The sequence below is a fragment of the Vigna umbellata genome, chromosome 3, assembly GCF_029865625.1.
Source record: "Vigna umbellata cultivar VRB3 chromosome 3, Vumbellata_1.0, whole genome shotgun sequence".
In the NCBI taxonomy this organism is placed as follows: Eukaryota; Viridiplantae; Streptophyta; class Magnoliopsida; order Fabales; family Fabaceae; genus Vigna; species Vigna umbellata.
The window spans coordinates 18392767-18444720 of NC_142167.1; the positions used below are offsets into that span (position 1 = coordinate 18392767).

General features: G+C 32.7%; 9 protein-coding genes across 9 annotated transcripts; 6 read left to right on the top strand and 3 right to left on the bottom strand.

The window, feature by feature from the left end:
- Nucleotides 1-4181: 4181 nt before the first annotated feature.
- Nucleotides 4182-5904, top strand: LOC124832350 (tropinone reductase-like). The gene is made up of 5 exons (XM_047306542.2): nucleotides 4182-4307; nucleotides 4569-4776; nucleotides 4958-5177; nucleotides 5294-5400; nucleotides 5491-5904. Exons 1-5 carry the CDS (start codon nucleotides 4219-4221, stop codon nucleotides 5671-5673), a joined length of 807 nt encoding a protein of 268 aa, XP_047162498.1. The 5' UTR covers nucleotides 4182-4218; the 3' UTR covers nucleotides 5674-5904.
- Nucleotides 5905-6967: 1063 nt separating this feature from the next.
- Nucleotides 6968-8915, top strand: LOC124832318 (metal tolerance protein B-like). Its single transcript, XM_047306500.2, has 2 exons — nucleotides 6968-7286; nucleotides 7697-8915. The coding sequence occupies exon 2, from the start codon at nucleotides 7727-7729 to the stop codon at nucleotides 8894-8896; it is 1170 nt and encodes a 389-aa protein (XP_047162456.1). The 5' UTR covers nucleotides 6968-7286; nucleotides 7697-7726; the 3' UTR covers nucleotides 8897-8915.
- Nucleotides 8916-11662: 2747 nt separating this feature from the next.
- On the bottom strand, nucleotides 11663-13788 carry LOC124839520 (ras-related protein Rab11C). The gene is made up of 3 exons (XM_047315356.2): nucleotides 13552-13788; nucleotides 13197-13389; nucleotides 11663-12352 (listed from the first exon to the last, which is right to left on the bottom strand). The coding sequence occupies exons 2-3, from the start codon at nucleotides 13359-13361 to the stop codon at nucleotides 11867-11869; spliced, it is 651 nt and encodes a 216-aa protein (XP_047171312.1). The 5' UTR covers nucleotides 13362-13389; nucleotides 13552-13788; the 3' UTR covers nucleotides 11663-11866.
- A 3463-nt stretch (nucleotides 13789-17251) lies between these two features.
- Nucleotides 17252-19773, top strand: LOC124832320 (Tetratricopeptide repeat (TPR)-like superfamily protein). The gene has a single exon (XM_047306502.2). It carries the CDS (start codon nucleotides 17281-17283, stop codon nucleotides 19582-19584), a length of 2304 nt encoding a protein of 767 aa, XP_047162458.1. The 5' UTR covers nucleotides 17252-17280; the 3' UTR covers nucleotides 19585-19773.
- Nucleotides 19774-20378: 605 nt separating this feature from the next.
- Nucleotides 20379-21234, top strand: LOC124832322 (uncharacterized). Its single transcript, XM_047306504.2, has one exon. The coding sequence runs from the start codon at nucleotides 20498-20500 to the stop codon at nucleotides 21101-21103; it is 606 nt and encodes a 201-aa protein (XP_047162460.1). The 5' UTR covers nucleotides 20379-20497; the 3' UTR covers nucleotides 21104-21234.
- An 807-nt stretch (nucleotides 21235-22041) lies between these two features.
- LOC124832321 (protein THYLAKOID ASSEMBLY 8-like, chloroplastic) lies at nucleotides 22042-23744 on the top strand. The gene is made up of 2 exons (XM_047306503.2): nucleotides 22042-22523; nucleotides 22972-23744. Exons 1-2 carry the CDS (start codon nucleotides 22149-22151, stop codon nucleotides 23359-23361), a joined length of 765 nt encoding a protein of 254 aa, XP_047162459.1. The 5' UTR covers nucleotides 22042-22148; the 3' UTR covers nucleotides 23362-23744.
- A 3383-nt stretch (nucleotides 23745-27127) lies between these two features.
- On the bottom strand, nucleotides 27128-28810 carry LOC124832324 (universal stress protein PHOS32-like). The gene is made up of 4 exons (XM_047306505.2): nucleotides 28542-28810; nucleotides 28330-28439; nucleotides 28055-28173; nucleotides 27128-27494 (listed from the first exon to the last, which is right to left on the bottom strand). The coding sequence occupies exons 1-4, from the start codon at nucleotides 28714-28716 to the stop codon at nucleotides 27404-27406; spliced, it is 495 nt and encodes a 164-aa protein (XP_047162461.1). The 5' UTR covers nucleotides 28717-28810; the 3' UTR covers nucleotides 27128-27403.
- Nucleotides 28811-32243: 3433 nt separating this feature from the next.
- LOC124832316 (uncharacterized) lies at nucleotides 32244-35479 on the top strand. Its single transcript, XM_047306496.2, has 5 exons — nucleotides 32244-32890; nucleotides 33022-33318; nucleotides 33438-33708; nucleotides 33927-34046; nucleotides 35051-35479. The coding sequence occupies exons 1-5, from the start codon at nucleotides 32672-32674 to the stop codon at nucleotides 35161-35163; spliced, it is 1020 nt and encodes a 339-aa protein (XP_047162452.1). The 5' UTR covers nucleotides 32244-32671; the 3' UTR covers nucleotides 35164-35479.
- A 4335-nt stretch (nucleotides 35480-39814) lies between these two features.
- On the bottom strand, nucleotides 39815-40566 carry LOC124832354 (copper transporter 6-like). The gene has a single exon (XM_047306545.2). The coding sequence runs from the start codon at nucleotides 40420-40422 to the stop codon at nucleotides 39949-39951; it is 474 nt and encodes a 157-aa protein (XP_047162501.1). The 5' UTR covers nucleotides 40423-40566; the 3' UTR covers nucleotides 39815-39948.
- Nucleotides 40567-51954: the final 11388 nt, after the last annotated feature.

The window sequence follows — 51954 nt, forward strand, 5'->3', positions numbered from 1 at the left end:
TCTTCGACCTAGGAGTGCTTCCTAGGGAACGGGCTTTACCGTTCGGCTTTGAGAGGGTTTTACCTCTGTTTTGAGCTAGGATTGTTTCCTAGTGAACGGGATTTACCGTTCGTCTTTGAGAGGGCTTTACCTCTCTCCCGAGGGGGATTTACCGCTCGGTCTTCGACCTAGGAGTGCTTCCTAGGGAACGGGCTTTACCGTTCGGCTTTGAGAGGGTTTTACCTCTGTTTTGAGCTAGGATTGTTTCCTAGTGAACGGGATTTACCGTTCGTCTTTGAGAGGGTTTTACCTCTGCTTTGAGCTAGGAGTGCTTCCTAGTGGACGGGCTTTACCGTTCGTCTTTGAGAGGGCTTTACCTCTCTCCCGAGAGGGATTTACCGCTCGGTCTTGGACTTGATCGTTAATTATGAACTTTGCTGACAAAATTGGCAATCAGTGCTTGCAATAGGAGACTTCCCCTTCGTTAATTGAATTCCATGATACTTTAAGCATGAAGTTCGTTTATGACTAGATCTTAGTCTGCACTTGCATAGTTGATGGCGTGGATTTCAATATATATTTGTTCAAGATGTTCATTGCTGAAATTCTCATGATGATATATATTATGGTATATAACCGTATAATAAATGATTCGGTTACCAGATATTATGAATTGCACCGAATAAATAACATAGATAATAAACAAGGTATCAAAACCGTTTCGAGATTTTATAATATTGTTGTTGATAGTTATCTCTAACACAATAATTTATTTGACTATTTGAATCATGCCAGAAAATGTTTCGGTTATAATAATTAGATAACTATATTTATAGTTATGTACTATATTATATATCATATATCATATAATATATTATGGATTATACTATATATTTAACATAAAAATATTTGTTATAATATCTATTATCAATTAGATATTTTATGAAATATTCATATTTCAAAAAATACTTATCTTGTTGACGACGTCTCACGTGTAGTTTTTACTTTGTCGAAAGTTTCTCGTGTTGATCCTGAAATAGTGATGTCGAGACCGAACGCTCGTCTTGGTTTCTTGTGGTTTCTAATAATCTTTCTGGTGCTTTGTTGTTCCTCCATGCTCCTCGTGGTCATCATTGGGTTTGACGCTCGGCCCCACGGTGGGCGCCAAAATGTTTCGGTGGATACTTTTGGGGACCGAGAGACTAACCTGCTGACGCGTCTGGGCCGCTCGCTCGCTTCCAAACTCCTCCTGTTGGCCGATCGGTGTTGGCGCAAACCGATCGGTCTCCTTCTTGACGAGGGGGATGTACCTGCAAAAGGTACTCCGACGCCCAAGTTAGGCGTGTGATTTGAAGAGCCTCGGCTCTTGGTTGAATATTTAGTGAATGATTATCACTATTGAGTATTTGAGAGTCATGTAGAGTAAGTGGAACGTACCTGGCTTTTGGCCCTGGCTTTGTATTTATAATTTACCTCATGGATCCTGAGCTGATATAAGCCCAATAAAATATAAACAGAATAAGATATAAACAGATTACCTGAATATCCGGTTGGTTGTTTGTAACCACTCGGTTAATATTTTATACTATACAGATTACATTTTGTTCAATACAATACAACACTTAAGAAATATGATATACATAAAACATTTTTTTAATCCTTTATGTTTCTTCCTATATTTACCTATGTTGGTCGAGTATGCCTTGGTCTCTAGAAGGTTGACGACACCTCAGCCTGCACCAAGAAGCCAATGACTTGTATGTTACTACTGCAGTACAGATCCATGTAAGCAAAAGAACGAATCACAGAAGGATTAAGGACAAGTAAACAAATTAGGAAACTCTAAAACAAGGTAATCCTGTGAAGCCTAGTTCCAACAAACAACGTCCATCTTAGAATTATATATAAATAGTCATTGTTATGTCAACGATATTATTTGTTGCAATCTCATTATCTTACTATTAATAACTAACTTAAGCATGCATTTGCAGACTTCCCCACTAAGATCATGTAATCCTCGTCAGAAGAGAACATCTCAACATCCATAACGTAACGAAGAAGACTTGTTATTTGAAGAACAGAGAAGAATGTACACTATATTTTCCTAATACATCTTGGCTAAAATAGAAGACTAGTGTACCTTTGGATATACATGGCCTAAGAGAAACATTTGACACCCATCACGGGACCGAGTTGAATCTGCAAGCATGGTATCTATTACGAACATGGCAAGCAAATGACCTAATGACACGAATAAAGGATCGAATCCCATGTCAATGATTGCCAAGTTGTAGGAAGAACTTGCAGAATTAAGGAAATGAAGCACCAAAGACATTGAGGCAATAATTGAAAAAGAATTGAAAAAGTTCAAGAATAAAGTCAGAGTCGAAAACATGTCATACAAAAAATCATACAGGATAACACCCACGAACTAATGTCCTAACCTCTACTATCGAAAATGTCAAAATTCACCACGAACTAATTAACAATCTATTTTTTTTATTATATTATCATTGCGCAAATTATCTTTCTCTATTCAGTATATTTTCGAATTTTCTACGAAAGAAAAGTTTTCGTTTTGCACAGGTTACATAGAAACCGAAAACAAAAAATAAAGAAGAAAATTTTACATTTTCATGAATAACATATATTTTTATAGGAAGTATATTTATGATTAAAATAAAGGTTTTTCTTTTTTAATAAAAGAATATAAACAGAGATAGAATAAAAGTGTTGACATACTAACTAATATGATACTTTTAAGGAAAGGAGAATGATAAAAGCGTTCTTAATTATATTTATAATCTTCATTTTAATTTCATTTATTATTCAATTAGACTTGCTCTCTCTTTTATGTTTTTAATTTCTATATCCTATCAATTACACACATATATATAACATGAAAAAAATTACAGAGAAATATGAAATTTCTAAATATGAAAACTAAAACGCAAATAATCTTTTATCCTTTTCTCCATAAAAACACTAAATAGTGTTCCTCGGTTTTGTCAAGTAATAAAATTATGTTATATGCTTAAATTTTTGAAATGTTATTTATAAATATTTTCAGAAAATACAAAGTAAATATATCTATAACTAAAATGATTATATGCATAGATTAATTTAAATTTATTTAGATAAAAAAAATGCTTAAGCACTTTTAATATAAAAAAATAAGAATATAAAGTGAAATGAACTTTTTCGGTAAGTTACAACTAATTTATATATATAGATCCAAATAATCTTTTGAAATAAGTGGAAAAAATTCTGCACACTAAAAAAAATATCACAGTTACATATAATCAAAATTCAAAATTCGTATATAAATTTCAAAATTCGTATGTAAAATAATGTTAAATACATATTACAATCATTTATCTAAAATTTAATTAGTTAATGGAGAAAGAATACAATTTTTTTATGGAATTAAAGTCATTCTTAACTCAAAATCTCAATAAATTAAATTTATTGATCTTTTTATCTTATATGAAATATAATTTTGTCATCTTTACGTGAAATTTTTAGACTCACATCTAGGTTTTTCCAACTTTGTACAGATAAAATTGTACATAATATGGTCAAAGAAAATCTCAGAGTAGTGGAATGCATGAATAAAAAACTAGCTAAGCAATTTCACAAGAGTGACTATCACAATAACAATTAAAAGGTTTTCATGAGACCAACCATTTTTTTTATCAACTAAACAGACGAGAGCCAGTACATTCGCATGAAAGAAATAAGCACTTAAATCGATAAAAGTATAATTTAACATAATGTGTCGATCTACAACTAAAAGTGATGGATCTCACACCAAAAAAATTGATGTTGTGCAGTTAAATATACACGTGTATCTATATATCTTTTTATTAGTGAGATATTATCCATTTTTAGCTAAGTTATCAGGAATTTATTTTTTATATCACTCAAAAAATCATTTACCAATGGAAGTATTTTACATTTATATAAACCCATTTATATATTATTTTATCCGTGGAACTTTGTATCCAACAAAAATCTCAATCACCGATTACATTAAGTCAACTTTTGCTGCACACAAAATTAGGAAGAAAAGGATAAGTTTTGAAAACTCAGCAAGTTCAATATTATCAAATTAGTTTCTGTGTACACAGATAAAATGAAATTTCATGACTATAAATAAAGTTCTTTAGAAGTAATCATATCAGTTATTATATATTAATCTTCACTCATCATAACATCTCCTTCGTTGAAGAGAAAACAATGGGTGAGACAAACAGTAGTAGCAAAAGCAGTAGGTGGTCTTTGCAAGGAATGACAGCACTGGTCACCGGTGGATCCAAAGGAATCGGGTTACTATCATCTCTCCTTCTTCTTCCATTTTTTTCATTTCATCTTTTGTTCCTAAATTTCAAACTTCCCTCTGAAAAATACCCATTAACTTGTTAACTATCAACAAAATCTAGAGGAAAAAGTGCTTAACTTTCGTGTTAATTAGTAAGAATGTTTTGCATCAATAAAAGATGGTAACAAGAAGATATACAAAATAAGTGGATATTGCATGAGAATTGTTTCTAGTTGTTAATTTATCTTATGTTTGTACTACATCCTAGATATGCTGTTGTAGAGGAGTTGGCACAACTTGGGGCAACTGTACACACTTGTGCTCGAAACGAAGCTGAACTCGGCGAATCCTTGAACGAATGGACCACGAAAGGATACAGAGTAACCGGTTCGGTCTGTGACGTGACCTCTCGTCTTAACAGAGAAGAGCTGATAGCTAGAGTCTCTTCTCAGTTCAATGGAAAACTCAATATCCTTGTCAGTAATTCATTCAGTTCAATAGCATGGAGTTAAAGTTATTTTTTCAACCTTTTTTTTTTTTTAAATTAATACTGTGAGAAATAGTTCAAAATCCATTTTTTAGTTAGGAACGATTTTTGCGTTAGTGTTTTTATTTGTTATTTTATAGGATTCTGCTTACATTTTGCGCGGATTGTAGGTAAACAACGTGGGAACAAACATACCGAAACAAACCCTGGAGTTAACAGCGAAAGATTTCGCATTTCTGATCAACACGAATCTTGAATCTTGTTTCCACTTAAGCCAGCTTGCACATCCTCTCCTAAAAGCTTCAGAAGCTGCAAGTATCATTTTCATGTCCTCGGTTGCTGGTGTTGTAGCTACAAACTTAGTATCCATTATCTATAGTGCAACAAAAGGTGATTGTTCATTGCATTCCATGTGGCAGTGTTAGCTAGCTAGAGATTGTAATGGATAGTAAAAAGTAGGAAACCGTAGCTGGTAATTTGAAAAGGTATATGTAATTGGCATGCAGGTGCAATAAACCAAGTGACAAAAAATCTGGCATGTGAATGGGCGAAAGACAACATAAGGACTAATTGTGTTGCACCAGGGCCAATTAAAACCCCTCTTGGGGATAAGGTAACCTTTTTGTTTGCACTGTCAGTGTATGATTATTCTTGTCATTTGTTTTCTTTGAGGGCATGATATGATTATGTCATGTTCTTGCAGGTCTTTAAAGAGGAAAAAGTTCAGCGTGGTCTCATTTCTGAAATCCCTCTTGGACGGATTGGAGAGGCAGAGGAGGTGTCTTCGTTGGTGGCCTTTCTGTGCTTGCCTTCAGCTTCTTACATCACAGGACAGACCATTTGTGTTGACGGCGGTTTCAGTGTTAATGGCCTCCATATATTCTAGCCTTAGTTTTCACTTTTTCTCTGTCAAGTCAGTTACACTCTCATTGCATTGGTTTCTGTCTCATTTAAGAATAAATTAACAGACTGTACTTTCCTAAATTGTGTTTGAATTCACATTTAGTTGTCAATCTCGCAGTGAGAGTGTAGTATGTTAAATGTATTTTGGAATGCATCATGTTTATTGTCTGGTTTTAATAAAACACAGCGCTTGTTTTCACCTTAAAACTCAAACTTCAGTCACTCATCCTCGAGTTGATGGAAGTAAAAATCTTCATATAACAATAATATTCTGAGAGAAAAGAGAGTATAGGATTTCTCTTCCTTGGTAGCGGCGGTGGCCTAAGCGGTGGTGCAGGTGCTTGCTGTTTTTTGTGCGAGGGTGGTGCATGTTCCTTGTGTTGTGTTGCGTGAGCTCTTCTTTCAACGCGTGCAGGGTGTCAATCGGTGCGGCGCTGTTTTGGTGTGGCTTGTGGGCTTAATGGTTTCATTTCTCAAACCGCTCTGGGACGAATTGGAAAGCAGAGGACGGTCTTCCTTGGTGGCATGCGGTGGTAAAAAAGTTGTAAAGCATCAATTATTTCTAACAACAATTTTTAACAATTTTTGGTATTTCATGTCTCACTATTTTATGTGTCACTATTTTCACGAATTATCACATAAGCAATAGTAAAAAATGATTAAAAATACTTTTTCCTAAAAAAAAGTGAATTTTAAGAATAAAACAATTATAAAAAATGTATTTTTATATGTTTTAAGAAATATATATATAAGAAAAGATGATACAAAATGAATATAACAAATTTATGCTACAAGATGAAACCATTTATGTGGAAGACCGCGTCATTACTCAAAACCAAGGACAGAAGCACTCCTGTTGCTAAGAATAAATAGAGGGAGGTCTTTATTTATTTATTTTCCTATGTAATTAGTAGATAATATCCAATTATAATTTTAGTGAATAATCATTATGACAATTATATAAATCTTATATTTTTTGAAGTTAGAAGTAAATCTCAATGAATTTTCTTACAATTATAAAATATTATTATAATTAAATTTTAACCATAAAAAATTATCATATTAAAAGATGTGATATCATCTTAAAATTCAAGATACGAAAGCAAAAAACCTTTTATTCCTGAAACAGATATTTTTTCTATTATAAGAAAAGACAAATCCAAACTATTTACTGGCTTTCAAATCATAAATAAAAGTAAATAGCATTTTCTGGGCGAAGCAATTACATTCGAAACGTACAAATTATTTAGCAAAATAAAACTAACGTATGGCATGGTATTGGTATAATGGTATCTGTTCTAATTTTGTGAGGGACGGAATCTACATAAGAAACATGTTGTTTGGTTCTTCTGTACATGGTTATTGCCGGCTATTGAAAAGCCTCCACGGAGAGACTTTTCGCACGGCAACATCAGGTTAAATTTGTGGTCACCATCATCAACATCAACATCTACGTCAAGTTTTTCTTCATTTCTATACCTTTCTCTTTCCCTTCCAATCTCTCTCTCGCCTCCTCTGACCTAAGCCCTCAATTCCTGAGACGATTCTTAATTTCCAATCTATTTCCTCGGTTCCACCACCGCTTCACTTCCACTGGTACGGTTTATTTATTTCATTAATTTACCTCCGTTTCTTTTCTGCAAAATCAAATTTTGTCACGTGCAAAAATACTCATTCCCCTTATGATGTAATTGGCGTTTGGCTTCGGCACTTTCAGTGATTTTCCCAACAGGCCCCTTAATAAGTAATGCCATCTCTGTTTATTTTATTTTGATTGCACACTTAAGATTGAAGAAGTCCAATTTATCGTTGACCCGATAATATGTCATTTTTTTTATCTTATTGCTTTAGTTTGAAATGGTAAAATAATGTACAATTTACCTAATTCTGGCTGTTTCTACATAGGAATGTAATTTTGAATGCTCTTTCTGGTGTTGGTGTTGGCAATCTAACAATAGACTGAGCCTTGGGTGACTTTTTCTAAATGGTTTTCTTGTTTTGATTAGGGTTTATAAGTACCCAGATTCCTGGAGCAAATGGAAAACGGGGAAGCCCCAATCTTGGTGGAAGAGAGGATAATGCAGGAAATTGAGATACCCATTGCATCTGAAAGACTTGATGTTCTTCCTATGAAGGCAGAGTCATCGTGTTGTTCTGGCTGTCCTTTTTCTGGACATGAAAATAGTGTTGTGACATCAAAAGAGTCTTCAAAGTCGGCAAAGAAACTTTGTGGTCTTATTGTTTTCTATGGTATTGTCATGGTTGTGGAACTTATTGGTGGAATAAAAGCTCACAGCCTAGCTGTCATCGGTGATGCAGCTCACTTGCTTTCTGATATTACTGGATTCTCTATCTCTCTCTTTGCAGTGTGGGCTTCGGGTTGGGAGGCAACACCACATCAATCTTTCGGATACAATCGTCTCGAGGTTTTGGGGGCTCTTATATCTGTTCAGTTAATTTGGTTGATATCTGGTTATTTGATATATGAAGCAGTTGGTAGAATTCTTCTACAAGAGGCCAGTGTGAATGGAAAGGTCATGCTTGCTATTGCAACATTTGGATTTGTTCTTAACTTTATCATGGTTGCATGGATTGGTCATGATCACGGTCATCATCATCATCATCATCATCATCATGGTTGTGAAGACTCTGGTCATGATCACAGTCATCATCACTGCCACACAGACCATGATCATGGGAATAAGGAGCTATCTATGATAAGTGACGAGGAGAGCGTTACCCTGGTTTCAAGTAATCACAGAAATACAAATGTCTTGAACCTAAATCTTCAGGGGGCGTATTTGCATGTCATGGCTGATATGATTCAATCTGTTGGAGTGATGATTGCTGGAGCCATAATATGGGCTGAACCTAAGTGGTTTATAGTTGATCTTGTGTGCACTCTTATATTCTCTGTTTTATCTTTAAGTGCTACCCTTCCCATGCTTAGGAATATTTATGGCATTCTCATGGAAAGGACCCCAAGTGAGATAGATATCAGCAAGCTGGAAAATGGCATTAGAAATATCAAGGGAGTGCAGGATGTTCATGACTTGCACATTTGGGCTATAACTGTTGGAAAACTTGTTCTTTCTTGCCATGTAGTGGCTGAACCTGGCATAAGTTCCATTGATTTACTAGGCATGATTAAACACTACTGTGAAAAAACATATCAAATACAGCATGTAACCATACAAATTGAGTAAGGCAGATATTTTTCCTCTCCTTTACTAGTGAATAATTGGTTGATGCATAGTCATAAAATTTTAAAAAGTGGGGTTTATTCTTTAATGTTTTGACTTAAGAGTGAATTTGATATGCTAAAAGTTTAAGACAGCACAAAAAAATGTTTCATGTTTGATTTTAAGATTGCTAAGAATAGACTAGTTTGAAATTCTGTTACTCAAGACTATTATGCACAAAATCATCCAAAATTAAATAAGTCTCAATTGTTTTCCCTATCATTAATATCCCTGCTCGTTATATGTGAAGAGTGAATGAACTCATCAACCTGTCTCTCAATTTCTCCATCTATCCTTTCTTTCCCTATTCTCTTTAACAGTAAAAACAAACTCCATTACACCGAAGAGCATAATGTAGATGAATATGAAGAAATCACCATGATCCATTTAAAGCTACAACGTCGAAAGATGAGGATTTGCTTGCCTGATGTCAAGTTGGGGGTTGTCATTGTAAGCAAGAATGTAGAGAAAAGTGTAATAATTACAAGTTTAACACACAATGATCAAAACAATCTTTGTTAATGTATTGTCCTTCCTTGTCTCTACAAGCAATTGCATCTTTTATTCCTCTTTCCTCGTCACTGGTCTTCAACTCCAATGGATTCCTTATCTTATAAACATTTTTAAGTACTATTAAGCCTTATGGAGGTTAAGTTTCAATCCTTTAAGTCTTAAGTCCCTTTGAACTAACTGTTCCTGGACTAAAATGCGATCACTACGATCAAAAGTTTACTTGATCAGAATAGGATAGTCTCTGTCATAGAGAATCTTAAATGGAGTGATCCCAATACTATGATGATAAGAAGTGCTATACCAATACTCTGTCTCTGGACAAACAAAGCAAGTTTACACAAACTCCTTGACATCTTTATGGATATCCTTACAATGAAATTGAGCAAGATTCAAGCCAATGTTTTTCTAAATCCAGGACTACCTCCTATTAGTGAGCTATAAAACTCCTATACATTTAACCAAAGCTTACGAGGGAATAACCAATTTGTCTTTCCGTAAAGCAACTAATCTTGGAAAAATAAAGTGTTCACTTGTCAGTTTTGAAAATATTTGTGATAAATTAGTGGTACATGGAAAATGTCATCTACATATCACCCTCGATTGGATGGCCAATCCGAGATTCTCAACAATGTTTCACTTTTGACTCTCCAAAAGAATGGTCCAAGTTTCTTCCTTAGGCAGAATAGTGGTATAACACAACATACCATACAAGTGCTGATATGACACACCTCAAAGTTGTTTATAACTGTGTTCTCCCCCAACTACTAAAATATGTCCTTCATGGAAGATCCCATTGCTGTGAAAGGACAATTGTTGACAAGAGATGCTATATTGTAAAAGTTGAAAATGAATTTGCAAAGGACACAACAGATTCAAAAGAAGTATGCTGATAAAAAAAGAAAGGATGTGCAATTTGAAGTGAGTTTGGTCCCTTTGCCATCATTCAGAAAGTTGGGAAGGTTGTTTATAAATTGAAGCTTCCGAATTTAGGAAGAATTCATCCAGTATTCTATGTTTCTTAGCTAAAATTGTGTCACATAAATCATGATCAACCTTATGCGTCCTTGCCATCAATACGTGAGGCATTCCCGTTAAAAAATAGAATAATATTCTTGCTCCAATCACTGCTATTGTTTTTTGTGTGTTTCATTATATATATATATATATATATATATATATATATATACACACACACACACACACTTTAGTTAGAAAATTTAAAGGAGTGTCCATGAAACTACTAATGTTACTAATATTTATCAATTTATCCAACAGAAGACAAGTACACCGCATATATCTATTATAAAAACCACTAATATGCTGATATTTTTTCTTGTCCAACTACGTATTTTGCAATAAATTAGATTTTGTTGCAAGAAATTAAGATTCTTTCTTGCATTAATGAATTATCTCAAACAATATGGAAGTGCATTATTCTTAACCGTTATATCCACTCATCGGTTAATATATATTAATGTGAAGATTGGAATGTAAAAAGTTGAAATAAAAAGATACCAAAACAATTGTATTAAGATCAAATTCTTGTGTAAACACAGACATTGCACTGAACAGATAATATTGTAATAAATTTTGTATTGCTGTAACCAACACTGTAGCTCGTGAACAGAATACGACCAAAGTGTCCCTAAATTTGCAATAGAGCAACGTAAAACAATCAAAATACAACTAAATGTAAATGTTTTAAGGTCATAACACCGCTTTAATTATTAAATGATATTAGTAATGGATGCCAATTTCCAACATCAACCTTTACTACGTGAGTTACCAATGTGAAACTCTGGTTTTTCAATGGAAAATAAGAACACTTAAGATTGACGTTCTAGAAAGCAATCTGGAGTTGCATTCTGTTTGATTGCAGTACGGATTCCACAACACAAAATTCCAAATTCATTGCAATTTTAATTATAATGACAAAAAAGTTGCTTTCCCCCATAAGCGAGGTGCTTGATTTTACCTCCTGAATCAGCCAATGAGTAGAAGAACTTGCAAGAGAGATTATTATACACTGCCAAGCAGGTCACAGGTTTAGCCTTGTAACAACAATGTATCGACAAAAACCAGACAGAAGGTGTATATCTTACATGACCTCTCTCTGAAGTGTTAGATTACCGTTAACCATCACATTTTACAATCAATTTCTGTCCGCTGTTCAAATATTACATTAACTCGTTAGAAACTATCACATCACAGAATAGATAATCCAAAGAAACTAGCAAGAGTATTGTTTTATAAATTTCACAGACTTCGTTTTTGCAACTCAATGGAGTAAATGTAATCTACATGTGTCTCTCTCACCCATAAAGAAAAAAAAATTAAAAAAGATAAAAAAGAGAAAAGGGCAAAACAGAATTGGGGGAAAAATACTATCTGCTACCAACGTTTTTCCCTCAAATGTCACCACTAAGTGGAGCAGCAGCCTCTCTTTGTGTTCCCAGATGCCTCCCCAACATTGATGGTGGTACCTTGACCAGGAAGTGTGGTACCACCAGCTGCTTCCTGAGCTGCGAGTGCCTTTTTGCTAACAATATGATAAATCTCTGTCAAAATGGTTTGGAATGCCTTCTCAATGTTGGTTGCCTCCAGTGCAGATGTCTCAAGAAACGACAAACCTTCCCTCTCTGCCAAGTTCTGACCATCGTCCCCCGAAACCGCTCTTAGATGGTTCAAATCAGATTTATTTCCAGCCATCATGATAACTATATTAGAATCCGCATGGTCCCTCAGCTCACGCAACCACCTTTGCACATTGTCAAAGGTTTGTCTCTTAGTAATGTCATATACAAGTAGAGCACCCACAGCTCCTCTGTAATAAGCACTGGTAATGGCACGGTACCGCTCCTGACCTGCTGTGTCCCAGATCTGTGCTTTCACAGTCTTCCCCTCTACCTGTACACAAAGAAAAAGCCATTAGTAATGCTGTAATGCAAACAAGCCTTCATGATCAAGGTTTTCAAAAAACCTTCTGCAACCGTGATTAAGACAGCAAGATTGAGGTTTCGTGAGCCTCCAAATGCAACAGGCATTGCACCAGCATTGAGTTTGTAATTTTCAGGAACATCAAAATATCATGACAAAAATACAACCTCTGACTGCAATTTAAAACCTTGTTCATTCAATTGACAACCATCCATCCAATTAAGAAAACCATCAAACATAAATAACCAAAATATTTCCACAACATTACCATATAATATTAGTCCTAAGTTCAAAGATATTTTCTTGACCAATTTTTAACTGAGAAGCAATCATCTCATCTGAAGGTACAAAAATCAGGCTAAAACAACTGTTTAGTTATTATGTTACATAAAATATTAATCCAAATCCTCATCCACTTGATCGTAACACCGAAAGCTAAAATCATTTCTCCAAAACATTATATTCATCAGAGGTTTTGAAAAACACTCTGTCATCGTAATTTTGATCACAACATCAAGGATTTTGTCCATAAACTCATGAAACGTCAAGACCACAGCAAAGCCACCAGCGCAACTTAAAACCTTGATATTTATTTCCTAAGAAAAGGATCTGAGATATAAATAAGCTATTCAATCAATCCTTTCAAGCAAAGACTAAAAAAAGACCATAGTCGAATACATATACATGCAAATAACGGGCAGAAATCCAAGCAGAAAGAAGAAAATAAAAAGACAAAATCAAGAAATACAATCAATCAGGAAAAACACACGTGTCCATTACGGAAAATCAGCAAAGAAAAAGGAGGCAGAAGTACCTGAAGAGTCCTGGTAGCGAACTCGACTCCGATAGTGGATTTGGACTCCAAGCAGAACTCGTTTCGAGTGAACCTGGAGAGGATGTTGGATTTGCCAACACCTGAGTCTCCGATCAAAACGATCTTGAACAGATAGTCATACTCGTGGTCCACTCGATGCGTCATGGCTCCTCTCCCCTCCGATCTCTCAAACCTGCCAGATCCAACACCGAACACCACATATTATTCATCCAGATCCAAAACCTAACCGTTAGGAGAGCACAGCGGCGCGTGGCCACACGCGCATAAAAAACACATTCTCGAAACGACGAAACGGATCTCTCTACGAACTGAATCGGAAAGAAAAAGAACTCACCGCAAGACCGCGACGAACTGGTAAACGAAATTCGTTTGGTGAAGTGTGTTTAGTTGTTAACTAAGCGAAGTAGAAAAGTTGAGAGAGAGAGAGAGAGAGAGGTGGGGAACCGGAGCAGAGCGGAGCGGTTCGGATAACCGGAGGAACCGCAGGGGATTTTGGTGGAGATGGAAAAGGAGAGTGGCCGAATTGGCCAACTGGAGAAAACAGAAATGTCTACGGGTGAGAAAGCAACGCCAACGCAAATAAATATGTTCATTTTTTAGAAAGAAAAGAAAAAGAAATATATATAATATATATAAATAATGTTTAACTATTATTATTAATTTATAATTTGTGGTGTTGAAGAATGTGAGAAAGACAAAGTCTGTGTGATGAAGTTGTAGGGTGTGGCAGGCTGGCTGGTGGAGGGTGGGGTGTGGTGCGTTAAGGACAGGGTGTCCCTGTTACACTGCCTTTTTGTTTCTCTGTTCTCTTTCTCCTCATACTCTTCTGTGCTCTCCCTCCCTCTTCTAACCAATCACAACCTTTTTAATAAGGCTAATCTCAATTTCAATTATTTTCTTTTCATTCTTTTATTCTTCAAATTACTTTCAACTTTATTTCGATTCGACACTTCATAAACTTTTCAACAAATAATATAATCGGAAGAGGTTGTATTAAACTGAAACATTTTTATTTTAAAAATGTCAAAATACATTACCATCCAAAATAAAAAAAGTACTTAATAGATACAAGAGCACTTTAAAAAATCAGATTACTTTTTATTTTAATCACTAAAACGAAATCCACATTTCTTTTATACTTTTTCATTTTTTACAGTAAAAAGTGTTTCATTCAAAATAAATAAATAAATAAATAAATATATATATATATATATATATATATATATATATATATTAGATAAATTATAATCCATTTCAAAAATTAGATAGATTATGGTTTAGTGATGATTTTGAAAACAATTTACACTATATAGCATTTAAAATAGCTATAGACATTTGTATATATTTGTACAGACATGGTATGTACTTGTGTATATATATCTGTTCGCTCGTACGTACAGATAACATGTGCTCCTGCCTCAGTCTAAGTTTAAGAATAAGTGCCTATGTATGTCAAAGTTAAAGCTTTAGATACACGATAAAGAAGACAACAAAGAACGTTATTTTTACTCTGAAATATATATATTAATAATTAATAATTTGAATATAGAAGTTTTTTACCGAATTATTTAAGTAAATTTAATGTAAGGTTGAATAGATTAAAACCGTAATTTTTCTATTTAAAACATTGATGGAAAAATATATTGTTTATTTAAACTTTATGAGCTTAAGGATTAAAAATTTAATAAAATGAAATATTAACCTCATATAATACTCTTATTTCTTTAAATGTTATTTTTAAAACTTTCTGTATTATTTACCGTTCTAATTGTCTATCATTATTTCATAACTACAAAACTAATAGAAAATGGTAATTTAATTTGAGAAGTTTAAGTAATTAATAACATTTACTTGCCGACACTAAGCCAAATTCAAGATTTGCATTACATATCACTACCAAGTATTTATATACAGGGATCAATGAAATGTCTTGAATTTGTTTCTGAAAAAAAAAAAACCAACAGACGATTAAATTGAGTTAACTTTAAAAATAAAATATGTTTATTATCTTGATATATTAAAAGCACACATAATTTAACTAAATGAAATGTTAGAAAGGAAGATGAGAAAGTGGTTAAGAGAGACAGAAAAACACTGTTTGTTTTCCTCTTAACTTATTGTTGTCAAAGCCAAGAATGTCCAAGGAAATAACCAACCATTCCTTTGGTAAAAACAAATTATTTAAGTTGGTCTCCTGTCTCCATTTTCTGCCATAAAATATGTCTAAATAGTAGTTGTCCACGAAATCAAACTTTGAGTTTTTCTTTTCTTTTTTTAATGTCAAGTTACATGAAGTTATCTGTCATGACATAAGTGTACATGCTATTATAGTTTGTATATTTATAGAACGTATTCATAAACTTATTCAATAGTTGACTAAATCAATAGAGTTTGTCAAAATATAAATTTATTGTTATTTAGTCTGCCACTATACCAGACCAAATGATTCCAATTCCAAAGCAGTTGGGTTTTATTTACTAATTTCTAAGTGGTTGGAGAAGAATGAAACGATGAAAATGAGAGTTATTTATGTTTACATTTATTTATTTTTACGATAAGTGTTAAGGCAGTGTTTGACCAGTGTCCCCCACCCGTAACTGCAAACTGGGCTAGTCCAAATCCTTATGGGTGACCACCGCTTCAAGTGTTTATGTATTTTTTTACTATTTTTTTTATTTTAAAAATATTTTATATCTCTCTATTACTTTTTTTTATTCTAAAATACTCTACACTTTCTCATTATTTTTAACAATTTTTCTCTTTCTCTTTCTCTCTGCATTAATGGAGCATTCATATGCATTAGATTTAAATTTGTGATATATTGTAAAATATAAAATTCAGAGAAAACTTCAATATTAGTACTTTTACCACTTCCATTTTATAAACTTAAAAGTTAGATGCAAATACAAAATAATAAACATAATAATATTAATAGTAAATAATAATAATATATTATTATTATATACTAACTTTATAATGACAAAAGAACTAAATAAATTTTAAATCTTTAACAAATAACTTTTCTTTTATATTTTAAGTATTTAATAATATTTTTATATTATTTATCTAATAAATTAAATACTTTATTAAATTATTTGAGTCAAACATGTCGGTAAGTTAAAACATAATATAATGTTAAAAATTATAGATATTAAATGTAAAAAAGAAAACACACACACACACACACACATATATATATATATATATATATATATATATATATATAAACATTTTTCTAGAAATTTAGAACAAAATTTTAGAATTTATTAAGTAATTTGAAAAAAAAATATATTGAACCGTGAAAATAAGATTGAATCAAACTTATTTAAGAGAAAGTGTAAATAAAATTTTGCAATATATCATAAGTTTAAATCTGAGCCTGTCAATGCTCCATTAATATAGAAAGAAAAAGAGAAAGATTATTGAATATAGTGGAGAGGTGGAGGATATTTTTAGAATGGAAAAAAATAGTAAGAAGGTGTAAAGTATTTTTAGAATAAAAAGAAGGTTTAATAGGTTCGGAGGTCCCTATATTTGGGGGTTCGTTTCAATTGGGTCCTCCAATTTTGAAAGTGATCAATTAGGTCCCTAATTTGGTAAATGTGATTCAATAATAGGATCTCCGTTAAATTGATCACTTTCAAAATCATGTTTTTCGAGGATAATTGATATCTGCAAACCTTACCAAATCATGTTTTTCGAGGATAACAATTATCCTCAGCTTGCCACTTCATAACAAAGTTAACAGAGTTAACTCAATTTAACGCAGATCCTATTATTGAATCACATTTACCAAATTAGGGACCTAATTGATCACTTTCAAAATTGGAGGACCCAATTGAAACGAACCCCCAAATATAGGGACCTCCGAACCTATTAAACCTAAAAAGAATAATGAAAAGCTGCAGAAGCACTTGGGGTGGGGTGGTGGAGGGAGCAACACCTAATCCTTATAGGTTAGTTGGTTCAGTGGGCCCAAGTCTTAACGCGCCGAAACGGCGTCGCATTGATTTCGAAACGGAATTTTAGAGTTTCAATTCGACTTACTAACGTTGAGAGTGTAATGCGGCAATGGAAACAGTTGGGAGAGGTCTTGGTGGCGGCCTCTATCACCAACACGCTATCCCACTCTCACTCTGCAACGCTCAATCTCCCACGCGCCGTCGCTCTCGGACTCACCCAGCCCCTTGTTCTGAGAATCCTTTCCAACCAATCGATTCACCCTTCGCAAAAGCTTCGTTTCTTCGAATGGGCCCGCTCCCACCACAACCCTTCCCCGGCCGCGTACTCCCTCGTCCTCCGCTCCCTCTCCGGCGGCGGATTCTTCTCCGACATCCCCTCCGTTCTGCATTCCATGACGCAAGACGGCGTCGTTCTCGATCCCCACTCCCTCAACCTTCTCCTCCACTCCTTCATTCTCTCCTCGAACTTCAGTTTAGCTTTCCAATTATTAGATTACGTGCAGCACCTTCACCTCGATGCCACCACAATCTACAATACCCTCATCGCTGCTTTACTCACAAAACACCAACTCTCTTTCGCGTTATCCATCTTCTTCAAGCTCCTCGACGCCGTCGATTCGAAGTCCATCGTGTGCAACCAATTGTTGGTTTCTCTGAGAAAAGCAGATATGAGGGTGGAGTTTAAGCAAGTGTTTACAAAATTGAGGGAGAAGAAAGGATTTTCGTTTGATACGTCGGGTTACAATGTGTGTATTCATGCATTTGGTTGTTGGGGTGATTTGGCTACTTGCTTCGCGCTCTTCAAGGAGATGAAGGACGATGGTAAGGGGTTGGTTGCCCCTGATTTGTGCACCTACAACAGTCTCATCACTGCGCTTTGCAGGCTTGGCAAGGTGGACGATGCGCTTGTTGTGTGGGAGGAGCTCAATGGCTCAGCTCACCAACCTGATCGCTTCACCTACACAAACCTAATTCATGCCTGTTGCAGAACTTTTAGAATGGGTGATGCCACAAGGGTTTTTAACCACATGCAGAGCCATGGGTTCCGTCCGGATACGCTTGTTTATAATTCTCTGCTGGATGGACATTTTAAGGCCACCAAGGTTGTTGAAGCCTGCCAGCTGTTTGAGAAAATGGTTCAAGAAGGGGTGAGACCTTCTTGCTGGACTTATAATATTCTCATTCATGGGCTGCTTAGGAATGGCAGGGCGGAAGCTGCTTATACTATGTTTTGTGACCTCAAGAAGAAGGGCCAATTTGTGGATGGGATTACCTACAGCATTGTTGTGTTGCAGCTTTGTAAGGAGGGTCAACTGGAGGAGGCGCTGCAGTTGGTGGAAGAAATGGAAAGCAGAGGTTTTACTGTTGACCTTGTCACCATAACATCCCTGCTGATTAGCATTCATAGGCACGGTCGCTGGGATTGGACGGACCGGCTTATGAAGCATATCAGAGAAGGTAATTTGGTACTTTCCGTTCTTAAGTGGAAAACTGGAATGGAAGCTTCTATGAAGAACCCTCCTGGAAAGAAAAAGGATTACTCACCTATGTTCCCTTCCAGAGGAGATTTTAGTGACATCATGAGCTTCATGACTGGTGCTCAGGATACCACCAACATTAATGATGGAGAGGAAGCTTCCTTCGATGGGATTGACGAGTGGTCATCATCACCTCACATGGATAAATTGGCCAATCAAATGTGCTCTACTGGCTATTCTTCCCAGCTTTTTGCTCCTTCTCGCGGTCAAAGAGTCCAAGAAAAAGGACCGGATTCTTTTGATGTTGATATGGTGAATACTTTCTTGTCGATATTTTTGGCAAAGGGAAAGTTGAGCTTGGCTTGCAAATTGTTTGAGATTTTCAGTGATGCAGGTGTGAGTCCAGTGAGTTATTCTTATAATTCTATCATGAGTTCTTTTGTCAAAAAGGGTTATTTCACTGAGGCTTGGGCTGTTCTGGCTGAAATGGGAGAAAAATTTTGTCCTACTGATATAGCTACATACAATATGATACTTCAAGGTTTAGGAAAGATGGGACGAGCTGATCTAGCTAGTGCTGTTCTTGATAGGCTACTGAAGCAGGGAGGTTATCTTGACATAGTTATGTATAACACTCTCATCAATGCTCTGGGGAAGGCAGGCCGAATCAATGAGGTGAATAAGCTCTTTGAGCAAATGAGGAGCAGTGGAATAAATCCCGATGTTGTCACTTACAATACATTGATTGAAGTTCACAGCAAGGCAGGGCTATTGAAGGATGCTTATAAGTTCTTAAAAATGATGTTGGACGCTGGATGCACCCCTAACCATGTCACAGACACAACTTTAGATTATCTTGGGAGGGAAATTGATAAATTGAGATTCCAAAGGGCAACGATTTTGAGTGAAAAAGATGATCCTTCTTGAGGAGACACAGTTGTAACTTAAGTTCTGGGGAAGGGATGAAATTCTAGCAGTCTATGAAATTGGAATCTGTAATTTAGTTTTTGTATTATCTGAATTGTGCTGTGATCACAGCTGGTGTACTCCACGATCAGTTCTGTTGTTGTATTGTCTTGGCTTCTTAGCTTGCAAATGGCTAGTCAATGTTATGCATCTTCTGTTTTAAACCCAATTAACCAAAATTTTATGTCCTTGGAACAGTTTCGTTCTGATTCAATGTTTTAAAACACTTTAAACTTGAAAGTACTTCTTTTAGAATAGATTAAGAGAATTTGATCTGTAAATTAAAGAAACACTATAAACCATCATTCTTTCTATTCAAATCGTTGCACCTCTTTCCCCCTCCTTTTCATGGATTTTGAGGTGTTGTCTACAAATTAAAGAGGGATTATGATCATTATTGCTCCCTGCAACAATATTAAATTAAATGTATATTTGCTTTCGTATTCAGTGAAACCAAACACAAAATTTTTATCCACTGAAATTATTGTGATAATATTTGTTTTTTTATATTTAAAATATGAATTCGAAACTACAAACGTGAAACATATAAGAGGTTACATTAACGGTAAGAAGAATAAGATTACTATGAATAATGCATTGTGATTTCAAACATTTATTCGTTGCAGTTTTTCTTTCTTACACAAAAGTAAAGGTTCATCTTTTAACTTTTATTTTTTATTTTAACAATGTTACCTTTTGCACAGTTTTGAGAAGGAAACAAGTTAACTGGGTTTGGTTCCAAACGTAAGCTTATACGCCACTCTCAACACACTGTAACGCATTCGTTAAATGGTTGCTTGCAAGCAATACAAAACACAATCCTTGAGTTGAGAAAACAAAACCACATTTGCGGTTTTATGCGAAGAAAAATATAATGTTATCTTTCTTAGGTTTGGTTTCATCACCGGAAATGTCCAACGTGTCTCGCCGGAAGATGACGACCACCAGAATTCACATAATGGCCTTAGATGGCATCGTCAACGTCAACTCGCTCTTCACCTTAGCCCTCTTCCTCGGCATCACCACCACCAGCACCACCAACACCCTCATAGACGCTGACGACACCGACTGCGCCGCCGGAACCTCCATTTCCGAAGGCCTCATCGCATTCCACGTGTACTCCTTCAGCTCCTTCCTCTTCTCAAGCCTCATCGCCTTGGCTCTCAAAAACGTGATCAACTTCAGCAAGGAAGTCGATGATGGTGACGTTTTGGGAGCCAACAACAACAACAGCTGGGTCCACAGTGTTGCGAAAATTAACACCGTGGTTTTGAGGTTGGGGACTCTGGTTTCGGCTTTTGGGTCGGTTTTCGGATGCGGGTTTCTGGTGGTGGCTCTTGTGGATTTGGTGCAGATCAAGTTGGGAACCATTGCTTGTGGGAGTCCTCATACTTTCGCTGCGGTGGCTCCCTTGCTCGTTCTTGTTCCCTCTGCGCTTCTTATCTACGTTTTTCTCGTCCTCTATGCCTTCACTCGTTAAACCAATAAAGAAAATATACATGATTCAATTCAACCATGTTTAAGGTGTCAAAGTGAATGATGTTATCATTAAGGATTCAAAGATCGTTGATGGAAAATGCTGATGAAATGAAGAGATCGAATTCAAACGAATTCCAAGTGCTTTATTCAATTTTGCTTTGCTATCTGGCTTGCAAATTGTTTTCATAATTCAATCTTTTTGCATATATCAAATTATAGATATATATTTTTAATATTATCATAAAAGAAGGGTGCAGGTTACTGAAAAATTGTGTCTTGCTCTGTTTGCTTGAGAGTGAGGAACAACGCGAAGTGATATTAGGATTATTTTTTGAGGAGCGAAAATGTTATTCAGTAGTAGAGAACACGTTGCTAGGACTCGTACGTTAGAACTTCTCTCTCATTTCCATCTTGCCAGAAAGAAATGGCACCTTTTCTAACTAATTGTGTTTGGTTTTCACAACCATTTTTGGCTTAAAATTGCATTTTTCAAATATTATACTGTAATATATACCCAAATGTAATAATATTTAATGAATAACGATAATTTTTACAATACTTTTTTATAATATTTTAACACCATTTACTTATTATTCTGTAATTGGTTTATTTTAATATTTATGATTATTATTATTAATTATGAAATAATTTTGAATCAATTATATAATGATATATAAATAATATTAAAATGTTTGTGAAAAAAATTTATAACACACGAACCAATTCGGAGGTGTTTTAAATAATTTGTGTTTTTATTTTTTGGTCATTAAAAAAAGGGGTTTGATACCCATAAAAATACATCATTTAATAATATAATTATACATATTAAATTAAAAAAGTATAGTTAAATATTATTATTTTAAGTTGATAAATTAAATATTTTTTTAGTTACTGTGAAAATATCACCTAATTTTCCTTTATAGCTTCCTCACGAAAAAAATATAGCGTTGTTTTGAGTATCGAACGAACTGATCGGCATATCTGTTTCCAAACCCAAATCGCAGAGTGAGTTATCTGTGTTAGTATTTCAGTGGCAGTGCAGTGTGATGGCCAGTTGTTCCTTCTCGAAAGTTCGGAAAATCTATGATTTTGGTTCTTTATTAGTGGGACAGCTTACGAGAGCTACTAAACTTATCGAACACGGTTCAGCTTCACTGCCCTTCGTTGAATCTACTTCATTGAAAACGGCGTCGTGTTGGAGGCAGTACCACGACGGAAGGCCCAGAGGCCCCCTTTGGAGGGGAAAGAAGCTCATTGGCAAAGAAGCGCTCTTTGTGATATTGGGCTTAAAGAGGTTTAAGGATGACGAGGAAAAGCTTCACAAGTTCATCAAATCTCACGTTCTCAGACTCTTGAAGATGGACATGATCGCCGTTCTCACTGAACTTGAGCGTCAAGAACAAGTTTCTCTCGCTCTCAAGGTTTTCACTTTTCTAATTCTTCTACATTTTTAATTTTCATGTTTTTAGCCCATAACCTGTTTGTCATAATGCTTCTTAGTCCGAACCTGTTTGTTAGTATGACAATTATTATAAGGTTTAATTCATCACTGTCTCTTGAACTTTTTGGAAATTTTTAATCAGGTCCTAAACTAAAATAAATTATAATTGGATCTAACTCTTCTGTGATATTTGTAATTAGGTTGTTAGAAATCGCTATTTTTCTGCTATTTGAAATCATCATAAACTAACTTCGGGGACTCAGATATAATTTTGTATAACAAAGTACCTGATTGCAATTTAAGGACCTCATTAAAAATTCCCAAAAAAGTTTTGATGTATTAAACTTTCATATTATAGCTGTGCATATTATAGCTGTGCAATTCTTATTGTACGGAGGTTACAAGTGATTAACTGAATGAATTTTCAGATGTTTAAGGTTATGCAAAAGCAAGATTGGTACAAGCCTGATACATTCCTTTATAAGGACTTAATCATTGCATTGGCAAGGTCCAAAAAAATGGACGAAGTGTCCCAATTGTGGGAAAGCATGCGAAAGGAAAATTTGTTCCCTGATTGTCAGACTTATACTGAAGTCATAAGGGGCTTCTTGAACTATGGATCTCCTGCGGATGCGATGAACATATATGAGGACATGAAGAATTCTCCGGATCCACCTGACGAGTTGCCGTTCAGAATTTTGTTGAAAGGACTCCTGCCACATCCTCTTTTGAGAAACAAAGTGAAACAAGATTTTGAGGAGATTTTTCCTGATTCAAATATCTATGATCCACCACAAGAGATATTTGGCGCGCGCTGAGTTTTGAACTCTCTTCACTCTGTCATCCCGGGAGTTCGGTGATTTGCTTTAAAATATAAATGGTATTTTTGTTTTGCTCATAAGCTGTCTTACGGGCACAGTAAAACGTAAATGAGTTTAATTAAATAGAATGTGGGTCAATAGGTTCTATGTTAGTGTAATCGGGTAGTCAATTTTTCCATCAAATCGGGTAGTCAAGTTTGATAGCACGAATCTGGCTTATTGAATGAAAACTGTGCGGAGAAATTTAAGTGAAGAATGAGTGGATTTTAACTTAGGTCATTAGAAATTAGAAATATGACAATGCCATCGAATTCCAGTTATTTTCCTCTGACATGTTATGACGTTACTATGCATCATCTGTTCATTTTTTAAGGATCAAACTTACTTTGTTTTAGATAAAAAGGTTTCATTCATTAGTGTTTTACTTAAGTTTTAAAGGAGTTGCTGAATAATTTTTGCATATTTTCATCTTCTCCTAGCATAGTAGTAATTTCCCTAGTCAAATTTCGAGGTAGTAATAATGCTTATGAATAGTCTTATAAACTCTGTTAATATTTTGCTGGCCCCATGATGTATTCCTGAAGGAGCTGGATCATCAAAGGACTACAGTTCTTGTAGGATTTAAGGATCGAGGCTGCGCTCATTCTTAAGATTTGTGCTCATTGTGTGGTTTTGGGATGATTAGTTGACTGAGGGTTTACACTGTTTACCGAGTCCTTGCGCAATGGAGATAAACTTCTGGTTATTGAACTTTACTGTTCAGCTTGAAATATTCCAATGCTCTTTGTTCAGCTTCATCATCCATGTCCGCAATGTACCAATTGTTAACAATTGTTCAGAAGCAAGTAAAAGAATGAAACTTATGATCACATTTTCTCCGCCCTGCTCAAGAAGATGGTAAAAATTGATAATCTAACGATTCACTGGGAAGATTAGGCTTGCTTGCAGCGTTGGGTAATTAACGAGTGAAAGGCATATAAAAGTCTATATTTTTAAGAGAGATATTAGAGATTCATGACTCTCGTAAACAAATTTATATAAAATCATTAATCTAAAACTTAAAATCATTGTATTTAAATACTGTCCATCAAGTGAGAATTGCAACTGTACCAGGGAGTGCCGGGCGCCGTACAAAGGACGCCCGAAGTGCCGGGCGCCGTACGAAGGACGCCCGAAGTGTCGGGCGCCGTACGAAGGACGCTCCTCAGAAAGGCCGTCCGCTTAGCTCGGCGCCCATGCCACACCCGGAGGGATAAATGCTCGACCACCCAAGTAGGCACGGATTGAACCTAGACTCCGTATAAACTCTCCTACACCAGCAAGTGCCGGGCGCCACGAACAAGGCCGTCCGCCGATCTCGATGCCTACGTCGCCCGAATGGGCGGAACCTCTGTTTGTAAGAAAAACTTTGAAGAACTCACTTGGAATTCCATTACCACGGGATAGCCCCGTACTCTCTATACTCACAAAGAGTGTTCCACAGGAAAATGCCGAGAGAGACGAAAACGTCTGGTACCAGGGAGGGCCGGACGACCTCGTAGAGGATCGTCCGCCCAATTTAGTGCCCGAGTCATCCATAGGTAAAGCGAACGCCCGTATCGTTTGGACGGACGCCCATATCGTTTGGACGGACGCCCGTATCGTTTGGACGGACGCCCATATCGTTTGGACGGACGCCCGTATCACTGGGGCGGACGCCCGTATCATGATGACCGGCCAAACCACTGATCACTGCGACCTAAGCAAATTAACCTGGTTTAGAGGTAATTAACTTTTCACTAATCCCAAGCCCATAGCGAAAACTATAAATACAGGTTCACGGTGAGTGGTAGATAGGTTACATTGAATGCACATTTATTACTACTACTGAAAATAGCCACCGCTCTGAAACTGACTTTGGCATCGGAGAATCTTTTGTAGGTCTCCACCCCTCCGGATCAAGAGGAAAGATAAAATTCGAGAAGAGGATCCGCCGCTGAGACAAGATCGTCGGAAGACTCGGAGACTTGGAACAAAACAGCCCTACACATCCGAAACAGCAACTAATTATAAATTTTTAACATTTCCAATGAAGCTTAATCAAAATCTCGCTACCAATCCATTGAAGCTGCACAAACTCCACAAAAGCCTGAACAAAAAAATCCGCAACCAATCGATTAAAATGCATTGACCATCAACTTTTTTAAAACAATCAATTAGAAACTAACTTTAATAATAAAATTATAAATTTTTAATTCAAATATAAAGTAAATTATTTAATAAACACAAGTGTAGGATAATACTCATAAAAAAATCCATTGTCAAAGGATCCAACTCCCTATTATAACTAAAACATTTAAGTAGAGATGTCTTTTTTTTATGAAAGCAAATAACTAGTGTCATCACAATTGACATTAACTTCTAATAAATTCAGTCACCCACTATTGATTAATGTTTTTTTTTCAGATTATATTATGATGCAATAGATAAGTTGGATACATATAATGCGTGACTTTCCATTTAAATAATTTAAGAATTTCATAACCCACATAAAAATATTAATTTTTCCTCGTTTAGTTACATATGCATTTTACATATTTATTTAATACTTTTTACATTTAAAAAAACTCGAGTTAAATAAGAGAAAGTATATAAATATGTGATGAATATTGTTTTATGATAATTAAATATTTTAAGTTGAATAGCTTTAACCATAATTTTTACTTAATATTCTAAAAAAACTTTTTTAGATAGTAGCTGCTACATGTTTGAATATTTAATTAATGATACATTTTAATTTTATATGCCAAAGCTTCTACAAATATACAAATTAATTCGTTGAACGGAATTTTTTTTGTTAGTGTGAGATGATTTTAAAGAAAATAAATATTTAATTGAGATTAACGTATTTAACTGGATGAAAAATACTTTCTAGTAAAAATAAAAATATTAACAACGGAGTATTAACTTAATTAGATTATATATTCTTAAATATCTGCTTTTACTTAGTATAAGCGATAGGAAGAAGTTATTCATAATAAAGTACTTCAAAGTATATAAATGTCAAATAAACTGTGATATTAAATCATACTTCCTTTGTTCAAATTGAAAATGAGGAAAAAAAATATTACATCAATAGGTTTATCAGGTGAGATTATAAGAAAAAAATCATTTTAACCGTGAGCAAATTAGATTTAGCATAGAATTCAATTAGAACATGCTGATTAATATAAATATTGTTTTTATCTTGTCATCTACTCGTAGATTATTATGTATGATAACTTTATTTACTTTTCTAATCACTGTGATTGTTGTTTCTATGATAAAATCTAGTTTTTTATAATTTAAAAATTATAAACTAACATTTGAATGATGGATATGACAATTCTAAAAGTTGTCTTATAAACTTGCATAAAAAATTTGGTATATATGGAGTCCTCTAACAGGAAGTGCAAGGAATAATTGCTTAAACGAAGCAAGAGAATTTTCCATTTTCCATTTTCCATCAGGCAGCATTCACTTACTCAGAAGCAACATTACATTTTTTTTTCCTCTCTATGTTTCTTTGCAGTTGTTATTTGATCCATGTAATGCTTTCAGACCCATTAGTTCAAACGAAAACAAGCAAATGTGGTTGAATTCTTAGGTAAAACAGAATGAATAACTGTGTTTAAGTTGATTGACAAAAGTAGGGGTGAATATGCAGTTAAATTAAAGAAAGCTACCATATTAAAAATCACCACTAACACATCATTGTGATGCAGCAAAGACAGCAAGAATCAAATAGAGTATCAAACATTTAACACCACCACATCATCATTTGCACTTGTAAGTTCAGTACAGATCCAACACAAACCTTATTTATAAGCACAATTTTGGTCATAACCAAGCACTTAAAAGAGAGTGCTAACAACACTAGACATTTTGCTTGGCGAATCCTTAACTTCAAGTGTGTTCAAAATCCCAACTACACATGTGTAAGACGAAGGAGGAAAACACAGTCTGGTCACTGATGAAGATGGAACAACCGATTGCAAGACCAATCAAGTTCAGTAGCATATCAGATAGTGGAAGGGGCAGAGTCTTTCACAATCGTTATAGGGCAACTTGCATTTATGGTGACATAGTTGGTCACACTCCCCAGCAACACCCTACGATCAACCAATTTTGAAAAACAACATCATTAGATCATCACTGTTCTGTTCATCAATACAACTTATAAATTTGTAAGTATGTTTTGTTTTCTGTTTTATATGTTTGGGAATACATTTTTTCAATGGCAATATTTATACTATTTGTAGTTAAAGACAAAAAAAAAAGATCCTCCCTCTTTCTTTTCATCCAAAAACTATCTCCAGAACATTAAGTGTCGACAAATCTATGAAGCCCCTTATTTTTGGAGTTGACTCAAGACTACCACTAGAGCCAAAACATGAGTCAAGATGCATTTAAGATGGGACAAAAACATAGATGCACTTCTTTGGGAGCTTTTATTTCATTAGTGTTGATCCCCCATTACAATTTGGATTTCATTTCATTAACTAATGTAATAAAGACATGCATTAAAGGTAAACATGTATTATAAAGGTGACATTTCAAATTCTAATTAGAGATCAACAGTAAATGAATCTAAGAAACTGCACTTAATTTAAACAATTAAATCATTATTTCATGCACTTATCTCTAAACTAGAGGGAAAAAGAAAAACCACCTCTGTATGGCACCTAAGCCTCTGCTACCCATGACCAAAGAGTGAAGCTTCAAATCCCCAACAGCTTCACAAATTTTCTCCCTTGCATCGCCCCAGTACAGCTTTGCAATCACAGCCACCTGTATCCAAGGAAAATTCAAACACATTCAACAATCAACGTATGACTAGAACAACCCTAACAAAGTCAAATCAAAACCTAAGAACTCAATCCAACAACACACGACAAGGTAGTACACTAGCAGAGAAATTAATTAGTAAAGTTAAACAGTAAAAACCTGTTTCTGCTTAGAAGCGGTGTCAAGCAGGTCCAACACCTCGGCATCAGAATCCACCTCATAATGATGCATCACATCCTTATCACGAAACTCCGACAACGGAATCAGTGCTTCACCCACATCACACCACACCACAATCAGAATTCAAAGATCAAAATTCTAGAAAAATTAATTGAATTTATTATAAGGGTAGAATCAAAATAGAAGCTTACGTGATCCAGTGGTGGACCATAGAAGATTTCGGGATTCACTGCCTTGGCCGTGCTTGATGTGGATGATGAATAGTGTGTCGCCGTTGCGGAGAAGATTATCAATAGCCCATTTGAGAGCGATCTTACTTCCCTTAGAGAAATCCAAAGCCACCCCAATTCTCCTTTCACTGCTCATCGTTTCAACAAATTCTGGTGTTTTTTATTGTTAATTCACTGTTTACCTTTGAGCTTCCGAAATGTTTGTTGGAGCTTCACAGTTGGGAGGAACTGTCCAATTTATGAAAACGTTTATCTTTTGTCGGTTCACGCGTGTTGGAAGTCAAAACATGTGTTCCATCTATCAACATCATAAATATTTTGTTTTTATATAATTAAAATGATACTTGTAATAAACAAATATTTTAGGTATATAGATTATAGAAATAATTTAAATTTTAATAAAAATTAATTTTATCATTGATAGATTTTAAAAGTTTTGTCTATTAAATTTAGAAAGAAAAATAAAGTTGTAAGTTAAAGCACATAAACAGTTAAAAAGATATAGTAAAAATAATTTGGGTTGATTTAGGAGAGAATTATTTGCTTGTTGCAAGTTCATGAGCAAGATAAACCATCAAACAAAACTGAGACGATATTAAAAATAATGAGAAAATTAAAGCTTTATTTTGTATGATTTATGTTATAATTTACAATATAATCATTTTGGTTTTATGAAATATTGAATCATGATCAGTGTTGATAACGGTGGTAAAGATTATTTTATTTTAAAACAGTATTATATTTTCAATGACAACAGTTTTCTTTTGATAAATCTCAAATGTACATCATTATTTTTTGTAAATTAATTAAATATATTCCTTTCTAAAGCTTCTCAAAGACATTAAGTATTTATTTTAAAATTTATGATTAACTTTTTTTTCTATATAAATTAGATTATAATATTTTTTTAATGTTTAGTTTCCAAATTTCAAACAAATTATACAATAATATCTATTAATTTAATCCATAGTAGTGTGATCTAATTAGTTATGTTGTCTTTATAACCATTCGATAAGCGTTTAAGTTTGTATGACTTCAAATTAGTTGATTGAGTTATTTATAAATGATCAGTTAGTATTGCAAGCAAGCATTTAAACTTAAAAAAATACATGAACACAAAGCGTCAAATCAATCATGTTTAAGAATGATTGTGTCATGATTAAGTCAATAAAAAACAAAAACTATAAACATGAATAAGGCATATGGTACTTAGGTTAGGTTAGGTTAGGCTAGGTTAGCACCATCCTAAGTTAGTTGACATAATTAGATCGACAAATAAAGTTTAGGTCAAGGCAAGGTAGGTCTTGGCTAAGTGGAACTGATCACAAGTTAGGTTGGATTATGAGACTCATGTTGGCATAGATGGGTAACACTTAGGTCAAGTCAAGTTGGGTAGATAATAGATCTATTATGAGTTAGTCATAGTCAAGATAATAAGATTGAGTCGAGTTTAAGTAAAGTAGGTCATTCAACTTTGATCCAACCGGATTCAAGTGAAGCCAAGGTTGATAGAGTTTACATCTTGATGAATTTCTTTGAGAATATGTTGGATAAAGTTGATTTGAACACAAATTAAGCTAAGTTGAGTCGAGCCAATGTAGAGTCATGTCCAATTGACCCACAAAGGGTCAAGTTCATTTATATCCACCTAGGGTCAAGTTAGGCACACCTCAAATCAAGGCAAGTTAAATGCACCTGAGACAAAGTTGAATAGGGTCACTTGAGCCCAATCAATTCTAATCAATCAAGTCAAACTCATGTTAAATCCAATCAAGTTAGATCTACATGAGGCATATAGAGTCAAACTCACATTGAATTGAGTCAAGTAAAACCCATATTTGACCCATGTTAAGTCGAGTCAAATTGGCTCCACTATGAATTGAGTTGTTTTAGGTCCACATCGGACTAAGTTGAATTAGGTTTATCTTTTGTCGAGTCAATTTGAACCCTTTCAAACACAATTTAATCAAGTCTACTCTTGATCAATTGAGTCAAACCTACTAAAGCAAAGTAAAATCAACTCCATCAAGAATTAAGACAAGTTGAGACTATATCAAACTAAATTATGTTAAGTTTAGACCTACATCTAATTAAGTTATAAGATATCCGTAAGACTACAATCAAAAGCTTATATTACGTTTAGGATTGATAGTGAATTTTTATTTATAAATCTTTTACTATGAATTTATATAAATAGTGATAAACTTAAAATTTATATCATGTCGAGATTTATTTATTATATTTTATATAAAAAAAATTTACAGTCAAAAGTGATACAATGGTAAAATCTTTATAAATGCTAATTTAGTATAAAGAAAAAAATATTTGTATTATTTATAATAAAAAGATGTTCCAAATTAAATTTATATATTTTAATTACATTATAACCTTTCAAGAGTTTTCTAAAAAAAAGGTTAAATTAACGTAATTAAACTCGAGTAAATCAATATAAAATAAGTCTTCAATGATATTTCGTTATATACTTGTACTATTTTATATCGTTGTACATATTTGTGAAAATATTCTATAGACATTTATAAATTAATGACGATTGCATATGGCTATTTACTCATATCGATCTTTTAAAAACTTTGCAAAAAAAGTATTAATATTTTATTCAAAAGGCTCATATATTATCTCAATTTCCACAAAATTTATTTTTATTTATGAAAATATTGAGTCGTGTAAATATAAAGATAAAAATGTGAAAATAATAATCATTATTATTAAACTTAAATTAGAATAGCAGCAGATGATTCGAATATTTTCTTCCTGCAAGTTGATTCTAATCCATTGGATCATAAGTTAATATTGTTTACAATATAATTTTTGCTCATTAGACACATTTTTATACATAATAGAGTGAATAAAAACAACTCTCAAAGGAGTACACAACACGGCCAATCCACCATAGTACACGTTTTGTCAACTAATTGAGACTTTGTTAAATTAAATACAAGCCTTTTAGTCTTAACAAGTTGGTGATTTTGTCACCTTAAACTTAAACCTTCTGTTTAGTGCCAAATATTCCACCATGGCTTAAAAGTCAAAACTACATAATGAGTAGTAAGTATATCACATCGTGATATATAATATTGAAGCACTGAATAAGAACCTTCGATAATGGCAAGAATAAACGCCGTTTTGTTTACTTCAATTTTCTGCAGTTGGAGGTACGCTTAATAAAGTCCAGCATTAATTAACGCCGAAACATTTGAAATAATGTTCCTTAATTTCCCTCTTGGTTGCTTCGTTTTCTTTTTCCACTGCAGACGTCGACTTATAAACTTTTAACTCTTGCACAATATTCTTCGATTCCAACTGCTTCAGTATATAACTCTTTTTATTGAAATTAAAGTTTTTATTTAGTCAACGCCCAAAACAAAAGGAAACGAAAATTCATCTTAGTACATCGATTTTAATCGGACAGAAACATAAACACACATCAACCTTTAGACAACCTTATTCGTAGCAAAGACGGCATCAAAACCGTAAGTACCTTAAGTTGAGAGTTTTCAGCTTAATTTTCTTCTAAACAAAATAGACTCAAATTCATTCGTATCTTTCTTACTGTATAGAGAATTTTAGACCTAATAAAATAAGTATTATACCAGAATCTTCTCTTAATAACATTGGAATCTTTGACATAATATTAAGAAAGATATATCCATCGCCACGTTCTCCTTCAGTGGTTGCAATTTGGAGAGAAAGGAAGAAAAGACAGATAAGACTCACAGCTGGTTAAAAGCACATCCCACTCATAGAACCCGACCTTTGAGCCTGAAATGGCTGTACCAGAAGCTCCAACAGTCACTGGGCCCACCCTTCACCACCATTCTTAACCTTTAACCTAAAACTCGTCACAAATTATGTTGCCTCCTCAAGCACCCCTTTTTAAAACCATTTTTGTGCCATTATTTGGGGACACACACAAACACAGAGTCTACTCTTCCCTTGTCTGAGTAATCATTGAATATCTCTTCCTTCCATTGACAACCATAATTGCAACTCATTAAAGTCTCACCTTACCTATCTTATCATTTTCATTCATCATCCTCCTGCACAGCTACAGTCTCTCCCTTTATCACATCATGGCTATTCTCCCACCATCACGTGACACCCATCACACCAACTGCAACATCGTAAACGGATCAGATTTAAAGCCACGCCTCAAGCTCATTCCCTGTGAATTTCCATCCTTCACGATTTCACTCCCCTGCTCCACCCACCCACACACCAAGCACAGCACAATGCTTCAAGACCAACCCAAATTAGATTTCTCAGGCATTCGTTCCCATCATTTTGATTCGGTAAATTTCCTAATTCTTCTACTATGCCAGCGTCTCCAAATTTTAAAAACTGCCTTTTATTTTTCCCCCGGTTTCTGGCTATGGCCTTACATTCTTTTCTTTTTGGCTTTTACCTTTTTCTCTTGCTGAAGCTGTTGGACTCAAATACTTCGCCAAAGTCAACGTTCTCGTCTACTTTGAGCTCGATTCAGGGGAGTCCTGAAGGTTCCTCTTCTGCTTCTTCCCCTTCTTATTCTTCTCAGGAACCGTCGCCTACCGGCCATGAATTTTGTTGGGAAAGCGACTATCATACGATGAAGATATTAGAGAAGATGAAGCTGGACGAAAGGGACAGTTCCGAATACCATCCTGGTTATGTGAATCAGAGGTTGGAGACCTCAAATGTTGGACACCATTCACTCCTTCAGGAACAAATTCGAGCTATTCAAGTGAGATAACATTAACATTGATTTTGACACCCTTTTTCTATTTGTTTTGGCAAAGCCATCAAGAAATTAAAAGCGTTAATCTTTCAGTTAAATTTAATCCATCCATTTCCTTATTATAGTTGTCTGGGATCAGACAAGAGGAGATTCTGTCTCAGAAGCAAGACCCAACAGCATATGTAGGAAAAACTCAAAGGCAGATATCACAGCAATTTGAAAAGAAAGGTAAAGGAGTTAATGTCGGGTATGATTACGAAAGAAGGATTCGTCCACCATGGCAGCAGGGTCGTTCACACCAGCAAACTGGTTCGAGAGGCTCGTCATATTCTGGGACTGGTGTTTTCTTGCCACGTGGAGAAACTAGTGCCCCGTTGGAGTCACGTAAGAGACCAGGTATCGTTTCAGTTCACGTAACATTTTGGCGCTTCTTCGTTTGAGTCACACGTTGTATGTTCAGCGGTCGTTGACTTAGGTAAATCCTGACGTAGAAATTCACCATACCCGATTGTTTGTTTCCAGTATTTGGTTCAGATGTTTGAGACTTTTGGGTTTTTCTTTTAATTTGAATTAAAAAATGAATATTTTTGTTTGATGGTTTGTGATTTGAAAAGGTAAAGGATGCACCACGGTTCTGATACCGGCAAGAGTAGTGCAGGCTTTGCAAGTCCACTTTGACCAAATGGCTGCCACGTGTGGGCCTACTAAACCTTCTGCCTTCCCTCCCCTGCATGGTACCTCCTTCTCATCCTCCTCTGGGACAAAAACACTTATATAAAATTTGCACACTAATTATTTTTATACAAAATTTCAAATGTCTTACCATAAAAATCAAATTCTGATTCAAAATTTTAAAAATATAAGAGAGGAGTTTCATTATTTAAAATTCAATTTTTGGTTAAAAATTAAGAATTGTTATTGTTATAGCTTATTTCTTTTTTAAATTTATGTTTTTTTCTTTTAAATCTGGATCAACATCTCACTAGTTCAACTTTAATTGATACGATGTTCGATTGGATTAAGGTCAGGACATTATTAGCATTTAATTGATATGCTGTCCGATTGGATTAAGGTTAAGACATTATTAGCACGATTTTTTCTTTTATGTTATAGAAAAGTTACTCTCATATTAAAGTTGATTGTTTTTATTTTTTTCATCATTATTTTTAAGATTATTGTTTTTTAACATACGTATGTTACTCTTTAACTAACATTACTTGAGAGTCCAACTTTTCTTTACTAACGTATATTAGTTTATGTTAATTACGATCTTTTTGGTTAATATATTAAATGAGATTATTTTGAAACTGATTTTCAACCGGTTTCTATCAACGTGTAGGCTCTGATTATTTTTAAGTCAATATTAATAAAAATTTTATGAATTTAATGAGTTCTATCAAAATATATTTTATCTAAATAAAAATATTAAAATTTAATGAATTTAAATTACGATGACCCGAAATAAATATTTCAAAATGAAAGTAACTAAAAGTTAATATATTTAAATTTTCTAAACATTGTAAAACTCTTTATCAAACTTCACTTTAATAAAGTGTAATTCTATTGGGTTTTTAAGTACACATAAACATATTATTTATTAGACAACAATTATAGTTGACTGCAGCTATTAAATATGGTGCAGTTACTACTACATACAAACATCCAAAAGTTGTGTCATAGTTATTGATTAGGCAATTGGAATATGCTGATGAATGAAAATTGAGTGTTATGTTTGCAGATGTTTTAGTAAGTACCAGTGATGGCATGTATTCACTACAGAACCGTCAATCACAAAACCAACAGCGACATATGCAGAATGAGATGCTTCTGCCTCAAGAATGGACCTATTGATTACTAAAGTCACAGACCAATTTGTAGATTGACGTGCCTTCCAAAGTTTCTGCAGGAAAACAAAGAGAGATTGAAGACAGATCAGTAAATGGGAAATTCTTCTTACAGAGATTCAATGACGAGTCAACACTGATTTTATGCATTACAGATATAGTTTTCTCTTCTTTTATGCTTTGCTTCTTTCTTATAAGTCTGATAGTCTGTTATACAGTTCTTAGTGATCAAGAATCATACCGAAATTAAAACATAACAATAAAATATGCATCACAGGGAACCATACCCTCAATAATTTGGGCTTAATCTCTCTTTTTTAATGACATGATCTTTCTCTCTTGTTTTGATTAACCCTTTAACAACCTCATAAACACGTCAACTCGATCTGACAAAGTAATTTCTCCTTAAGTTTATGTTGGTTTGAGTAACTCTGGTTTTGATAATAGATTAAAAAGTACACTTCAAATCTAATTTAATCTCACAAAATGAATTTCTGAGATAATGTTTGAATGTTAGATTTTCTATTTATCATCATATTTGGACGAATCATAATAAGAAACCCAAGAAAATCTACAGTTTGTTTAGAGTTTTGTCACCTTAATTTCTTTTTATGCTTTCAAAGTTTAAAATAAGGAATCATCGGAGTTTAAATCAATTAATTTGAAAATGCTACAACAACTTAGATACTTTTTAAAAGACATTGAGACTTAAAAAATATTTCATTCTACGTATTACAGTAATCACTATTTTTCAACTGCTGCATCCATCTCGTTCTTCAACGACGATTGTCTAAATCCGAACTTTGATAATCAATGCAAGCCTCCAACAATAAATTAGAACATTTGACCATCAACCATGATCTCGAACAATGCTCTCTGTTTCAGATTCACCTCTGATACGATGAGATTTAGATAAATTGTGCTATTTTAGGTTTATTTGGGATTAGGGCTTGAATATAATAAGAAATAAAGGAATTTTTTTTATTAATACGGCTTTCATACGACTTCCATACTTTTTGTAATAATATATATTAATTAATAACTTTTTATTTGTAATAATTAACATATAAAACAATAGCCTCAAAAATAATAAATAGTTCAAAAAATCAATTTAAATATAACTAATAAGAATAGTTTTAATATTTTTAATAACACTTAAATGGAAAAGAAAAAAATATTGTGTTAGTTAAATGTTATTTATAATTTTTAAAAATTATATATTAAATATCACTCACAACATAAGTAAAAAATTATGAACTTATATAATAATAAAATACACTCTCAATATTTTGTTAACACATTGATAGCTCATAAATTCTTTTAAATAGATTTATTCTTTTAATTTAATTTTTAATAAAATTTGTGATAGAATTGTGATAAATATATTAGTGTGGGAATAACTTAGACATCATTTTCATGGCCAGATAAAAATTTCATTCATTAACCGTTGATTAGTCACAAAATTATCTCGTAGTTAAATAAATTTGATTTTTTTGTAAGGAATCAACTCAATGATGTACTTTCTCAAACTATAGTTAATTAATTTCAAATTAGTTACGCTATTTGTTTATTGTTAACTCCTCACCAAATAGTGAGAAATTAAGGAAAAGGATTTTTTCCACTAATTTTCCTAGCAAACCAACAAATTTGTTATGATGTACCAAGAATAATTATATCAGCTGATTATGCATCAAGTTCTTAAACTTAATAAACATCAACTTTGTTGTTTTCTATGAAAGGAATCATCGGCGTATAAACTTATAATGATCATGTTGCCCTCAATGTTTCATTTCATTATTTATACACTTAATCACATTTTTTAAAACCTTCCATCATGAAATATGTTTCAATATCGATGTACCAAGGGAGCTTGTTTAGACCTGTGAACAACTTTTTTTAGCTTGTACACTTTCTCTTCCTTTCTCTTTTGAATGTAATTACAACATTATTCAACAAAAATATTTATTAGCTGACTCTTCATCTAAAAAGAAAGATTGTGCATATAATTAATGAATAATATATCCTTTTTGTGTTGCTAAAGCAATCATCAATCAAACAGTTTTCATATGAACTATCAAAGCAACCAGTTCTGCATAATCTATAACAGATTGTTGAGCACATAATTTATCCTCACTTTAAACTACAATTTTCCCCTATTATTTAGTTTAGTCTTGAAAACTCACTTTACTCCAATTGTTTTAACACCTTTGATTTGATTTACTAGTTCTATGTGCCATTTTACCTAATCACCTTAATCTTAGCATCCATGACATTTCTCCATCTTTTAGTTTTCACAACTTTTTCGCAAGTGGATCAACAACTTATTTATATATATATATATATATGAAATAAAACAAAATTGTTGTATCTTCATAATTCCTTCCCTTGATCCATAATCTTTTAATCAAGATGGTTGCTTCCTAATCATCCCTTCAAACTATCTAGATAAGTTTCTTTATTAGTGGCAAGAGACTTAATTACTTATGATCAACAACTTGTACGAGAGACTCTTTATTCACATTCTTTCTATCATCTTCAATTTTAGCTCGCAAATAATACCATGTATATCATGTTAAAAAGTAGACTTTATGTTTAATCTTCAATCTCACCGTCGATACCGATCAGAATCACCGGCGGCATCGCCTTCGTTGCTGCCTCACAATCAATGTAACTCTGATCGAGATTCGAAACATCGTCGTCACTCTTCTCCTTCTTCCACTCAACTCAACATTTTTACTCTATCCTATCTCTTTTTTATTTTAATTTTTGTTCTATTTCAAGATTTATTATATTATGTATTGGTCTGGATTTGCTTTTCGTGTGGAATTAAGAGAAGAACATTTTCCTCTTTAATTGAATATTTGAGGTTCTAGAAATCAAATCTACAGAGTAGTGGTAACTATGTTAGATAACAGTTTTTCTTTCCTTTCTTATTCTGTTACTTGTTTAATGATTTATAGATAACATTTATATTCTCGACCTCTATTTTTTATATCTTCATGCTCCGTATTTGGCTCATGATCCACTGATAATTATTTGGCCACACCCTTCTTGCATAAGACAACCCTAGAATCCCCAATGTTGGCTACTATTAACTTTTGACAATTGACTAATATGGTTGTAACTGCAATTGAACCTCCTCTACCTAATTCACCCGACATCTCTAAAATATTAAAATTAGTTTTACTGTAAGCTCTCTTGACAGCATTTGCAGGTTCTTTTCAGAAGTCAGGCTACACAAGACAAAAAATGATTCTATAACAAATAGTAATCATATTCATTTGTGATGGGGGAGAACGGCGCGACGAAGTGAAAGGCGTAAAGGTAAGGAATGGTCATCTCTGGGATGTTGACGAATGTCCCATTGCTTTAGTTCCCGATGGACCAATATGAAGCGGTGCCATTGAAGACGAGCTCGAACTAGCCTAAAAGGATGGTTTCTCAAACGTAGGGTGTAAAGCCCCGGGGAAGAATAATACTTTCCACGTCAATCTTTACTCTTTCACCGTCAACTTCTAATTCACTAACACGTCAGCACAAATACATTTATAAAATAACATGTTAGCACTGTTTTCTGCCAAATCATCAAACTCTTAACACCGTTTGTTTATATTTAACATAAGGAACTAATTTGACTCAAAATTTTAAAAGTGATGATTCATTTCAAATACTTTTAAAACGAGAAACTAAATTACTAAAATAAACCATATCTTAAATGTGGTGATTAACAGTAACCAAAACTAAACATTTCTCGATCCATATAAATGAACATACTTTATTAATGTTTTTTCTTGGTATTTTTATTTCATAAATTCGGAGTGACTTTTTTAATGATTGTCTCCCAATAAAACAATCTAAAGCTATTTTTTTGTTTTTAGAAATTTGTTGCTTTTATAAAACTCTAATATCAAATAAGAAGTATTAAATCCAAAGTATTAATATAGTAGCTTTTGATTTAAACATAACAATACGATAAATTTATTTCAAACTATCTCTCACTCAAACTTTTGGTTAAATTAAAATATTCTTTTGAAACCAGTGATAAAAATATTCTTCTCTTCTCTCTTACCTTCTATAATATTTTCAAAAGACATTTTTCTTGGAGAAAAAAGAGATCTCTTGGAATACAATAACACTATTATAGTAAATAAAATTGACAATGGCAATAAAACTAGTTGAAAATGGTATATCTGTTTATATACGGCACAAGATGACGAAAATAAAACCAGGAATATCTGTTTTCTAATAATTTTTTCCCATGCCCATTAATACTCATATTTATATTTAATGTTGATATTAATTATCTTTATGTTGACGTGTTATATCAAGTAACATGCCAAAAGAAGATACAAAATGAAAACAGGTTATTTTATTAAATAATAAAATTATCGATGGTAGAAAAAAGTGTATCTTTTATAACACAGTAGAGATAAAGAGTGAGATGGGAAAGATAATCAAACACTAATAAAAAAACAGTGAAAAAATTGTTTAGATGCTACTTACTGGGTGAAAAAACTCACAAGTTTCAATGGATGGATAGAACAGAATCATCCAAAATAATAAAGGTGTGGTACCACCATGGTTGTCACCATCGTTGATTCCAGTGGTAGCGTTTGACGCCAAGTGAATAAACAAACACAAAATAAACAACATTCGCATAACCACAAGTACTCCAATGTAATTTAGATATCAACACAAAAAACACCTCCAGTTTCATTACATATGCAAATGTTACAGCCAATTAAGAAAAGGGGGAAAAACTTAAAAAAAAAAACCAGAGAAGATAATCTAATCAACAAGAAACTGGAGGAAGATCGAAACCCTCGTCATGGGGCGATTTGTTGAAAGCGAATGTTGTAATGAGAAACCCCAAGGTCTGACCTAGCACAGCAACCAAGAAAACACCACCATTAAAAGACATGATTGAAAGCATAACCAGATAAGCGAGACCAACCCTGAAAGCGAACAAGAGGGTCTTGAACAGACCGGCCGCGACATGGTTTGAACCGGGTTTGATGAAACGGGTGTGCGAGAGCAGCTGCACGAAAACCGACATGACGAAGACGAAAACGAGGGCCAAGATATACATATCCGATTTGCCTCCCGGCCAGTTTTGGAAGAGAATATCAGTGTCTTTGCCCCAGAAGAAGGTCATGTGCATCATCATCTTGTGGTGCATCATGGTGCCCATGGTGTCGTTTGCGGTTGGCGGCGACGGTGACGGCGGCGACGCCATCCCTCCCATCCCGTGCATGTGTTCATCCATCTAAAGCTTAGGTTTTGGAATTGATTTGTGAGTGTGAAGAAGAGACAGATGTGGTTGAGTGTGTTGGGAGAATTAAATGCAATGGAAGAAAGTAGTACAACAGTCTGGTACTACATATTATTACTCGATTACAAAACGTTATTTCAAATTGTACTGTAACACTGCAATTTAATTCATTCCATCTTAATTTAATTTAATTAATTACTTTTCAAAAACACAAAAAAAAAATTGTTTATTTCCCTTTCTTTGTCATTTAATGAGAAAACAATGTATAACTGATTCCAATCTATATAAGAATAAGAATATTAACAAAATATCATCCGGTCAGGTATATTTTTTCTCTCTTATATAACTGATTAAATAAATAAAAAGCATAATTTTTCTTCGATTTTAAATTTGAAATATAAACAATATTTTTCGACAAATTCAACCTATCTCGTCAAAGCCTTAAAAAATATTAAAAAGTTTAATATAAATTTGTAGATTTATTTTAAATCAAATTTTAGTTAAATATCTAGATATATTGATAGGACAATTTTTTGAAAAAAAAATCTCTAGAGATAGGATTTAAACATGATTTGGACTGGGCAATGTTGGGGTGATACTTGACTGTACGTGGACGTGAAGGGACCAACGCTATGCGTGCAATTTTGTATCTACTCACAGAATTATTTATATTTTTCTAATTTTACATTTATGACGTTTTTATTTCTAAAATATGTGTGTTCTTTACTATCAGAAGATAAATCTTAGGCAGTTTTTTTTACTAAAAAAAGACAAATTTATTTCAATATCTTCTACCATTTACTAGAAATGCATTCCCCTTGTTACTAACGAAAAAACCAAATACGTTTCTCTCTCAAAAATATTCTCCTTTCTACATAAGATAAAAATGTTTTCAATAACTTCGACTCCTAAAAAGTATTAACTGTTCCCAACAAGAAAATTCTTTTTTCACATTTAAAAAATATTCTCCATTATATATATATATATATATATATATATATATATATATATATATATATATATATATATATATATATATTAATTATGATTTTGACTCCTAAATTATAAAGGTTTTTAAAACTATTTTAAAGTTTAATCATATTAAGTTCTTTTACTTAAAAAATGTATAAACTCTAATTTTGGATAAAACAAATAAAAATTGTTTCAATAACTTGAACTAAAAAAAAGCATTAGCTTTCTTTTTTCAATAAAAAATATATTTTTCATATATTTAAAAAATATTCTCTATTTTTTAATTAATTATGTTTTTATCCCTATCTTTTTTTAATTTCAAAGCACAATACACATGATGGATTTTTTCAGGTTTTCGTTTCCCTTTATATTTTTGTTCTTTTTTTCTTTCTCGTATTCTCCAACTACCTTCTTCTCCCTTCTCACATCCATCTTCCTTTCTCTATTTTATCATCTGAGCTTAGAACGTTGTCGTCGTTCGCTTCTCTGCTGTAACCAGGATCGAGCCTGACGTCGAGACTTGCAGCTGAGAGCACTTCCAGCACCACTGCGTCATTTGCCGAAGTGTTCACTGGCGACCCCATTTTCTTCCTCTGATGCTAATAGCGAGAGGGTTTATCCATTCGCTTTTTCACCCAGCATGAGCACCACCCAGTTTGGGTTTTAATGAGAAAAGAAAAGTGAACGAGTGAAAGGTGAAGTGAAAAGAGAAGGGTGGGTGTTTTGGGTCCTAAATGAAGAAGAGAAATGGAGAGAGGGAAAAAGATGAAGGATTGAATTTGGTTTGAAAAAGGAAAAGAAAAGAATGAGTGTGATTAGTTGGTGAAGAAAGGAGTTTCTGGAAAATGAGAGATGTGTTGGGGTGCATGGGAGGAATAGGGTTTGTTTATGTAAAAGAATGGGAAGAAGAATCAGAGATGTGGGTTGAATTGAAAAGTCAAAGTAAAAAAGAAAAAAAAATAAAGAAATTAATTAAATGATCGTGGGACCCACTTGCAAAGTAGGTGATGGTGTGAACTTAGTAATTACAGGTGGTGTATCAAAAATTTTGTTTTCTTGGACAGGGGTGTGAACCTTGTAATTAAGGCTACGTCAGAAATTTTATTTCAATGGATAGGGATGTGAACTTAATAATTTCAGGGGTTGTTTCAGTAAAAAACCTATTTTAAACCATTATTGAACTTTTTGGTTATTTTGTTTGATTTACGCTTTCGGTTGATTTTATACATGTTATTAAGAATGTGTATAAGTTTGTATTGTGCAAGTAAACTATGTTATTCTTTTGTAATTTCGTCGAATGTGTGAGCTTTTTGATACGATAGTAAGCTTGAGGAGTCGGGGAGACAAGTCTGAAGTTGCGATGACAGACGACTCGAATCTTCTGTTATTGAGAACACGTTGTGACGACGAAATGCAAGGAAACGACATTGGTTTATGAAAGGCCTGATTGTGATGTATTATTCTATCTTGAGATATGATGTTATGGATTGTTCTAGTCTGTGTGTAATGTGTTTATATTGTGTTATATAATATGATATTTTTGGTTGTTCACCCTTACATTTTGTGGTTGTGATTCCACCTATAATGATCGTACTTGTATGAGAGTGAATGGTAATGGAATGATGTTGGATTTAAGTTAAACTTGTCCAGGTTTTTATGTTGCTTTTTTTTATTTACGTATGTTTGATTTTGGTATTTTAAAGAACAAGTAAGATTTGTTTGTTTGTAATGCACGACATAAGTTATGTTTATGGTTTTGCTTCCACGTTTTTAATAATAATAAAAAAATTGGACAAAAATGTTTTATACAATTCGTATTATGTGATTTGACATCCTATTAGGGATATTACAGAACCAGTATAAAAAGTAAACTTTCTATAACTCCTATATTAGTAAAAACTGAAATAAAAATATTTTTCTAGCATAATATGCTCTATGTAATAACCCTTAAGCATAATAATACTAGCTTAAGCGTAATAAAATAAACATATTAATAAAATAAACATATGGTTAATAAAATAAAGATAATAACAATAAATAAAAAAAAATTATAAACACCTCACCAAAAAAGTAATAGTAATAATAAATAAGTAAAGATGAGATTATAAACATCCCACTAATAAAATGAAAATAATAAAGATAAAGACACCAAAGTAAATAAATAAATCAATAAATATAGATAAATGAAATATATAAAATAATAAATATTTTATTTCTCTTATCTTATAAATTCTTTTAAAAGATGTAATGATGGATGATGAAGAAGATGAAATAAGAAAATAAAATTTGAATTTTGTCAATTTTGTCGCTTTAGCAAAATAAACTGCTAAAATAAACTTATTAAGTATGTGAATTTAAGTCTATTAAAAAGCAAACTTAAATGTGTGGTGTCAGTTTTATAAATAAAAGTAATATTTTTACATATATTAATTTTCTAATTGACTTAAATTTGTATTTTTACATATGTTACTTTTCTAACCGACTTTAAAATGTGTTATTTTTACTAGAGTTGTCAAAACGGGTAATCCGACCTGACCCAACCCACCACGGGTTGGCCATTTAGTGATTCAACCCAACCCGACTCATTTATTAGTGAGCCAAAAAAATTCGAACAGGTTGGTGGGTTAAACTGGTTGACTCATTAGCTCACTTAATTAACTTTTTTTTCACCATCTTCTTCTCAGATTCTTATAACATGTTACTTTGATCGATCAAATTGAAACTGTAATAATTGGACCAATTGATATAAAAGAAAATGAAACAAAAGAAATATATTGTTATATATATTATAAGCTATCAAGCATAAAATTTTGTCAATTTAGTTTAATGAGACATACACAACCGTTTGACCAAGAAATCGTTAAATAAAATATATAGCACAAGATAAAATCGTCATGCTTGTAGATAGGTCTAAAAACAAGACAAAACAAATGATATATTCTTGAATTATCCAATCTATAATATTATCTATCTATTAAATTGGAGTCCTGAATGGATAAATTCACATAATTATGGTCTCTTGAAGCATCTTCTTCTTTATCTCCATCTATAATATTATCCAATCTATAAACTTAGGGTTTTATTTGCAGAGGAGAACTTTTGGAAAGACAACAACGCGAAAGGCTATGTTGCTAAGTAAAGGTTGTGCATTTTGAATAATTAATTTAATTAATTTGATTTCAATAAAAAAATAGGATTTGAATAATTAATTTAATTAAAAAAAATAGGTAGGTTGGTTAGCCCACCCAACCCAACCCACCACGGGTTCAACCCGTGTGAGCCAAGTTCTTAGTGAGCCTCGTTAAAATTGGCTCGCATAAAAAAAATTGCATTTTTTTTCAACCCAACCCGGCTTAAACATGTGGTGATCCGGGTTGGCTCACGGGTTTTAACTCATTTTGACGACAGTAATTTTTACATCTCTTACTTTTTTTAATAGACTTAATTTAATACTTTTATATTTGTAACTTTTATAACAAACTTAAAAGGCTTAATTACCTACTTAGTCCCCATGTTCGGAGGTACTTTGCTGTTTAGTACCCGGTTTTAAAAATGTAGGCATTTGATACCTATGTTTTGAAATTTGTATCAATTGAATCCTACCCACTTAACGCCGTTATAAATCTAACGTTTTTCTGACATCAACTTTGAATTGTGGACGAACGGTAGTGGACGAGCGTCCGAGCATCGTTGGACGAGCGTCCTCTTCTGTTGGACGAGCGTCCTCCTCTGTTTGGACGAGCGTCCTCCACTGTTGGACGAGCGTCCTCCACTGTTGGATGAGCGTCCTCCTCTGTTTGGACGAGCGTCCTCCTCTGTTTGGACGAGCGTCCTCCACTGTTGGACGAGCGTCCTCAGCTGTTGGACGAGCGTCCTCCTCTGTTTGGCGAGCGTCCTCCACTGTTGGACGAGCGTCCTCCTCTGTTTGGACGAGCGTCCTCCAGTGTTGGACGAGCGTCCTCCTCTGTTTGGACGATCGTCCACAACCGCTCGTCCACAATTCAAAGTTGATGTCAGAAAAACGTTAGATTTATAACGGCGTTAAGTGGGTAGGATTCAATTGATACAAATTTCAAAACATAGGTATCAAATGCCTACATTTTTAAAACCGGGTACTAAACAGCAAATTACCTCCGAACATGGGGACTAAGTAGGTAATTAAGCCAACTTAAAAATGTCTTTTAAATGGATTCACGTTTTCACTTTCATTTGTTAATTCTATAAAAAAAAATTCATTTTTCAACTTTTCACTACTCCATTTAATCTTAACAACAACCAGCAACAACAACATTTTTCACGTAACAACAACATTTTTCCTGTAACAACAAGATTCTTCCAGCGACAACATGATTCTTTCGGCAACGACAACAACAACAAGTACAATAAATCAATTTCTTTTTGGGTGAAAGATGTCCATATTTTGTTTTAAATGATAGGTTTTCTTAAGAAAGTGAAATGGTGGATGTAGAAGATGAGTAGATATAAAATGGAATTAGAATGATAAGAAGAAAGAAGTTTTCAAAGAAAGATACATTGCACCATAAAATGCTTAGAGATATTGTAGGTTTGTTGGCTTCTTTACTCACGCAGATGGTGTAGTTTTCCTCACAGTGTTTCTGCAGTTTTAGAAAATATGGGTCAAAAAGAAGTGTGAAAATGTGAAGGGAAGAAGATGTTTCGATGAGTGATGGGTAGTCCAAATCAACTTAAATAATTCATAAATCAAATTGTAAACAAACGTAGCAAATCATGTATAATGGTACATGAGATTGAATATATAAAAATTCTTCACGACAATCGTGGAAAAGAAATCGATACACTTCATTCTAAAATCAAAAATTTGGATAAAAAAAAAAAACAATTAATTTATTATTAATTGTTGTACGAGTAAAGAAAAGAGTGATTGTATTTGATGCCTATCAATTTCTTTTGGATTTCTTTATATTTTTTATAAGACAATTGGTAAAATGGGAGTATATCCTTAGCCATACATGTACTTGCACAACATAATCCAATCTTTCTTTTTTTATCCAGTATACTATCGGTCATCTTTTGCTTTTCATTTTAAAGCTTAATTTATAATTATTTAATTTTTTTAATATTATAATTAGTTTACAATATTTGAATATATATATATATATATATAATATATATATATATATATATATATATATATTTATCCAGTATACTCTCGGTTATTTTTTTATTTAAAGCTCAATTTATAATTATTTAATTATTTTAATATTATAATTAATTTATAATATTATATATATATATATATAAATATATAATCACTATTTTTATTATTTAATAATTGAAGTTTTTTAATATTATTTATTGTTGAAGGGTCAATCTTACCAAATCTAGTTTTCTTTTTTTAAATTTATGGTAATTACTTACATGATCATTTATCTTTTCATTGTAGGTAAGAATGACAAAAAAATTTGTGCGCACGGGGGGTATGCGAGGATAAAATCCGCGACGGGTTACTATCCGCAAATATTTACTACCCGTGAGTAATGAGTAGCGGGTATTTTAATATCCGCTTCTAACTGGGTCTGGTACAGGTAATATACTACCTAACTCGCGGATACCCGTTGCCCGCAAAAAGTATTTAAACAAATTAATTTATATATTTTTAATTAAATTTAATTAAAAATAAAATTATATTATATTTTATTAGGTTAAATTAAATTTCAATTTATATTTAATTTAATTTATATTATATTATATATAGTTTTTGTAATTTTATTTACATTTTATTTTAAAAATGTATTAGTTTTTTTTTTTTGCGGGTACTCGCGGGTTTTAAAATACCCGCAGGTATTTTATAAACACATACCTGCATGGTTAGCGGGTCGAGTAGTGGATACAGTTTTATCCGACAGGTTGGGTTATAGGTAGGCATTATCTGTGTCCGATTCGACCTGTTGTCATCCTTAATTGTAGGTCCCATTGACAACTAATAGTGATCATTCTAGAGGATTGCGTTGTTGTCTGGTTTTATTCTCTTCTTAAGAAACCGAGGAACAAACTAAAGAACTTAATCCAAGGGTAATGATACAACTTTCATATCATCTAATAAGTACATAACAATTATGACTAATGTGTCATCAATTTAATTAGAGCTGTGGGTGACACAAACATTCTACGTCAAAGGAAGTTCAATTATATATCCTATGGTGAGATATCATTTAATTCTTAAATTAATTATTTTGTGTACAAATTATACGATATGAATTTTCCTTTCTTTTATTGTAGTGCAATAGACATATTAGTTCATGGGAATGTGGGTACTACGTGATGTATTGGATCAAAGTTATAATCGAAGCAGGAATTTATGATAGTTGGACAACGCTGAGTACTTATAACTAATGCATGGGTTCTACGATTTTAGGTACGCCAAACATAATAATATTGTTTGTTTTAGGTGTTCAATGATTCATCACCAATATTGAAGGAGACTATTGTCGAAATAACACATGAATGGCAAGTTACCTTCTACAACGTGGAGATTAGATTTTGATTAGGTGTTGTTTAAACTTTGATTTGGGTTATGTTTATACTTAAAAGTTTAAATTAGACTTTCTCTAAGCTACAAATTTTAAGTTAGACATATTATTGTTTATTTTGATTTTGGAACTCTTTATTATGTATTAGACATGAACAATTGGAAATATATATTTTGTTCTGGAAATTTTTTTATATTTTAGGTTTTGGTTTAATGATTAAACAAATAAAATAAAATAAAAATATAGCAAATTTAAGTTTTTTTATGATCACAATATACTTAAATTCGTTGGACAATAACCGACTTAAATTTAAAGTTTGTTGGTCAGACTTAAAATTTAAGTTTGTTGGTCAACAACAAACTTAAAATTTAAGTTTGTCAAATCTAAGTTTATTGTAAAAGATTTAAAAAATCCAAAATAACAAACTTAAAATGTCTATTTTGTGATACCGTGTGATGGAGAATTTAGGTATAGAAGAAGAATTGGTATCTTTAAGAGAAAATATGTTAGTATTTATAGAGTGATGAAAAAAAAAATGTAGAAAAATAATAAAATATAGGGAAATAATTAGATAAAAATAATAAAAATTATAGATGAAGTAATTAGGTAAAAAATAATAAAATAATATAGTTAAAATAGGTTGAGGTTGTTCAAAAATTTAAAAATGAAAACCATGAAAAAACATTAAGTTAGTTGAATCATCAGAAGATGAGATAAAGATGGAAAATTAGTATTTTCAAAATAGTAACAATAGTGGTGCAATCAGTAAAACAAATATAATAATAATAATAATTTATTTTTTTACCATATGCATGTATAGGATAACATTAATTTTGAGATGTTATAATCATCATGTCCCATGCTACAAAGATAGACTTTGCAATTTCAATGATAATGTCAGAAGTGTGGAGAATAAAAGTTAATTAGGAAGCCCAAATCTCATCTAATTTTATGAAAGTGTATTTTAGATATATTCTCTAAATACACAATAAGATTGCATTCTTCCATTTAAGAAATATAAAATTAGTTTGATAAAAACTAACAATACACAGTGTAAAAAGAAAAATTGCTTTCTCCGACTCATATAAGTCAAATGTTCTCTCTTAGAATATCTACAAGTAACACTACAATAATGAGAATTTCACACAAACAGTAACACTATAAAAAACATTATCTCGAGCGATAAAGAATGATTATCTGATGGCCACGTGAGCATTGTCAAAAGATAAAATAATGCTTTTTAGAAAAGTTCACTGACTTTCATTCACACTAAAAAAATGAAAAAGACAAGTTAAAATGAGAACATTGAAGTTACCTACATGTCATGTTAGTTTCTGTGGGTGTTCTTCATTAGTTTCTGTGGGTGTTCTTCATGAAATATTTTAATTACAATAAACGAATTTTAAATCTAATTTATTTCTACAATAAGATAAAATTTACACTCATTTATATATTATAAATTAATTTTATTTATAATTCGTGAGACTTTAAGTAACAATTTATATAGTTAAAATTTTAAACAACGTCTTTTAAAAAAGTTAAAATACAAAGATTTATACAAAAATTCATTTAGATAACGTGGAGAAAGTCGAACATAACTTTTATATTTTGACTAAGGAACTCAACAGATTTGGAACATGTTATTGACCTATTTGGTACCTCTGATTGTTACAGCAAGGATAAGAATTGAGTGGGACATCAAAGAGTTCTTTTAATGCATCTTATCCTTCTATTATTTTTAAATATTAGTTTATGATATTTTTAATAAATTAATTAAATGATTTGATAAATTTAACATGGTATTAAGCAGTAAAACCAGTAGAATGGTCCCTCCTAGGCCTAGAGATTATAAAGCTTTTGGATTGAAAGAGAAAGTTAATAAGGTGACTATATTTAATTGCTAATATTTAGAAGAAATTATTATATGCTCCAAAATCCCGCATAAAAAGTACTTATAATTGATATTGACATGTTAGGTGGAGAATGAAAAAAAAATGATGTTCTTTGTTAGTGTATGCGATATAGTGTATATCGAAAGGTTATTAATTATTAACCGATCATCATCTACATTAACTAAGGTCATCAGGTCACATGAATTTTGGGCCAGCGTTTAAGTTATTGGACTAAGGGTCCAACAGAAGAAGAAGGTAAAATAATGAAAGGAATAATCAAGAATATTTTATTGAAGATCTCATTAAAGATATTGATAAGCAATCAAGATATTTATGAGTAACTAACCGGATTTTCAGGTAAAGTTGTTTTTATTTGACTTATGAAACACTTATAAATACAATGACAAGGCCAAATGCTAAGTATGTTTTACTAAGATAAACAGTTCATAACCGCTCCTAACTTGAGCGTCAGAGTTCCTTTTGCAGATACATCCCCCATTAAGAGTACAATCGAATGACTAGACCGAGAGTAAGCTGAAAAAACCCAAAGTAAAATGTCCCTGGCCTTCGACTCTGTCATTAAGTGTTTCATAAGCCAAATAAAAATAACCTTATAAATCGGGTTAGTTACTCATAAATATCTTAACCACTTATCAATATTTTAATTAGATCTTCAGATATTCTTAATTATTCATTTGATTATTTTATCTTTTGCTGGACTCTTGATCCAATAACTTAAAACGTTTACCCAAAAGTCATTCGGCCTGATTAACCTTAATTAATGTAATAGATGGTAACCAATCGATTAACAATTAATAATCGTTCAATAATACACTATCCGATACAGTCAGTAAAAGGAATCTTAAATCAATTTAATCACAATCTATATTCTAATGAAATAGTTTGCGCATATTAAGGTATTTAAAATTTTAAAACGTGAAGATTGATGAATCTATAATGATTGCTTTTATTATAATATTTTTTATATTTTCTATCACCATAATTTGTTATTAGTGTTACAGTTTTCACTATACCAAAATCATCATGATAATACTTGTTAAATCATCTGCATCAAAGTATTGTGTATGCTTTAAGCGATCTTTATCCTAATTTTGTTCTAAAAATAAATATGGAAGATTCTTTTATTTCTGAGTCAAAAGAAATATGGAAATTTACAGTTAGATATACATAAATTACTTGAATCATCCCTAATCAATTTAAATAAAATTATTTTTATGAAAAATCTAAAATTTAAATTTAAAAAAATTAATTATACATTATAATTATAATAATTGTTATTGTATCTATTGTTGTTGACATCATCATTGCCACCCATCAATATATTGCTACTCATTTCAATAATTAATGTATTACTTTCGGCTTCTGTTATTACTGTATTTCATATATTGTTATAATATAACAAGTAATTTAATCGTGCATAAAAAACTAATATATTATATTTTAGATATTGATATTCTTATAAATATAGTGCCCAATAAATATAGTAAATTTACAACACAAAGTGTAATTTTTTTAGACTAACAAAATAAATAGATTTTAAAAAATTAGTTATATGAATGAGTCATACTTCCAAAAGTTTCAATCCAATGATTTTAGCTTTTTATTCAACATTCATTTGTTCATTTTTTTATTAAAGTCATACTTGCAAGTATATCTTCAACTTTTCTTTAAAAATTGTACTTTGAAAGAAAAAAAAACGTGCAAATATAACAAATTAAATAAGTAAAACAGAAATAGTACATGTAAACACAACTTTAATAAAAAAAAAATTAAAAGTCGTGCACAACTTTAACATAGTTGAAAAAAAAAGTTTAAAGTTATATCCAAGAGTATAACTTTTTCATTGTAACCTCTCCATCATTATTTCAAAATCTACATACTTTAATAACTTAAAAGAAAATAACCTTTGTATGGTAAATTTGTTGAAATTTGACAAATCGTTGTTAGTTTTAGCTATCAGAGGTTGTAATTAGGTTCCTCCAGTTGAATTTTCTACTACACGTGGTGAACCTAATTTCTATGGCTATTAAAATTAACTAAATGAAATGTAATTTGTAAAGGTTTGAGTAATCATACTTTTACGTACATTACATTCATTTAATAACACATTATAAGAGTAAATAATCATA

Excerpts from the sequence above, each read along its gene's own strand:
- LOC124832316 (XM_047306496.2), top strand. The coding sequence starts at position 32,672 with ATGGCTATTCTCCCACCATCACGTGACACCCATCACACCAACTGCAAC. Across the intron at positions 33,319-33,437 it reads AACAAATTCGAGCTATTCAA|TTGTCTGGGATCAGACAAGA; the intron begins GTGAGATAACAT and ends TCCTTATTATAG. Across the intron at positions 34,047-35,050 it reads TGCCTTCCCTCCCCTGCATG|ATGTTTTAGTAAGTACCAGT; the intron begins GTACCTCCTTCT and ends TTATGTTTGCAG.
- LOC124839520 (XM_047315356.2), bottom strand. The coding sequence starts at position 13,361 with ATGACGCATCGAGTGGACCACGAGTATGACTATCTGTTCAAGATCGTT. Across the intron at positions 12,353-13,196 it reads TCGCTACCAGGACTCTTCAG|GTAGAGGGGAAGACTGTGAA; the intron begins GTACTTCTGCCT and ends CTTTGTGTACAG.
- LOC124832321 (XM_047306503.2), top strand. The coding sequence starts at position 22,149 with ATGGCCAGTTGTTCCTTCTCGAAAGTTCGGAAAATCTATGATTTTGGT. Across the intron at positions 22,524-22,971 it reads AAGTTTCTCTCGCTCTCAAG|ATGTTTAAGGTTATGCAAAA; the intron begins GTTTTCACTTTT and ends ATGAATTTTCAG.
- LOC124832322 (XM_047306504.2), top strand. The coding sequence starts at position 20,498 with ATGTTATCTTTCTTAGGTTTGGTTTCATCACCGGAAATGTCCAACGTG.
- LOC124832318 (XM_047306500.2), top strand. The coding sequence starts at position 7,727 with ATGGAAAACGGGGAAGCCCCAATCTTGGTGGAAGAGAGGATAATGCAG.
- LOC124832350 (XM_047306542.2), top strand. The coding sequence starts at position 4,219 with ATGGGTGAGACAAACAGTAGTAGCAAAAGCAGTAGGTGGTCTTTGCAA. Across the intron at positions 4,777-4,957 it reads ATGGAAAACTCAATATCCTT|GTAAACAACGTGGGAACAAA; the intron begins GTCAGTAATTCA and ends CGCGGATTGTAG. Across the intron at positions 5,178-5,293 it reads TATCTATAGTGCAACAAAAG|GTGCAATAAACCAAGTGACA; the intron begins GTGATTGTTCAT and ends ATTGGCATGCAG.
- LOC124832324 (XM_047306505.2), bottom strand. The coding sequence starts at position 28,716 with ATGAGCAGTGAAAGGAGAATTGGGGTGGCTTTGGATTTCTCTAAGGGA. Across the intron at positions 28,440-28,541 it reads ATGGTCCACCACTGGATCAC|CACTGATTCCGTTGTCGGAG; the intron begins GTAAGCTTCTAT and ends ATGTGGGTGAAG. Across the intron at positions 28,174-28,329 it reads CCGCTTCTAAGCAGAAACAG|GTGGCTGTGATTGCAAAGCT; the intron begins GTTTTTACTGTT and ends CCTTGGATACAG.
- LOC124832320 (XM_047306502.2), top strand. The coding sequence starts at position 17,281 with ATGCGGCAATGGAAACAGTTGGGAGAGGTCTTGGTGGCGGCCTCTATC.
- LOC124832354 (XM_047306545.2), bottom strand. The coding sequence starts at position 40,422 with ATGGATGAACACATGCACGGGATGGGAGGGATGGCGTCGCCGCCGTCA.